The sequence below is a fragment of the Ranitomeya variabilis genome, chromosome 1, assembly GCF_051348905.1.
Source record: "Ranitomeya variabilis isolate aRanVar5 chromosome 1, aRanVar5.hap1, whole genome shotgun sequence".
In the NCBI taxonomy this organism is placed as follows: Eukaryota; Metazoa; Chordata; class Amphibia; order Anura; family Dendrobatidae; genus Ranitomeya; species Ranitomeya variabilis.
This window is the reverse complement of record NC_135232.1, coordinates 628,712,833-628,784,921: the sequence shown is the minus strand read 5'-3', so window position 1 is coordinate 628,784,921 and position 72,089 is coordinate 628,712,833. Positions and strand designations below refer to the sequence as shown.

General features: G+C 44.7%; 1 protein-coding gene across 1 annotated transcript; it reads right to left on the bottom strand.

The window, feature by feature from the left end:
* Positions 1-36,427: 36,427 nt before the first annotated feature.
* Positions 36,428-59,493, bottom strand: DLL4 (delta like canonical Notch ligand 4). Its single transcript, XM_077260837.1, has 11 exons — positions 59,197-59,493; positions 58,855-59,103; positions 57,096-57,138; positions 54,983-55,249; positions 52,262-52,322; positions 52,044-52,174; positions 51,753-51,922; positions 49,103-49,322; positions 47,775-48,474; positions 45,978-46,086; positions 36,428-38,277 (listed from the first exon to the last, which is right to left on the bottom strand). Exons 1-11 carry the CDS (start codon positions 59,257-59,259, stop codon positions 38,272-38,274), a joined length of 2,019 nt encoding a protein of 672 aa, XP_077116952.1. The 5' UTR covers positions 59,260-59,493; the 3' UTR covers positions 36,428-38,271.
* Between the last annotated feature and the right edge of the window lie 12,596 nt (positions 59,494-72,089).

Sequence of the window (72,089 nt, the reverse complement as noted above, 5' to 3'; positions counted from 1 at the left end):
AAAAGTAAAACTCATATATGAGATAGAGTCATTACAAACAGAGTGATGTATTTCAAGTGTTTATTTCTGTTAATGTTGATGATTATGGCTTACAGCCAATGAAAACCCAAAAGTCATTATCTCAGTAAATTGGAATACGTTATAACACCAGCTTGAAAAAATGATTTGAAAACCCAAAATGTTGGCCTATTGAAATGTGTGTTCAGTAAATGCACTCAATACTTGGTCAGGGCTCCTTTTTCCTCAATTACTGCATCAATGCGGCGTGGCATGGAGGCGATCAGCCTGTGGCACTGCTGAGGTGTTATGGAAGCCAAGGTTGCTTTGATAGCAGCCTTCAGCTCGTCTGCATTGTTGGGTCTGGTGTCTCTCATCTTCCTCTTGACCATACCCCATAGATTAAGGTCAGGTGACTTTGCTGGCCAATCAAGCACAGTGATACTGTTGTTTTTAAACCAAGAATTGGCACTTTTGGCAGTGTGTGTTATGTGTCGAGTTCCTGCCGCTGCACAGGGGGAATCTCGAACCATGTCCGCTGCGGTCTCCCATTCTTCTCCAGCTGCAGTGGAACCTGCTCAGCAGAGACGTCGGTCCCAGCGCTTGGCTCGAACAGATACTGCACGTTTGGTTACTGCTGCCCTTCCAGGTTCAGCCATTATAACCAGTACTGTTCGGCGGCGAGCAGGCGCTCCTGAGACTAAGTCCTGCTTTTCTCCTTCTGAGCATGCCCAAGGGAAGACCTCTCATTGGAGGTCGGGGGTAACACCCTCACGTTCTGTAGCAGCTCCTATTGGTCCACTAGGAAGGTCCTGGAGAGCTACAACTATAAAAGGTTTGAATGGCCGCATGGCCATGCGCTAGTATCATTTGTGTTTGGCTGTTGCCAGTGGATACTCTACCACTCAGTATATATGTGGTGTGAGCCTGTTTAGCTTTGGGGCTGTACACTCCGGCAGACAGCTAGCGTCAGTGGGGGCAATTAGCCTTGGCTTAGCATCTGGTTCCTTCATGTGTGCGGTTAGCACAGAAGAGTTCCAGAGCAAGCACAACCCTAGTTAGTATATTAGTTTCTGTGTACAGCGCAACTGTGAGGCAACAGAGGTCGCTTACATTTCACACGGGGTGAAGTTTAACCCACGTGTGAGCTCAGTGTCCATCCGCCATTACTTTGCAGCAGCTATCTCTGCACGGAGGACCCCGGGCTGCGAACGCACCTCGTATCAAGCTCTCTATTACTGGGTGCGTTCCGCTAGCCCTAACAGTGTGGACAGGTGCCAAGTCCAGCTGGAGAATTAAATTTCCATCTTCAAAACACTTGTCGGGAGAAGGAAGCATGAAGTGCTCTAAAATTTCCTGGTAGATGGCTGCGCTGACTTTGGTCTTGATAAAACACAGTCGACCTACACCAGCAGATGACATGGCTCCCAAAACTCCCCAAAATTGTGGCTACTTCACACTAGACCTTGGAAATCAAGGTCCCAGAGTTTGGAGGAAGAATGGAGATACAGACAATCCAAGCTGCTTGAGGTCTAGTGTGAAGTTTCCACAATCAGTGATGGTTTGGGGAGCTATGTCATCTGCTGGTATAGGTACACTGTGTTTTATCAATACCAAAATCAGCACAGCTGTCTAACTAGAAAATTTTAGAGCACATCATGCTTCCCTCTGCAGACAAGCTTTTTAGAGATGGAAATTTAATTCTCCAGCAGAACTAGGCACCTGTCCACACTGCCAAAAGTACCAATACCTGGTTTAAAAACAATAGCATCATTGTGCTTGATTGGCCTGCAAACTCATCTGACCTTAATCCCATAGATAATCTATGGGGTATTGTAAAGAGGAAGATGAGAGACACCAGAACCCACAATGAAGACGAATTGAAGGCTGCTATCAAAGCAACCTGGGATTCCATAACACCTCAGCAGTGCCACAGGCTTTAAGTTTAATGTTCCTAGATGACAACCAAACTTTATCCCCAATCTTAAAAACAGGTCCCACCCGCCGTTTATTATCGGCTTTCCATTTTTGGCGAATCTGAGCAGTCCCAATATTCTTTTGAACCTCCCTCCAGACAGCCCCACGTCTCTGTACATCGACCTCCACCCGAGGACATTCAGAACTAATCCAAGAAAATTCACCAAAATGGGGATGAAAACCATAATTACGGAAGAACTGTGAGGTTCCAGTAGACTGATTTACTCGACCATTAAAAGCAAAGTCAGCGAGGGGTAAAAAGGAAGACCAGTCCTCCTGCTGAGCTGTCACAAATCACCTTCAAATTTGTTCCAAAGACTGATTTATCATCTTATTCTGACCGTTTGTTTCAGGGTGGTAAGCAGATGAAAATGACAAGTCAATCCCGAGTTTACAACAAAAAGGTCTCCAAAGTTTTCAGACAAATTGTACTCCCCTATCAGACACAATGTTGAGAGAGATCCCATGTAACCTTACAATATGAGAAATAAACAACCTGTAGAGTGTCTCTGCATTAGGTAATCCTGATAATGGAACACAACTAGCTTGTTTACTGAATTGGTCAACTATCACCCAGAAAGCAGTTTTTCCACACGAGGCAAATCCGTGATGAAATCCATGGCCAATGAGTCCATGGTCTTTCTGGAATTGGCAATGGAGCAAATTCCGCAGATGACCAGCAATGACTGACTTTAGCGCGTCCGCAGACATCACAAACAGATACAAAATCTTTAATATCATTATTCATGGATGGCCACCAAAAAAGTCTAGCAATAGCTTTCCTTGTATCAGTAACTCCAGGATGACCACTTAAAGGGACTCTGTCACCTGAATTTGGAGGGAACAATTTTCAGTCATATGGGCGGGGTTTTCGGGTGTTTGATTCACCCTTTCCTTACCCGCTGGCTGCATGCTGGCTGCAATATTGGATTGAAGTTCATTCTCTGTCCTCCATAGTACACGCCTGCGCAAGTCAAGCAGGTCAGAGGACAAGCCAGGTCATATACCAAAAGGTCCAAGCACAGGGAGCGAACACTAAGACAAGTGGGGTGGCAGGAAAGGGACGTCACAGGAACAGAGTAAATGGGTAGAGGACAAAACACGGTATCAAGAGGTCAGCTGTTCTAGCCTGGGAGCATGAACTATCACTGACATCATTGGTTTGCAGGCCACAGCAGGCTGAAATAGCCACACAGAATCCAAAACGAGGCAGAGGTTAACCCCCGCATGACCAGACTGGGAAGAGAATAAGATGAAACAAACCTCGGCCTGGATCATTACACTACTACAGTGGTTTTGGTTAAAGAAGTAGTCCAGGTTTTATGTTAAAGTCTGCAGTCACTCTGTGTGACTGCAGACTTGTGAATCCTCACAGTGTGTGCATTGTGCGCTGTGAGGATTCTCCAGTGCCTGGAGCGGTCGGTCATATGACCACAAGTATGCGATTTGAATTCATGCGGTCAGAGTACGTTTAGTCCAAATGTAGTCAAAGGTGTGGAGATCCCATACTTGTGGTCACATGACGACCGCTCCCAACATCGGCACCGGAGAAACCTGACAGTGTGTGCTGTGAGGATTCTCAAGTCTGTAGTCACATGATCGGGGGTCGGCGATGCGTCAGGATAGTAACCATAGAGGTCCTTGAGACCTCTATGGTTACTGATGTCAGCCTGCTGTGAGCGCCACCCTGTGGTCGGCGCTCATAGCAAACCTGCAATTCAGCTACATAGCAGCAATCTGATGATCGCTGCTATGTAGCAGAGCCGATCCAGTTGTGCCAGCTTCTAGCCTTCTAGGCTATTGAGGCATGGCAAAAGTAAAAAAAAAATGTTTTAAAAAATATGAAAAAAATAAAAAAAATATAAAAGTTTAAATCACCCCCCTTTCGCCCCATTCAAAATAAAACAATAAAAAAAAAAAATCAAACCTACACATATTTGGTATCGCTGCGTTCAGAATCGCCCGATCTATCAATAAAAAAAGGATTAACCTGATCGCTAAACGGCGTAGCGAGAAAAAAATTACAAATGCCAGAATTACGTTTTTTTGGTCGCCGCGACATTGCATTAAAATGTAATAATGGGCGATCAAAAGAACGTATCTGCACAAAAGTGGTATCATTACCAAAACGCCAGCTCGGCACGCAAAAAATAAGCCCTCACCTGACCCCAGACCACGAAAAATGGGGACGCTACGGGTAACGGAAAATTGTGCAATTTTTTTTTTAGCAAAGTTTGGAACCTAGATATATTTGGTGTCTATGAACTCATAATGACCTGGAGAATCAAAATGGCAGGTCAGTTTTAGCATTTAGTGAACCTAGCAAAAAAAACAAACAAAAAACAAGTGTGGGATTGCACTTTTTTTGCAATTTCACTGCACTTGGAATTTTTTTCCCGTTTTCTAGTACACGACATGCTAAAACCAATGATGTCGTTGAAAAGTGCAACTTGTCCCGCAAAAAACAAGCTCTCACATGGCCATATTGACAGAAAAATAAAAAAAGTTATGGCTCTGGGAAGGAGGGGAGCGAAAAACGAGAACGCAAAAACAGAAAAGGGCAAGGTCGTGAAGGGCTAAATGATTAGTATGGTGGTATTATCTCTAGAGTGTGCGTTGATATTTCGTTATGGTTTGTTGGTATTTGCATGTTATTTTTCAATATTCTTACTGCGGTATTGTTATTTTTATTAAATCTTATATATATTGGAAGTCTTGATTTCCTCCAGGTAGGGTACTGTTAGTAATAAATGTTCCAAATCAGGGACTTGGGCTTGGGGACAGCATGGGCCATGTGTGCTTTAAAATGCCAGGGCTGAATTTCAGTCCCAGTCCGTGCCTGCACCAGAGCAATGTCTTCAGGGAGTGTCTGCCATCATGTAACTCCTTTATAACCTGAGTGGGGGCAAAACTAAATATGACAATATTGAGACAATATTTTTAAAAATAGTTTCTGTGCCTGATAGTGTGTGGTACTATGGTATTTTTTTTTGTTTTGGTGTGCTTTTTTCCCCCACCCCTTCCCTGCAATTCACTCCTGAATCTGCCCCTTGAAACAGCATATGACAGCTGAGCAGGAGGTAGCCGGCAGTGTCTGATGGGGTGAAGAGGAAGTTAGCAAATGTCAGAGAGACACCTGATAAGAGTGTCCCATTTTGTATGACATACACTTGAACAATTAGTAGTAGAAATCATTTGGTCCAGCTAATAGGCTGCTAAGATTGTGCATTTGCTCTCATTGACTTATACTATTTGTCACAAAACATCTAATTATTGCTGTGCTCTACTTTTCCACTGACGAGGATGCTTTTATTTTTTTTGATATGTGGTGTAATGATATCACATGCATCTATATTAAGTCTGCAAATATTTATATTCATATACAGTGGCATGTAAAAGTTTGGGCACCCTGGTCAAAATTACTGTTATTGTGTTCTGTTATTGTGAACAGTTAAGCAAGTTGAAGATTAAATTAACTCTAAAAGGCCTAAAGATAAAGGTGGCACATTTCCTTTGTACTTTAGGAAAAAAAATGTCATTTTTTTCAATTTTTTCAAATGACAAAAAAAAATTAAATGGGCTGATGCAAAAGTTTGGGGACCCTTGACCAAGCTTTCAAACCTTAATTAGCCTGTTAGGGTTATGGCTTGTTCATTATCATCATTAGGAAAAGACAGGTGATGCAAATTTCCCAGCTTAATAAAAACCTATCTTTTTCTAAACTTGTGCCAAAAAACAGCAGCCATGGGTTCTTCTATGGAGCTGCCTAGCACTGAAAATGGTGTACAAAGCAGAAGGCTATAAGACGACAGCAAAGCGTTTTCAAGTTGCCCTTTCCTCAGTTCGAAATTTCTTTAAGAAATGACAGTTAGTGTATGTGCACACGTTGCGGTTTTTGATGCCTTTCCGCGGCATTTTTGGACAAGCGGAATTGCTTTAAATTCGCAGTGTGTTGTGCACACAATGTTAATCAATGGGAAATACAAAAACGCTGTGCACATGCTGCGAAAAAAAAAGCGCAGAATCGCAGCGTTTTATTTTCCGTAGCATGTCAATTCTTTTTGCGGTTCTGCAGCGTTTTTGCATCCATTGACTTCCATTGTGTCAGGCCAATCTGCAGCAAAACTGCTGATGTAAAAAAGATCTGCGGTTTTGCTGCAGATTAGGGTGTCAAAAATGCTGGAGAGGGAAGTGATGTCAAGTGTGTGGGCGGAGTGAGTGTGTGTGTGCCGGAGGAGAAGGCAGTCACCATCTTGGAGCCGAAATGGAGGCCTATCGTCGCATGGGGATGGATGTCAGGCGTCTGATTGACCTGGAATGCATGTGTGTGTGTGTCTGCCTGTGTGTGTCTGTGTGCGTCTGTCTGTGTGTCTATCTGCCCCAAGCGACGATAGTGCGACATAATTGTACTCAGTCATCGTATGGGACTGCTGCTCCCATCCAGTTATTATGATGGGAGAGTAGTCCCATCGCCCGGCGACTGAGTACAATGGTGAGTTAAACAAAAAATAGATAATGACATACAATACACATACAGTACATATAACATACAACATAGAGTACATACCACATACACCTAATTCCCCGAAGCCCTCGGTCCCCTAGAAAAATGTTTAAAAAAATAAACCCAATAATATACTCCCTGGTCCTCTGTAATCCATCGAGTGTCCCACGCCGATCTGTCACTTCCTTTGGCGATACACTAACCGGAGATATGCTCCTGGCAGTTGCTGTCACTTTACAGCACTAGAGCTGCGTGAGAATTTTCCCACGCAGCTGTGCCGTAAAGCGAAAGTACCGGAGTCAATAAATTCTGGTAAACTCTCGCGCACGCGCAGTAACACACTGCAGGAGCCATAGCTCCTGTCAGTGTGTTGCTGGAGCCGTGGAGAGCAGACACATCTCCTGATGTGACTCTTCTCCATGGCAGATCGTCGTGGGACACTCGTTATGGACTGCATCGCACCAGGGAGTATACATTTGTTTCATTTTTTACTTTCTCCAGGAGAACGAGGGCTTCGGTCGGATTGAGAGTGCAATAAATTATGGTCAAAACACTGTGTTATTATTTCATTAAAATACTTTTTTCTAGTGTCTGTGTGTTTTATTTGCTCTTTCATACTATTGGATTAATAATGAATAGGTGTCTTACTGACGCCTCTCCATTATTAACCGGGCTTAATGTCACCTTACAATAGCAAGGTGACATTAACCCCTTATTACTCCATATGCCACTGCTACAGGGCAGTGGGAAGAGAGAGGCTAAGCGCTGGAATTGGCGCATCCTACAGATGCACCTTTTCTGGGGCGGCAGTGGGCTGGTATTTGTAGCCCGGGGGGGGAACAATATCCATCGCCTCTTCCTAGGCTATGAATATCACCCCGCAGCTGTCGGAGTAACCTTTCTGGCTATAAAATATAGGGGGACCCTACATCTTTTTTTTGAGGGTCCCCCTATTTTAATAGCCAGTAAAGGTTATGCAGACAGCTGCGGGCTGCTATTCATGGCCTGGGAAGATCCATGGGTATTAACCCCTTCCCAGACCATAAACATCTGCCCCCAGTCGCTGGCTTTCACGGTCCGTGAAAACACCCTGACATGTGCATAGACCCATTCTTTTGAGTGGGTCTACGTGTGTCAGTGTCTCCAGGACATGTGAAAACTTTCACCGCATGTACTGGACACACTGACGTGTGAAAGAGGCCTAATGACAAACAAAAAATTATTTACTTACTGCAAGGCTATGAACAGCCTTTCCTCATCAGAGATTGCCTTCCTCATGACCGTATCGGACAATGTTAGATGGGGTGACAATATTCCGAGCAGTCGGTCAAATGCCGGGATCGTTATATGGCAAAACGATACGAATTTGTTTGGAAATCTGTAAGAAAATTTTACATGAAAAAAATGGTTAGTTTATATATGATTATTTTTTTTCAGACACATTTTAGTTAGGATATTATCTTAAGATATGGTTAACTTACCTCCTCAAATCTGTGTATAGCACATAAAAGTGCCCCTTCTCAGTGCGCTCTGCAACGATTGGGTGCACCCACATCTTTCATGCTCTCCTTCTCCTTCTGTGCTGCTCCTAAAAAGATGAAAATATTGTTTAGTACACAACACAGCGAAAAAACAAAGAAATGTCAATATTTTTTACATATAGTTTATCTTACCTGCTCTCTGTGACGATTGATGATTTGCAGCAGTAATCCCAAGAGGATTATTCTATATGGCCTGCGGAGCCGTAAGAGATGCGCGCTCTGCGGTTGTGGCTCTGCTGGGCGCTCTGCTCTTCTACCAACCGTCCACTCATCTTGTATTGTTCTTGCAAAATGGAAAATGGAAGAAAAAGGGTTGGACTAGGAAATGACATCACAGGTTTTTGTTTTGCTTAGTCAAGTTTGTCAAAGTTTAGATATCTTTATTGCTGTAAAAAATGCAGACAAATCTGCAGGAAAAACCGCAATGAAAAACCCCATCAAAAACACATAAAAAACTCGTCAAAAACGCATCAGATCCACACCTGTGTTTTCTGCCAAGAGATGCGGATTCAGTGCGGAAAAATCCGCAGGCAAATCCGCAACGTGTGCACATACCCTTAACAGGAACAGTGGAGGCCAAGATAAGGCTGGATGATCAAGCAAAAGTTCAGTGAGCTACAGAGGATTGCTACAGAGGCAAATTAGAACCCCTTCTTGACTTAAACACCTTCCCAAAGATTTAGCAGAGTTGTGGCACATTGTCTGGAGTTGTGGTACATTGTCCTATTATTCAGAGACACCTGCACAAATATCACCTTCATGGAAGAGTTATCAGAAGAAAACATCTCCTGCATCCTCACCATAAAATTCAGAATCAGAAGTATGCAAAAGAACGTCTAAACAAGCCTCATGCATTTTGGAAACAAGTCTTGTGAAAGTTGTGAACCGATGAAAAAAGGACACAGAATTTCAGGAAATGAACCTCTTGCCAACCATTAAGCATTGACGTGGAGCAATCATGCTTTGGTGTTGTGTTGCAGTCAATGGAACGGGGAACATTTTACGGGTAGAGGGAAGAATGCATTCAATGAAATTTCAACAAATTCTTGATGCAAACATAAGAACATCTGTAAAAAAAAGCTGAAGTTGAAAAGAGGAAGGCTTCTACAAATGGATAATGACCTTCAGTAGACTTCCTCAAAAGGCGCAAGCTGAAGGTTTTACAATGGCCCTCACAGTCCACTGATCTGAACATGATTGAAAACCTGTGGCTAGACCTCAAAATAGCAGTGCATGCAAGACGACCCAGGAATCTCACAGAGCTGGAAGAATTGTCCAAGGAAGAATAGGCAAATATCCCTCAAACAGGAAATGAAAGACTCTTGGCTGACTACAAAAAGCATTTACAAGCTGCGATACTTGCAAAAGGAGATGCTACTAGGTACTAACTATGCAGGGTGCCTACACTTGTTCATCGACCCATTTTCCTTTTTGTAATTTTTAAAATGTAAAAGATGAAAATATATATATATATATATATATATATATATATATATATATATATATATATATAGTGGGTATGGAAAGTATTCAGGCCCCTATAAATTTTCACTCTTTGTTTTATTGTAGCCATTTGGTAAATTCAAAAAAGGTTCATTTTTTTATCATTAGTGTACACTCTGCACCCCATCATGACTGAAAAAAACACAGAAATTTAGAAGTTTTTGCAAAAAAAAGAAAAACTGAAATATCACATGGTCATAACTATTGCTCCTTGTTCTATGCAGTGGTACCATGACTGCTATTAGGTAGCGGGATTAGATCCTCAGACCCATTGTGAGACCATATGCTGGTGCAGTGGGCCCTGGCTTCCTTCTGATGCATGACAATGCTAGGCTTCATGTGGCTGAAGTGTGTCAAGTGTGAAAATAAATGTAAGTGTGTAGCACTTAGGGTATGTGCACACGTAGAAATGGTCCACTGCAGATTTTTTTCCTGCGGTTTACCGCGGTTTTTGTGCGGATTCCACTGCGGTTTTACACCTGCAGTTTTATATTATGGAGCAGGTGTAAAACCGCTGCAGTTTCTGCACAAAGAATTGACATGCTGCGGAATGTAAACCGCTGCGTTTCCGCGCATTTTTTTCCGCACCATGTGCACTGCGGATTGCGTTTCCCATAGGTTTACATTGTACTGTAAATGCATGGGAAACCGCTGCGGACCCGCAGCTGCAGAAATGCTGCGGATCCGCAGCAAAATCCGCAGCGTGTGCACATAGCCTCACATTTATTTTCCCTCTACTAAAGCGCCTGAGTGGCCTCACCCATTAGGATACCTCTTTCATGACCCCCGTAGAGTATTATGCCCTCAAACAGTATGAGACCTCACAAAACCTATGCAAACTATGATACAGCATAGCATCCCACATAATAAGATGGTCACCATAGCCCCTAATATACAGAATGAAGGTGCACAACAGACCCCTATAATAAAGTATAATGTTCCTCTTAGTCATCCCATACAGAATGAGGGTCACCACAGCCCCCCACATAGTATAATGTAGCCCATAGACTTCCACACAGTATAATGTCCACTGCAGCCAGCACACATGCCTATATAGTATGATGGTCCTCCCCAAGAGCCCCCCAGACAGTATGATGGTCCCCCAAACAACCCCCTATATAGTATGATGGTTCCCCACAAACAGCCCCCATATAGTATGATGGTCCCTCACAGTCTCCATATAGTATGGTGGTTCCCCACAAACAGTCCACATATAGTATGGTGGTTCCCCACAAACAGTCCCCATATAGTATGATGGTCCCTCACAGTCTCCATATAGTATGGTGGTTCCCCACAAACAGTCCACATATAGTATGGTGGTTCCCCACAAACAGTCCACATATAGTATGGTGGTTCCCCACAGTCCACATATAGTATGATGGTTCCCCACAAACAGCCCCCATATAGCATGATGGTCCCTCAGAGTCTCCATATAGTATGGTGGTTCCCCACAAACAGTCCACATATAGTATGGTGGTTCCCCACAAACAGTCCACATATAGTATGGTGGTTCCCCACAGTCCACATATAGTATGATGGTTCCCCACAAACAGCCCCCATATAGTATGATGGTCCCTCACAGTCTCCATATAGTATAGTGGTTCCCCACAAACAGTCCACATATAGTATGATAGGTTCCCTCAAAGAGCCCCCATGCAGCCCTCAAAATAAATCCTTACACTCACCTAATCCTGGCTCCTTGTCCTCCGAGGCGTCAGTCTCCTGCAGTGACGTTATCGCACCGCTGACGTTACCTGTGTGGGACGGCCTCCAGCAGAAGAGATGCCTGTGGCCCGCCTGCGTAAATGACCCGCATGCAACAGCCTCCAGCAGGCCCCTGCAAAAGGGATGACTGTGGCCTTCCTCAGTAATTGAAAGAGTCTGAGGCTCTTTGCCCCGTCACAATTGTTAACAGCGGGTTATGCAGCCCACGACCGGACCAGCGCATCTGGCATATGCCAGAACTGCCAGATGGCCAGTCCAGCTCTGCTATGTGATATGGATTCATATGCTCTGACAGATTATCTGTATAGAAATGCTGCATGCTGTTTTATAAGGTTTATTGCTATTCCTCTGATGTGGGGCAGTGGAAGAATAGACATCAGAGAAAAAGGGGTTAGAATTGGACGTCTCAGATGTTGGGGGGAATTTTGTTTTATACAAGGGTAAGTTAAGTTACTTCCTAGGTAAAGTTATCAATTTGGAGTGAACAGAGAAAGACGATAAGTAGAGCTCGATACTGTACATGTGCAAGGAAGTACTGTATAAACTCGTGTATAAACTGAGATTTTCAGCACATTTTTTTTGTGCTGAACATGCCCCTCTCGGCTTATACACGAGTCATGGTCCAGAAAGCCGGCGGGGGAGGGGGAGCGGGGAGTCGGCAGCTGTAGCACAGTGACAGCTGCAGCCGCCGGCTTCCAGAAGACCTCAACACTCATCCTCCGCCACTGCATCTGGTCGCTGCATCTCTATCCAGGCGCGGCAGCTTCTTCCTGTGCTGAGCGGTCACGTGGTAACGCTCATTAAGGTCATGAATATGGATGCGACTCCACTCCCATAGGCATGGAGCGCATATTCATGACCTTGATGAGCGGTACCACGTGACCGCTCAGCACAGGAAGAAGCTGCCGCGTCGGGACAGAGATGAAGGGACGTTCAGCGACGGTGTGTGAGTATGATAGGGGGAGGATGGGGGAGCCCAGCCATGCATACAAAATAGGACAGGGGACCCATGCATACAAGGATGGTAAGGGAGGATCCGAGCCATGCATACAAGATGGGAGGGGGAGCAATGCATACAAGGATGGGAGGGGGGAGCCGAGCCATGCATACAAGGATGAGACCAGGGGAGCCATGCATATAACGGGGAGCCACACATAGCAGGACAGGATGGGGGGAACTACACATACCGGGATAGGAATGAGGGGACAATAAATACCCAGCTTATACTCAAGTCAATAAGCTTACCCGGTTTTCCGTGGCAAAATTAGGTGCCTTGGCTTATACTCGGTTCGGCTTATACTCGAGTATATATGGTATTATTCTGAGGTAGCAAGCCTGCAACAGTGACTGAATGACTGGCAGGTTGGATTCCCTAAAAAGTAGAAGACAGAACGATAGCTCAGTTGCAGTGAGTACAGCTGAGAGATCAAGAAGATATGTCTGGTTGTAGGGACCCTAAGACAGCACAGGCAAAATGGGGCTGAAGAGTCAATGTGTACGCCCAAGCTAGGAGGGGTAATAAGCAGATAGTTGACTTGCCAGGATGGAGCACAGGTTTCCCACAGAAGTGGCGAGTCAAGGACACAAAGAGTTAGGTAAAAATAAGTTTTCAAGTGGCATGCTGTGTTTCTGAAATGCTGTCAGCAAGTTTTATGCTACCACGTGAAACACACAGACCTATGCCTCTGTGTAGAACAGATGTGAAACACAAGCTTTGTACCTAATGTATGTACAGCTCTGGAAAACATTAAGAGACCACTGCGAAATGTTCAGTTTGTCTGATTTTTCTCTTTATAGGTATATTTTTGAGTAAAATGTAAATTGTTCTTTAATTCTATAAACTTCTGACAACATGTCTCTGAATTTCCAAGCAATAAATTTTGTATTTTTTTTGTGACAAAGAAAAAGAGTCAAAATTAAAAACAGTGCTTTCAGACCTCAAATAATGCAAAGAAACAAGTTCATAATCATTTAGAAACAACAATACTAATGTTTTAATTCCGGAAGAGTTCAGAAATCAATATTTTGTGGAACAACCATGATTTTTAATCACAACTTTCATGCGCCTTGGCATGCTTTCCACCAGTCTTTCACACTGCTTCTGGCGCAAAAATGTAAGCAGTTCTTCTTTGTTTGATGGCTTGTGACTATTAATCATCCTCTTGATTACATTCCAGAGGTTTTCAATGGTTGTTCAGGTCTGGAGATTGGGTTGGGCATGACAGGGATTTGATGTGGTGGTCTTTCATCCACACCATGATCGACCTAGCTGTGTGGCATGGCGCGTTGTCCTGCTGGAAAAAACAGTCCTCAGAGTTGGGGAAGATTGCCGAAGCAGAAGGAATGAAGGTGTTTTCCAGGATAACCTTGTATGCGGCTTGATTCATATGTCCTTCGCAAAGAACAACCTGCCCAATTCCAGCTTTGCTGAAGCATCCCCAGATCATCATCAAATAAAAAAACGCTGCTGTGACCAGACCTGAACCCAATCGAGATGGTTTGGGGTGAGTTGGATCGCAGAGTGAAGGCAAAAGGGCCAACAAATGCTAAGCAGTTCTGGGAACTCCTTCAAGATTGTTGGAAGACCATTCCCGGTGACTACCTCTTGAAGCTCATCAAGAGAATGCCAAGAGTGTGCAAAGCAGTCATCAAAGCAGTCATCAAAGCAAAAGGTGGCTACTTTGAAGAACCTAGAATATAAGACATAATTTCAGTTGTTTCACACTTTTTTGTTAAGTATATAATTTCCAAATGTGTTAATTCATAGTTTTGATGCCTTCAGTGTGAATGTACAATTTTCATAGTCATGAAAATACAGAAAAATCTTTAAATGAGAAGGTGTGTCCAAACTTTTGGTCTGTACTGTATATCTACTATATAATCGTTTAAGGGTCACTTCCGTCTGTTTGTCTGTCTGTCGGTCTGTCTGTCACAGAAATCCCGTGTCGCTGATTGGTCGCGGCCTGCCGGCTGCTACCAATCAGCGACGGGCACAGTCCGGCTGCTAATTTGCCCCTTCCTATGCTCTGTCAGTGCCCCCTCCAGTCAGCTCTCACACAGGGTTAATGGCTGCGTTACACTGCGGTGTAACGCAGTCCGTTAACGCTGCCATTAACCCTGTGTGACCAACTTTTTACTATTGATGCTGCCTATGTAGCGTCAATAGTAAAATAATTCTACTGTTAAAAATAATAAACAAAATAAAAAATCATTATATTCTCATCTTCCGTCGCCTTTCCCGCTGCTCCTCGCGATGCTCCAGTCCATGCATTGCGGTCTCGCGAGATGATGACATAGCGGTCTCGCGAGACCGCTACGTCATCATCTCGCAAGACCGCAATGCATTCTTGGGACCACAGTGCACAGCAAAGTGTCAGATCAGCGATCTTACACTATAACATGATGCACTGGTAATTGTATTTCCAGGAATCCATCCTGACAGCACACTGGAGGACGTCCTTCTTATCCATCATGGGACAGGAAACACGAAAGGTTAAAAGGACCCTCCCCCTACCACCCTTCAGTGTTTTCCCAAAGTAACACATCTGGATGGATGCAAAAAACAAGGTTTATTCCAACAAAATAATCAATCATACAAATGTTACATCACATGAGTATAAAGATCATACAATAGGGAGGGAACTAATAGTGCTGTCAGGATGGATTCCTGGAAATACAATTACGGCTACGTTCACATTAGTGTTGTGTGACGCAGTGTCGGGCGCCGCTGCGGCGACACATGCGTCATGCGCCCCTATATTCAACATGGGGGCGCATGGACATGCGTTGCACTTGCGTTTTGTGACGCATGCGTCACTGCGGCGCACGCGTCAGGGCACAGAGGACGCAGCAAGTTGCATTTTTTGTGCGTCCAAAATCAAGCAAAAAAAGGACGCATGTGTCACAAAACAATGCGTTTTGCATGCGTTTTGCATGCGTTGTGCGTTGCGTCGCCGACGCAACACACAACAACGCAAATGTGAACATAGCCTACCAGTAAGTCTAATTACTGTTTTCCAGGTCATCACCTGACAGCACACTGGAGAAATACCAAAGGAGAATGGTATTTACGGAGGGACCACTGCTTGAAGTAACTTTCTACCAAAAGCCAACTGAGGCAATACCACATCTAACTTATAATGTTTAGAAAAGGTACTAAGATTAGACCATGATGCAGCCCTGCAGATCTGATCTGCCGTAGCCCCCCCTTTCTCTGCCCATGACGTGGCCATGGCCCTAGATGAATGGGCTTTAAGGTTAACCGGAGAATTTTGCCCTTTAGCTTTATAGGCTAAACTGATTGTAAATTTTATCCACCGTGCGATAGTCGCTTTAGATGCTTTCTTCCCCTTATTTGGACCCCTGAACTGAACGAACAAGTTATTATCTTGTCTCCAGGGTCTAGATAAATCAAGGTACTTGAGTACCGTCTCTCTCATGTCTAGATTATGGTAAAATCTTTCTTTTTGGTTTTTAGGGAACTGGCAAAATGACGGTAAAACAATCTCCTGATTCATATTAGTATCTGAGACAACTTTAGGCAGAAAAGTCGGATCGTGTCTTAGTACTAATTTATCCTCAAAGATTTGTAAATACGGGTTCTGTACTGATAGCCTGTAGTTCCCCCAATCTTTTTGCCGACGTGATTGCAACTAAAAACGCGGTTTTAAGGGAGAGCTTGTTAATCTCTATGTCCCCTGATATGTCCCAGGATTGTTCACATAGAACATTCAGGACCAGATTAAGATCCCAAGGCGGGACTAAGACCTTTTTGAAATCCTGACTGCAAGAAGTCAAGAATCTTTGGGATATTCGGATGGTCAGTATCAACTGTCATCTCCCCGCAAAACCCACAAAATCGTTTACATATTTTTGTGTAGATGGCTGATGTCACAGGTTTTCTGCTGGCTTGAAGGGTAGAAATGACGGCATCTGAAAGACCTTTTGCCCTCAAGACCTTCCGTTCAGGATCCAGGCCGCCAATTGAAGAGCTCCTGGATTCTGATGTAGAACTGGACCCTGTTGAAGAAGATCCTCTCGTTCTGGTAACAGGAGGGGTTCTTCTACTGATAGCCTTCTTAACAACGGAAACCAACTTCGTTTCGGCCAGTGAGGAGCTATGAGAATGACCTTGGCCCCGTCCTCGCAGATCTTCCTGAGTGTTCTTGGAATCACTGCCAGAGGAGGAAACGCATACAGAAGACCGTTGTTGTGAGAAGGCATCGATCGCAGCTGGGCTTTCCCAGGGGATTAGGGAGTAAAAGGTCTTGACCTTTGCATTTTGCTTTGCAGCAAATAGATCCACCGTCGGCTTCCCCCAACGATGACAAAGATTTTTGAATACTTCGTTGTTCAGTTCCCACTCTGTAGGGGATACACTTTTCCTGCTGAGGAAATCTACCAACTGGTTCTTGGACCCCTCTAGATGAACCGCCGAGATTGACAGTATCGACTTCTCTGCCCATCTGAAGATCTGTTCTGCCAGATCTTGCAATGCCATATGTCTTGGGCCCCCTTGATGCCGAAGGAAGGCTACAGTTGTCATATTGTCTGAAAAGACTTTTACATGTTTGTTTCTCAGTAGATGTTGCGCCGCCGTTAAGACCTTCCAAACTGCATGCAGTTCTCTGTGGTTTGATGATTTCTCACTGTCCTTTCTTTCCCAACGACCTTGGAAATATCTTCCTTGAACATGACCTCCCCAACCTTGCTGACTTGCATCTGTCGTGACCGATACACTCGGGGTTTGAAGCCATGATACCCCCAGCCGGAGGTTCCTGGAGAGAGTCCACCACACCAGGGATCTTTTGATCTGAAAAGAGAATTTCAGCCTCCGATTTAGTGAGTTCTGTTTTCCGTTCCAGCTCCTCAGAACTCCCTGCTGAAGCTGCCGAGAATGAAACTGACTCCAGCTCACGCAAGGGATGCAGGCCGTCATTAATCCCAAGACCTTCATCCCGTCTCTGATCGTATTTCGGCTCTGGGAAAAGTGATGGACCTTTTCTATTATGCCCTCTAGCCTGTCTTCTGGTAGGTAGGATATTCTTGTCTCTGAATCCAGCATGACTCCTAGGAATTTTATTCTGGATTTTGGTATTAGATCTGATTTCTCCCAATTTATAATCCATCCCAGACTCTCTAGTGTGGAAATGAGGGATTGACAGTTGATCTTGAGCTGGCCTACTTAGTCTGCCGCAACTAAAAAGTCGTCTAAATAAGGAATTACCATTATATCCTGATTTCTCAGATAGGCGACCACCTCTACCATAAGTTTTGTAAAAACTCTGGGAGCAGATGCCAGGCCAAAGGGGAGACAGCGAAACTGAAAATGGTAGACCTTTCCTTCCATATTTACTGCGAACCGCAGAAACTTCTGGTGATTTAGGTGAATGGGTACATGGTAATATGCACTCTTTGGATCTAGAGTGCACATCACCATACCCCTTCCTAACAGAGGGATGGTTGACCGGATTGACTCCATCTTGAATCTCTTGTATAATACCCAGTTGTTTAGGTGTTTTAGATTTATTATTGTTCTCGATTCTCTCGATGGTTTTAATATCGAGAAGAGATTCGAGAAATGACCTCTGTACTCTTCCAGAGGGGGTACCGGAATAATTGCCGCCATTTTTAGGAGGTCCTGTATATCTGACCACATGGGGGATGATGATTTTAGATGGGAGGTAGAAATCAGGAACCTTTCGGGAGGAAGAGATGTAAACTCTATTTTGTATCCCTGGGACACAACCTGTAGAGCCCAAGGGCTCGTTGTTATTTCCCTCCATCCTTCTAGGAATCTGGCCAGACGACCCCCTACTCTGATGGCGTCATTTCCTACGGTAGCTAGAACCCGAACCCGAGTAGCTCGAATCTTTGGTTTTAGGTCTGCTATCCCCTCCTTTCTGGTAACTCCATCTACCCTGTTTCCCTTTACCCCTGTAATCTGTTTTTTGGTTATAGCAGGGTCTCCGAAAGGGCTGGAACTTTTTAGGCTTTTCTTCCGGGAACCCCTTCTTTACATCTGAGGCTTTCTCTAAGATATCGTCAAGGACCGGTCCGAAGACCCTGCCCCCCGAAAAGGGTATCGAACACAACTTGTTCTTAGAATGCATATCACCTGACCAGCTTTTGAGCCAGATAGCTCTTCGGGCTGCATTAGATAGGGATTGACCCCTAGCCGCGAACCTAACAGACTCCGCGGATGCGTTTGCCAAAAAGGTGGTTGCCAGTTTTAACAGAGGCAGGGATTTCAGAATAGTTTCCCTAGGAGTTTTGGCGGTTAACTGATCCTGAAGATCATCTAACCACAGGTCCATGGAGCGAGCCACCGATGTCGCTGCTATATTTGCTCCAATAACTGCCGATGAACTCTTCCAGGCCCTTTTTAAAAGGCCGCCTGCCTTTCTATCCATGGGCTCTTTTAGGTTGGAAGAGTCCTCAAAAGGAATTGCAGTCCTTTTGGACACTTTAGCCAATGGTATGTCTATTTTAGGAATGTCGACCCATTCTTTAACTTCGTCTGGATCAAACGGCAAACGGAGTCTGAAATCTTTTGGGATAGTTAGTCTTTTCTCCGCTTCCTCCCATTCCTCGAGAATCATGGATCGGATATGGGAATTTACCGGAAAGACCTTAGAGGTCTGTGAGCGTAAGCCACCGAACATCTCATCCTGAACTGAACAAGATGGCTGAGGCTCCTCAATTTGCATAGTATGTCATACAGCCTCCAACAGTTCTCCCGTGTCTGCAGCGGAGAATAAATATCTTCTCCCCTTCTCTGGAGGATCTCTACTCTCTTCTTCCTCCTCTACATCTGACACGGAAGATGACGAGTCTCCTAATGAGTAATCGATCCTCGGCCTTTTCCTAGATCTCTCTGGAAGTGAGGCTTGAGGGAGTACCAGACCTGATACGGAAGCCTGAACCTCCTCTCTTATCATGGCTCTCATATTTGTCATGAGAGAAGCCTGCTCTTCTCCTATGATCCTGCAGGTGCATGTTTCACACAGGGTTTTCTGCCAGGAACCCTTCAGCTTAGCTGCACAGATAGGACACTTTTTATTCTTGCTGGGCTTCTTTAATGACTTGCCAGGCAAGGAGACCGCCTATAAGAAATATATAGCAAACTCTAGTATAGTGCCCTTTTTTTTTTGTGGGGATCCATAGTACAGAGCTCCTGCCCTACTTACTAGCGCCATGGACTCCTGCCCCTCTGCTCTGGCTGCGTCCTCCATGATCCTCTGGAGATCGCTTAATGCCCCCGCACATACCTTTTTATTCTGTTCCTCTCTTATGTGCAGCGCTTCCACGCTCTCTACCGCTCCTCTTGCTGCTGCAGAGATGCCGCTCGCCCCCCTCAGCCGCAAACCGGAAGTGACGTGCGGCCGGAAAGTGAGCATGGTGCAGCGTGGATTGGCTTCCCCCTCCCGGTGGCCGTATGGAGACGCTTTCATCATCAGAGGCTGCCATCGGGATCGCATGCACCAGGGGGGCGCGACGGAAGGATCGAGAGCCCCCGGCAGGGAGAAGTGATCCTCATACCAGGAGCAGCTCTACACTGGTAAGCAGAAGGACCCTCGGGTGGGTGTCGGCCAGCGGTTGCCTCATGGAGGGAAGGGTGAGGCAAAGCCCCCCGATCCACACCTCCCGCACAGAACGGTAGATCCTCTCGTCCGTTCCTACCCATGGGACAGGAAAAACACTGAAGGGTGGTAGGGGGAGGGTCCTTTTAACCTCTCGTGTTTCCTGTCCCATGATGGATAAGAAGGACGTCCTCCAGTGTGCTGTCAGGTGGTGACCTGGAAACAACGCTTTATTATCATACCGCCAAACAAAAAGTGGAATAACACACGATCAAAAAGACGGATATAAATAACCATGGTACTGCTGAAAACGTCATCTTGTCCTGCAAAAAACGAGCCGCCATACAGCATCAAAGAAAAAATAAAAAAGTTATAGTCCTCAGAATAAAGCGATGTAAAAATTATTTTTTCTATAAAATAGTTTTTATCGTATAAAAGCGCCAAAACATAAAAAAATGATATAAATGAGGTATCGCTGTAATCATACTGACCTGAAGAATAAAACTGCGTTATCCATTTTACCAAACGTGAAACGGTATAAACGCCTCCCCCAAAAGAAATTCATGAATAGCTGGTTTTTGGTCATTCTGCCTCACAAAAATCGGAATAAAAAGCGATCAAAAAATGTCACGTGCCCGAAAATGTTACCAATAAAAACGTCAACTCGTCCCGCAAAAAACAAGACCTCACATGACTCTGTGGACCAAAATATGGAAAAATTATAGCTCTCAAAATGTGGTAACGCAAAAAATATTTTTTGCAATAAAAAGCGTCTTTCAGTGTGTGACGGCTGCCAATCATAAAAATCCGCTAAAAAACCCGCTATAAAGTAAATCAAACCCCCCCCTTCATCACCCCCTTAGTTAGGGAAAAATTAAAAAAATGTATTTATTTCCATTTTCCCATTAGGGTTAGGGCTAGGGATAGGGCTACAGTAGGGGTTGGGACTAAAGTTAGGGTTAGGGTTGGGGCTAAAGTTAGGGTTAGGGTTTGGATTACATTTACGGTTGGGAATAGGGTTAGGGGTGTGTTAGGGTTAGGGGTGTGGTTAGGGTTACCGTTGAGATTAGGGTTAGGGATGTGGTTGGATTAGGGTTTCAGTTATAATTGGGGGGTTTCCACTGTTTAGGCACATCAGGGGTTCTCCAAACGTGACCTGGCGTCCGATCTCAATTCCAGCCAATTCTGCATTGAAAAAGTAAAACAGTGCTCCTTCCCTTCCGAGCTCTCCCGTGCGTCCAAACAGGGGTTTACCCCAACATATGGGGTATCAGCGTACTCAGGACACATTGGACAACAACTTTTGGGGTCCAATTTCTCCTGTTACCCTTGGGAAAATACAAACCTGGGGGCTAAAAAAATTTTTGTGGAAAAAAAAAAGGATTTTTTATTTTCACGGCTCTGCGTTATAAACTGTAGTGAAAGACTTGGGGGTTCAAAGTTCTCACAACACATCTAGATAAGTTCCTTGGGGGGGTCTAGTTTCCAATATGGGGTCACTTGTGGGGGGTTTCTGTTGTGAACTGTGTTTCTTGGCTCCCTCTTGTGGTCACTGGCGGTATTACACTTGGATCATCTTTCTCCAGGTTGGTACCCACCTGGTTCGTTAGGCCTTGGGTGTTCCTATTTAGACTTCCTGGAAGCTCAGTCTAGTGCCTGGAATCGAAGTAGTCAGTCTATGTCTGTTTGCTCCTGACTCCTGGTCTCCTGTTCTTTGCAAGATAAGCTAAGTCCTGCTTTCTTATTTTTGTTTATTCGCTTTGCTTCTATTTTGTTCCAGCTTGTTCATAATGTGATTCCTGATTTTTGCTGGAAGCTCTAGGGGGCTGATATTCTCCCCCCACACCGTTAGTCGGTGCGGGGGTTCTTGGATTTTCAGCGTGGATATTTTTGTAGGGTTTTTGCTGACCGTATAAGTCTCCTTCCTATTTTCTGCTATTAATTAGTGGGCCTCTCTTTGCTAAATCTAGTTCATTCTTACGTTTGTCTTTTCTTCTTACCTCACGGTTATTATTTGTTGGGGGCTTGTATTATAACTTTGGGGTCCTTTCTCTTGAGGCAAGTGAGGTCTTATTTTCTCTGAAAGGGTTAGTTAGTTCTCCGGCTGGTGCGAGACGTCTAGAATCAACGTAGGTACGTTCCCCGGCTACTTCTAGTTGTTGTGCTAGGATTAGATATACGGTCAGCCAAGTTACCACCTCCCTATGAGCTGGTTTTTGTGTTTGCGGACTTAGCTGGAACTTCTGAGATCCTCTACCACTAGGATCATAACAGTATTCCAGGCCAAAAGTGAATATTTATTGCATTGCAGAAGCGGGATTAAAAGAAAAGAAGTTCTGAGTTTTTTTTTTTTTTTTTCTTCTTCCCCTTTTTCCCCCGAGTGGCTTGAAGCTCTGCTGCAGACATGAATGTTCAGACTCTGATTACTAGTGTGGATCAGCTTGCTGCACGAGTGCAGGGCATTCAGGATTTTGTTATTAGTAGTCCTATGTCAGAGCCTAAGATACCTATTCCTGAGCTTTTCTCGGGTGATCGATTTAAATTTGGGAATTTTAGGAATAATTGTAAATTGTTTCTATCTTTGAGACCGCGTTCGTCTGGAGACTCAGCTCAGCAAGTTAAAATTGTTATCTCTTTCTTGCGTGGCGACCCTCAGGATTGGGCTTTTTCATTGGCGCCAGGAGATCCGGCATTGGCAAATATTGATGCGTTTTTTCTGGCGCTCGGATTGCTTTATGAGGAGTCCAATCTTGAAATTCAGGCAGAAAAAGCGTTGCTGGCTATCTCTCAGGGCCAAGATGAGGTTGAAGTGTATTGCCAAAAATTTCGGAAATGGTCCGTGCTTACTCAATGGAATGAGTGTGCTCTGGCTGCAAATTTCAGAAATGGCCTTTCTGAAGCCATTAAGAATGTGATGGTGGGTTTTCCCATTCCTACAAATCTGAGTGGATTCTATGGCTCTGGCCATTCAGATAGATCGGCGTTTGCGGGAGCGTAAATCTGCTGATCCTCTGGCAGTGTTGTCTGAACGGACACCTGACTCAATGCTATGTGATAGAATTCAGACTAGAACTGAACGACAAAATCATAGACGTCAGAATGGGTTGTGTTTTTACTGTGGTGATTCTACACATGTTATCTCAGCATGCTCTAAACGCCTAACAAAGATGGTTAGTCCTGTCGCCATTGGTAATTTGCATCCTAAGTTTATTTTGTCTGTAACTCTAATTTGCTCATTGTCTTCCTACCCTGTAATGGCATTTGTGGATTCAGGTGCTGCCCTGAGTCTTATGGACTTGTCGTTCGCCAAGCGCTGTGGTTTTGTCCTGGAGCCTTTGAAAAATCCTATTCCTCTTAGAGGAATTGATGCTACGCCATTGGCGGAGAATAAACCGCAGTATTGGACACAAGTGACCATGTGTATGACTCCTGAACATCGAGAGGTGATTCGTTTTCTTGTTCTGCATAAAATGCATGATTTGGTCGTTTTAGGTCTGCCATGGTTACAGACCCATAATCCAGTTTTGGATTGGAAGGCAATGTCTGTGTCAAGTTGGGGTTGTCAGGGAATTCATTGCGATTCCCCGTCGGTGTCTATTGCTTCTTGTACTCCTTCTGAAGTTCCGGAGTATTTGTTGGACTATCAGGATGTATTCAGTGAGTCCAGGTCCAGTGCCCTTCCTCCTCATAGGGACTGTGACTGCGCTATAGATTTGATTCCTGGTAGTAAATTTCCTAAGGGACGATTATTTAATTTATCTGTACCTGAGCATGCTGCAATGCGTTCTTATATAAAGGAGTCTTTGGAGAAGGGACATATTCGTCCATCCTCTTCCCCTCTTGGTGCGGGATTCTTTTTTTGTAGCCAAGAAAGACGGGTCTTTGAGACCTTGTATAGACTATCGGCTTCTGAATAAAATCACGGTCAAATTTCAGTATCCTTTGCCACTATTGTCGGACTTGTTTGCTCGGATTAAGGGTGCCAAGTGGTTCACCAAGATAGATCTTCGTGGTGCGTACAACCTTGTGCGCATTAAGCAGGGAGATGAATGGAAAACTGCGTTTAATACGCCCGAAGGTCATTTTGAGTACTTGGTGATGCCTTTTGGGCTTTCTAATGCTCCTTCAGTGTTTCAGTCTTTTATGCATGACATCTTCCGGAAGTATCTAGATAAATTTATGATTGTTTATCTGGATGATATTCTGTTTTTTTCTGATGATTGGGATTCTCATGTAAAGCAGGTCAGGATGGTGTTTCAGGTTTTGCGTGATAATGCTTTGTTTGTTAAGGGCTCAAAGTGTCTCTTTGGAGTGCAGAAGGTTTCCTTTCTGGGTTTCATTTTCTCCCCTTCTACAGTAGAGATGGACCCAGTCAAGGTCCGAGCTATTCATGATTGGACTCAACCCACGTCTGTTAAGAGTCTTCAGAAGTTCTTGGGTTTTGCTAATTTCTACCGTCGTTTTATTGCTAATTCCTCTAGCGTTGTTAAACCTTTGACGGATAGGACCAAGAAAGGTTCTGATGTGGCTAATTGGGCTCCGGCAGCCGTGGAGGCTTTCCGGGAGCTGAAGCGCCGGTTTACTTCGGCGCCTGTTTTGTGCCAGCCTGATGTCTCACTTCCCTTTCAGGTTGAAGTGGACGCTTCTGAGATCGGTGCAGGGGCTGTTTTGTCGCAGAAAGGCTCTGGTTGCTCTGTGATGAGACCTTGTGCTTTTTTTTCTAGGAAATTTTCGCCTGCGGAGCGGAACTATGATGTTGGTAATCGGGAGTTGTTGGCCATGAAGTGGGCATTTGAGAAGTGGCGTCATTGGCTCGAGGGAGCTAAGCATCGTGTGGTGGTCTTGACGGATCACAAACATTTGATGTATCTCGAGTCTGCTAAGCGCCTGAATCCTAGACAGGCTCGTTGGTCGTTGTTTTTCTCCCGTTTTGACTTTGTGGTCTCGTACCTGCCTGGTTCGAAGAATGTGAAGGCCGATGCTCTTTCTAGGCGTTTTGTGCCTGACTCTCCGGGAGTCTCAGAGCCAGCTGGTATTCCTAAAGAGGGAGTAATCTTGTCGGCCATTTCTCCTGATTTGCGTCGTGTGTTGCAGAGATTTCAGGCTGGTAGACCTGACCCTTGCCCACCTGATAGACTGTTTGTTCCTGATAAATGGACCAGCAGAGTTATCTCCAAGGTTCATTCCTCAGTGTTGGCGGGGCATCCTGGGATTTTTGGTACCAGAGATTTGGTGGCTAGGTCCTTTTGGTAGCCTTCCTTGTCGCGGGATGTGCGTTCTTTTGTGCAGTCCTGTGGGATTTGTGCTTGGGCTAAGCCTTGCTGTTCTCGTGCCAGCGGGTTGCTTTTGCCCTTGCCCGTCCCGAAGAGGCCCTGGACACACATTTCCATGGATTTCATTTCAGATCTTCCGGTGTCTCAAGGTATGTCTGTCATCTGGGTGGTGTGTGATCGCTTTTCCAAGATGGTCCATTTGGTGCCCTTGCCTAAGTTGCCTTCCTCTTCTGATCTGGTTCCTTTGTTCTTTCAGAATGTGGTTCGCTTGCATGGCATTCCTGAGAATATCGTGTCTGACAGAGGATCCCAGTTTGTGTCCAGATTCTGGCGATCTTTTTGTGCTAAGATGGGCATTGATTTGTCGTTTTCATCTGCCTTTCATCCTCAGACTAATGGCCAAACGGAGCGAACCAATCAGACGCTGGAGGCTTATTTGAGATGTTTTGTTTCTGCGGATCAGGATGATTGGGTGACCTTCTTGCCATTGGCTGAGTTTGCCCTCAATAATCGGGCTAGTTCCGCTACTTTGGTTTCGCCATTTTTCTGCAACTCTGGTTTTCATCCTTCGTTTTTCCTCGGGTCATGTTGAACCTTCTGACTGTCCTGGGGTGGATTCCGTGGTGGATAGGTTGCAGCGGATTTGGAATCATGTGGTGGACAACTTGAAGTTGTCACAGGAGAAGGCTCAGCGTTTTACCAACCGCCGCCGCGGTGTGGGTCCCCGACTTCGTGTTGGGGATTTGGTTTGGTTATCTTCTCGGTATGTCCCTCTGAAGGTTTCCTCTCCTAAGTTTAAGCCTCGCTTTATTGGTCCTTATAAAATTTTGGAAGTCCTTAATCCGGTGTCTTTTCGTTTGGATCTTCCGGTGTCATTTGCCATTCACAATGTGTTCCATAGGTCTCTGTTACGGCGGTACGTTGTGCCTGTGGTTCCTGCTGTTGACCCTCCGGCTCCGGTCTTGGTTGAGGGCGAGTTGGAGTACGTGGTGGAGAAGATCTTGGATTCTCGTCTCTCTAGACGGAGGCTTCAGTATCTGGTCAAATGGAAGGGCTATGGTCAGGAGGATAATTCCTGGGTGGTCGCCTCTGATGTTCATGCGGCCGATTTGGTGCGTGCCTTTCACGCTGCTCATCCTGATCGCCCTGGTGGTCTTGGTGAGGGTTCGGTGACCCCTCCTTAAAGGGGGGGTACTGTTGTGAACTGTGTTTCTTGGCTCCCTCTTGTGGTCACTGGCGGTATTACACTTGGATCATCTTTCTCCAGGTTGGTACCCACCTGGTTCGTTAGGCCTTGGGTGTTCCTATTTAGACTTCCTGGAAACTCAGTCTAGTGCCTGGAATCGATGTAGTCAGTCTATGTCTGTTTGCTCCTGACTCCTGTTCTTTGCAAGATAAGCTAAGTCCTGCTTTCTTATTTTTGTTTATTCGCTTTGCTTCTATTTTGTTCCAGCTTGTTCATAATGTGATTCCTGATTTTTGCTGGAAGCTCTAGGGGGCTGATATTCTCCCCCCACACCGTTAGTCGGTGCGGGGGTTCTTGGATTTTCAGCGTGGATATTTTTGTAGGGTTTTTGCTGACCGTATAAGTCTCCTTCCTATTTTCTGCTATTAATTAGTGGGCCTCTCTTTGCTAAATCTAGTTCATTCTTACGTTTGTCTTTTCTTCTTACCTCACGGTTATTATTTGTTGGGGGCTTGTATTATAACTTTGGGGTCCTTTCTCTTGAGGCAAGTGAGGTCTTATTTTCTCTGAAAGGGTTAGTTAGTTCTCCGGCTGGTGCGAGACGTCTAGAATCAACGTAGGTACGTTCCCCGGCTACTTCTAGTTGTTGTGCTAGGATTAGATATACGGTCAGCCAAGTTACCACCTCCCTATGAGCTGGTTTTTGTGTTTGCGGACTTAGCTGGGACTTCTGAGATCCTCTACCACTAGGATCATAACAGGTTTCTACTGTTTAGGTACATTAGGGGCTCTGCAAACGCAATGTGACGCCTGCAGACCAATCCATCTAAGTCTGCATTCCAAATGACACTCCTTCCCTTCCAAGCTCTGCCATGCGCTCAAACGGTGGTTCCCCCCCCCACATATGGGGTATCAGCGTACTCCGGACAAATTGGACAACAACTTTTGGGGTCCAATTTCAACTGTTACCCTTGGAAAAATACAAAACTGGGGGCTAAAAAATAATTTGTGGAAAAAAAAGGATTTTTTATTTTCACGGCTCTGCGTTATAAACTGTAGTGAATAGTGTTGAGCGATACCGTCCGATACTTGAAAGTATCGGTATCGGAAAGTATCGGCCGATACCGGCAAAGTATCGGATCCAATCCGATACCGATACCCGATACCAATACAAGTCAATGGGACTCAAGTATCGGACGGTATTCCTGATGGTTCCCAGGGTCTGAAGGAGAGGAAACTCTCCTTCAGGCCCTGGGATCCATATAAATGTGTAAAAGAAAGAATTAAAATAAAAAATATCGCTATACTCACCTCTCCGACGCAGCCTGGACCTCAGCGAGGGAACCGGCAGCGTTGTTTGTTTAAAATTTGCGCTTTTACTTGGTTACGTGAAGTCCCGGCTTGTGATTGGTCAGGGCGGCCATGTTGCCGGGACGCGGACCAATCACAGCAAGCCGTGACGAAATTACGTCACGGCTTGCTGTGATTGGTCCGCGTCCCGGCAACATGGCCGCCATTAACCAATCACAAGCCGGGACGTCACGGGAGGCTGGACACGCGCCCATTTTAAAAAGCGCGCGTGTCCAGCCTCCAGTGACGTCCCGGCTTATGATTGGTCACGGCGCCATGTTGCCGGGACGCGGACCAATCACAGCAAGCCGTGACGAAATTACGTCACGGCTTGCTGTGATTGGTCCGCGTCCCGGCAACATGGCCGCCATTAACCAATCACAAGCCGTGACGTCACGGGAGGCTGGACACGCGCGCTTTTTAAAATGGGCGCGTGTCCAGCCTCCCGTGACGTCCCGGCTTGTGATTGGTTGCGCCGCGGTCAACCAATCACAAGCCGGGAGGCTGGACACGCGCGCATTTTAAAATTTTAAAATGGGCGCGTGTCCAGCCTCCCGGCTTGTGATTGGTTGATCGCGGCGCAACCAATCACAAGCCGGGACGTCACGGGAGGCTGGACACGCGCCCATTTTAAAATGCGCGCGTGTCCAGCCTCCCGTGACGTCACGGCTTGTGATTGGTTGCGTCTCCCATGTGACTGCGACGCAACCAATCACAAAGCCGGGACGTAATTTTAAAATCCTTAAGGACCTGAAATTACGTCACTACTTGCTGTGATTGGTTGCGTCTCCCATGTGACTGCGACGCAACCAATCACAACGCCGGAACGTAATTTTAAAATCCTGAAGGACCTGAAATTACGTCACGGCTTGCTGTGTCACATGGGCGGCACGCAACCAATCACAAGCCGGGACTCACGTAAAGGAAAGAAAAGCGCGAATTTTAAACAAAGAACGCTGCCGCTTCCCTCGGTAAGGTGCAGGCTGCGTCGGAGAGGTGAGTATAGCAATATTTTTTATTTTAATTCTCTCTTTTACACATTTTTACATTAATGTTGTTTCGATACCGATACCCGATATCACAAAAATATCGGATCTCGGTATCGGAATTCCGATACAGCAAGTATCGGCCGATACCCGATACTTGCAGTATCGGAATGCTCAACACTAGTAGTGAAACACTTGGGGGTTCAAAGCTCTCACAACACATCTAGATGAGTTCCTTAGTGGGTCTACTTTCCAAAATGGTGTCACTTGTGGGGGGGTTTCAATGTTTAAGCACATCAGTGGCTCTCCAAACGCAACATGGCGTCCCATCTCAATTCCAGTCAATTTTGCATTGAAAAGTCAAACGGCACTCCTTCCCTTCCGAGCTCTCCCATGCGCCCAAACAGTGGTTTACCCCCACATATGGAGTATCAGCATACTCAGGACAAATTGTACAACAACTTTTGGGGTCCAATTTCTTCTCTTACCCTTGGGAAAATAAAAAATTGGGGGCGAAAAGATCATTTTTGTGAAAAAATATGATTTTTTATTTTTACGACTCTGCATTATAAACTTCTGTGAATCACTTAATGGGTCAAAGTGCTCACCACACATCTAGATAAGTTCCTTAGGGGGTATACTTTCCAAAATGGTGTCACTTGTTGGGGGTTTTAATGTTTAGGCACATCAGGGGCTCTCCAAACGCAACATGGCGTCCCATCTCAATTCCAGTCAATTTTGCATTGAAAAGTCAAATGGCACTCCTTCGCTTCCGAGCTCTGCCATGCGCCCAAACAGTGGTTTACCCCCACATATGGGGTATCGGCGTACTCAGGACAAATTGTACAACAACTTTTGGGGTCCATGTTCTCCTGTTACCCTTGGTAAAATAAAACAAATTGGAGCTGAAGTAAATTTTGTGTGAAAAAAAGTTAAATGTTCATTTTTATTTAAACATTCCAAAAATTCCTGTGAAACACCTGAAGGGTTAATAAACTTCTTGAATGTAGTTTTGAGCACCTTGAGGGGTGCAGTTTTTAGAATGGTGTCACACTTGGTTATTTTCTATCATATAGACCCCTCAAAATGACATCAAATGAGATGTGGTCCCTAAAAAAAAAATAAAAAATGGTGTTGTAAAAATGAGAAATTGCTGGTCAACTTTTAACCCTTATAACTCCCTAACAAAAGAAATTTTGGTTCTAAAATTGTGCTGATGTAAAGTAGACATGTGGGAAATGTTACTTATTAAGTGTTTTGTGTGACATATCGCTGTGATTTAATTGCATAAAAATTCAAAGTTGGAAAATTGCGAAATTTTCACCAAATTTCCGTTTTTTTTCCACAAATAAACGCAGGTAATATCAAAGAAATTTTACCACTATCATGAAGTACAGTATGTCACGAGAAAACATTGTCAGAATCACCGGGATCCATTGAAGCATTCCAGAGTTATAACCTCATAAACGGACAGTGGTCAGAATTGTAAAAATTGGCCTGGTCATTAACGTGCAAGCCACCCTTGGGGGTAAAGGGGTTAAAGAGGGGAGCCCACTGAGACTCAAAACCTTGGGCAGGCCCTGGCTTCACTGATTGGTCACGCCCGGCCGCGAACAATCAGCGACAGGGGCAGTCCGGCCGCGAATTGGCGCGGAATTTGAACCACACTTCGCTAATTGGTAGCAATAATATCACACACCCGTTTCACAAGTCAGGGCTGCAACAGAACATCTCGGCTTATGTGACTCCTTACAACAGGGGTGAGGAACCCTTTTCTGACAATGGCCATTTGGAAATTTTAGCATCATTCAAGGGCCGCACAAAATTATGAACTTGAAAACAACGCTAATAGATTTTGTCAATTAACTCACCCCTAAGGTGGTGGCGGGAACTGCTTCTCTTTGGTGCTGCTTTGCTGTTAGGTGACATTGAGCATGTGGTTTCTCACAACTGCTTATAATAATATTAATAATCTTATTTCTATAGCGCCAACATATTCCACAGCAATTTAGATTTTAGAGGGGACTTATACAGACAATAGATATTACAGCATAACAATAAACACATAGATCAAAACAGATACCAAGAGGAATGAGGGCCCTGCTCGCAAGCTTACAAACTATGAGGAAAAGGGGAGACACGAAAGGTGGATGGTAACAATTGCTTTCGTTGTTCGGACCAGCCATAGTGTAAGAATAGGGTGTTCATGTAATGCTGTATGAACTGGTTATCAGCTTAAGTATGTAACAGTACAGACACAGAGGGCTATTAACTGCATAAAGCATATGAGAACATGATATGAGGAACCTGGTTATGGTAAAAATTTTGAATGGGCCACACAGGGATAGTTAGGTTAAAGCATTGAGGCGGTAGGCCAGTCTGAACAAGTGCGTTTTTAGGCCACGCTTAAAACTGTGGGGATTCGGGAATTAATTGTAGTATCCTGGGTAGTGCATTCCAAAGAATTGGCGCAGCATGCGAAAAGTCTTGGAGACAGGAGTGGGAGGTTCTGATTATTGAGGATGCTAACTTCAGGTTATTAGCAGAACGGACGGCACAGGTAGGTGGTAGACTGAGACCAGAGAGGAGATGTAGGGTGGTGCTGAGCCATGGAATGCTTTGTGGATGAGGGTAATAAGTTTGTACTGGATTCTGGAGTGGATGGTAACCAGTGTAATGACTGGCACAAGGTAGAGGCATCGGTGTAACGATTGGTGAGGAATATGATCCAGGCTGCAGCATTCAGCACAGATTGGAGCGGGGAGAGTTTGGTAAGAGGGAGGCCGATTAGTAGAGAGTTACAATAGTCCAGATGAGAATGAATAATAGAAACAGTGAGTTTTTTCAGAGTCGAAATTCTAGAAATGTTTTTGAGGTGCAGATAAGAGCAAGCCAGTGATCGGATGTGGGGGGTGAAGGATAGCTCGGAATCAAGTATGACCCCAAGGCAGCGGGCATGTTGCTGGGGAGTAATTGTGGAACCACACATGGAAATGGCAATGTCGGGCATAGGTACATTAATAGAGGGAGGAAACACAAGGAGTTCAGTTTTTCACAGGTTCAGTTTCAGATAGATGGAGGACATGATGTTAGAGACAGTGGTAAGACAATTACTGGTGTTTTCTAAAAAGGCAGGTGTGAGATCAGGAGAAAAAGTGTAAAATTGGGTGTCACCAGCATAGAGATGGTACTGGAACCCAAATCTACTAATTGTTTGACCAATAGGGGCAAGTTTGCATCGCTCTGGAGCGTACTCAACTCTTTGGGAGCATATGGGATGTAGAGTATATACACAGCAGTCCCAGTGTTTCCTTTTGTAAAGCATATACATTCCTGGGTAGGGCTGCCGCTGTTAAAGGGAACCTGTCACCTGAATTTGGCGGGACCAGTTTTGGGTCATATGGGCGGGGTTTTCGGGTGTTTGATTCACCCTTTCCTTACCCGCTGGCTGCAACATTGGATTGCAGTTCATTCTCTGTCCTCCGGAGTACACGCCAGCGCAAGGCAATATTGCCTTGCAATATTCATTCTTGTTCTAAGCTTTTGCCCTGTCTCCCCCACATACAGACCCCCAGTTGGATATTTAGTACAAATAATTAGGTACACCACATTAGAAGTGTTAAAAAGTAGCTTCATATCTCAGAGAGACAGAAGAGTCTGGGAATATAAACTGATGATGACCTTTGACACACTCACTGCAGGAATGAATGTGTCGCATGGATTTATGTCTTTTTACATCAACTAAGGAACTTGCCCCTCAGACTATGAGGGGTCATCACAACAGAACCAGACCCCAATAAAACAATCCTTATCTAAGAACTGGCCCAATGTTTATGGACATAACTGTTTATCACTCATGGTAATTCTGCTTCACGTCACCTCTCTTATCCATGGTTTTTCTTTTTTTTTTTTTTTTCTATGCTATGTTGTGCATAAATATGTGATTCTTCAGAATTTCTTTTAGTCTTTGCCTGATGAAGAGACCTGTGTAGTCTCGAAAGCTTGCAATTTGTTACCTTTTACTGGCTAACTGAAAAGATGGTATCAACCACTGAGGATTCTCAATTCTAAATATTTTCTGGCTTCTATCTACTGGCTAACACGGTACCAAGATATATTTCTTTCCGAACTCAAATTCAATACGCCAGCTGGTAAGGAGACCGGCAGCCAGTGTAGTCACCACAGTTTGTACTTATAACTAGTTATGTCAGGCATGTGAAAACCAGTCTTATTCTGAAATTGAAGGAAAAAAAAAACAAAAACAAACAAAACAGCAGAACGAATCTAGTAAAAACAATTTTAGTTCGCGTTGTCAGCTGCAGCATGTCTAGACTTCACGTCCAGCAGTGTTCTTGAAGATTCAAATCAGAAGATTGCAAAACATGATTCAGGATGCAAACTCATTTGTAGCAAGTGGATACACCATTCTTTCCTGTAAGCTTCTACAGAAGAATTAGTGGGAATGCATTTTTCGCTTCCTATTTGCTTTCTTTCGACAAAGCTACAGGAAAAGCAACAGGAAACCAAGGACTGTTATTCACCCCCCCTAATATCTCCCCCTTAGCGCCACAACCCCAAACATGCTAATTTTATCAAGCGTATAGGCAATAAGTGTATTTTAGTCTTATTTTGAAATACATTAATAGCACAATACATAACGCTAATGTGCAGAGCAGAAGTTTACTTTGCAGAACAAGAGCTGTAAGTGCCATGGCTGCACAGTAAAGTAGTAACACTTCATGGAAAGTCCAAAGTTGATAAACCACTTAAAGGGAACCTATCACCCCCAAAATCAAAGATAAGCCCCTGATGCCGGTGGGCTTAGCTCATCTACAGCATTCTGTAATGCTGTAGATAAGGCCCCGATGTATCCTGAAAGATGAGAAAAAGAGGTTAGATTATACTCACCCAGGGGCAGTCCAGTCCGATGGGAGTCACGGTCTGGGGCCTCCCATCTTACGATGACGTCCTCTTGTCTTCACGCTGTGGCTCCAGTGCAGGCGTACTTTGTCTGCCCTGTTGAGGGCAGAGCAAAGTACTGCAGTGTGCAGGCGCCGGGAAAGGTCAGAGAGGGCCGGCACACTGCAGTACTTTGCGCTGCCCTCAACAGGGCAGACAAAGTACGCCGGAGCCACAGCGTGAAGACAAGAAGAGGACGTCATTGTATAAAGATGGGAGGCCCCGGACCGCGACGCCCATCGAATCAGACCGCAGCGGGACCGCCCCTGGGTGAGTATAATCTAACCTCTCTTTCAGGATACATCGGGGGCTTATTTACAGCATTACAGAATGTAGATAAGCCCCTGATGCCGGTGGGCTTAGCTCATCTTCGATTTGGGGGGTGACAGGTTCCCTTTAAGGCTTGGTTCAGACAGGCGTATTTCATGTTCTATATACAAAATCGAGATGACCAGACTGGAGGCGGGTCTCTGGCCCCAACTTAACAGTCTTGTACATGTCTGTGGCTATAATATCAGATTAGGAGACCCGTGATCAGTCTAGTATGCAGAATAAATAGTATAAATCTGCATCAACTGGGCCTAAAGCAAACCCATCAGGTCCCTTAAAATGGGTTCTCTGCATCAGTTTAACAGTTAGTAGTTGATGTGAGGAACTTTGAAGATGCAGAAAGTAGTCCAGTGAAATGGGCGACAAGGGTTCTACCCCTACCCTCCAAAAACTGAATGACTGCTTTCTTCCAATGCACAGGAGTTGATCTACAGCACTAGGTAAAGGACACAACAGTATGACAGACCTCACGACCTTTTTTTAAAAAAAAAACTAAAAAAAAAAAAAAAACAAAACACAAAAACAAAAACAAAAACACAACAGTAGTCAAAAGTAGTTGGAAGAGGTTTTTCATTTGTTTTGAAAATAAAAAAAATCTCAAACTTTGCTTAGCATGTTAAAACAAGACAGAACATATTTAAAATTTGTATCGATTATAAATATACATTATATACAAAACAAAAGGATATTAAAAAAAAAAAAAAAGTTCAGTGCTTTTGATTCAATGTTAAATTATTGAAATGATAGATTAACAAAAAAAAAAAAAAAAAAAAAAAAGACACAAAACAAAAACAATTACACCAGACATCAGGTGGCATCTGTACAGTCAAAACTCATTAGAAAAAGGACAATTTTTTTTTTTTTGGCTGTCAAAACAGGACTTAAAGGGTTATTCCCAAAATTCACAATTTGGTCTTATAATGTGCTCATGAATTTGTGTCAATATAATCCATTTTTAAGTCTGCCCTGTTTTGCATACATTGCGTCCCAAAAGGATGACCCACCAAGCTAGACTTGTCCTCTAGCCTCTATTAGAACTGTCTTTTAAGGGGTAATTTCTAGTGAGGAGCTCATGTGCTAATAGAGTATCTCTGGCGTGCTCAAATACCATGTTAGAGTCCCCATGGCTGCATGTCTCGCTGCTGTTCGATAGCCGCAACACATGCAGGGATTGACTGTTGAACAGTCACAATATATGCAGGGATTGTCTAACAGCAGAAAGACATGTAGCTGCCGGGACTCGAGCATAGTATTCGAGCACGCCAGAGATACTCCATTAGCACATGAGCTCCTCACTAGAAATTTCACGTTGCATGTTCAGCAGCACTGAGCTCTGCAGTCTCCTTGCTTCCTGGGTGCTGGACAGGCCACATCTGTGCAGTTTCCTACTACTGAATTTATGATACTGTGACATTAAAAACGTTTGCCAGGGCTTGTTCTGAAATCTACACTTATCTCTGTATGTAAATACAGTGATACCAGGACCTTTGAACAAGCACACCCGACTTTGGCAAGCAAACCGCAGATTGTGGGGGCCCAGAGACTGATTATGGAAGAACTGGTAACATCTTATCAGCCGAGAGGGAAAGAGGTGCAGCTAACTGATTTATAGAAATCAATGGGCTAAAGAGGCTGATATCTGACAAGTTACTACATCAGCATCAGACACTTATTTTGCCTGGCTCTGGTGATAGATCTCGGTGCTGGGAAGCTGTAGACTATGCAAGATAAAAGCTCTCATAGCATGAGAATGAAAGAAGATGGACAGAAAAAGGAAATCACTTGAAAACTTGCCAATTTTCATGCCATCTAAAGCAATTTAATAACCTGAGAATGCTCCTGTAAGGCGTTCAATTGGCCCTGGTCAATCATGTGTAGTTTCAGTGAGCTTCTTGACAGCATAGCTCTGCTGTGTCTAGAACAGAGCTTCTACTGCGAGGCATCATGACACAGAAAGGGGCAGTGCCTCCTTCATTACCATGATGAGCTCACATCAGGCAGTGAAGAGGTTAGATATTCTGCAGGATGGGATTTATACAGTGGGCAGAGGCGAGCTACGCTGCAGGGCGTGGATTGGGCTTAGATTTGCAGAACGATGTTTGTTGCATGGGGCTGAGAGATCTGTGAAGTGAAATGGCAACTGCAACTGGATGCATATAGCAGAAGATAATCTTCTGAATATGCAGCAATAGATCATTTTTGTAAAACTGCAAATGCCTGTCAGCAGCATGCAACAAATGGCTGTGCAAGGCTTCAACTTCAGGAGTTGAGCACTGCTAGAAACCAGCTAACGTATGGCTACACAGGTAGTTATACTGATGTAGAAAACTAGATAAAAATCGGGCAGACTTTTGCACAAGAGCAGAGAATGCATGGTAGAATAAGGTGAATTCTACACTATTAGCTGCCAAGTAGTGTATTGTTAGAGAATAGCACTGCCTATTCATTCACTATGTGATGCTGCAGCACGTGGCAGATAGAGCGGAACTAAAGAAACCTCACAAGGTCTTTTCTGTAGATTAAAGTATGTATTTACTGTGCTTTATGAATAAAAGCACAATTCTGGAAATAACCCTTTAAGTTGCACGGTAGATCATAACAGAAGATGGGTATTAACATGCCCTTATTGAATGACAGTCTCTAGTCTAAAGAATTCTTGAAGGCTGGGCCATGTAATATGCAGTTTATAGTAGGCACAAGATGAAGACAGGAAATTTCACGGTCACAGTTCAGTAGTTTTCATCATTTGTGGTTCACAATTGACCAATGTCAATATGCGATATACATTACAAACGCCAATTTATAGGTGAAGAAGTTAATGAATATGAATTATGCGTGTATCTAATACATATAAGCACACAGACCCGACGCTCTTATCGACACAAAAATAATTTAATTCTGATAACTGAAAATATATATATCCAAGTGAAAAATAAAAACACCTTTGTATTTAGAGCAGCCAATGACTTTGTACTCATAGTTTAACAATAACCCCATAATTAAGAAAAACAGCTAGAATTAAAAGGGGTTATTGACTTCAATGTTTCTAATGTGCAAAGAAAAAAAAAAATTATATGTTCACACAGTGCTTTTTTTGCAGCATTTTAATATAAGTGTTCCCTGGCTTCTCGGGACATCGCTCATGTTACTCAAGCGCTGCAGCTGCCTCTGATGGGTTGCAGCACTTACAGCTCCGTCAGATGGAAGAGTGCAGCGCTCATGTGCCATGAGATGGCGCCGATCTGGTAGATATGTATGTTTTTGGCTTTTTTTAAATTAAATTTTTTACTAGGCACATTAGGGACATTGAAAAAGGGGATGTTCAATAGTGTACAACCCCTTTAAGTTATGTGAATTCCCCGTTATGCCAAAGAAGAGCACAATACACTATATATCAATATAAAAGACTGCAGTTAAAATGGAATAACCTTACACTTACATCTGTAAATATGAACATTCAATGCTTTTGTATAAATTACTAAGACTGTAAATCCTCCAAGATACCAAAATTATTAGATTTAGAGGAGAAAAAAAAAAAAAAAAAGTCTAAAACTCACAAATCTCAGTAGTGCAAAATGAATTATTACGAGAATGGCCCGCTGCGTTAACCTGCTGTCTGCAGTGTAAGGCTTGGACGAGTTGCTGGTTGAAAATTATTAGAAAGTTTGAGTGCTGCATTTACTAGGAAGGGTTTTGATAGCAAGGTCCGCATTCATTTTCAGTCCATCTGTCCCGACACCTCTGTTGCATGACATGGAGTGTGAACAGTTAAAAAAATATAAAAATAATGGCCTAATACTGTTCAGGTATTACATTTAAAAAAAAAAAAAAAAAAAGCAGTGATTAGCCAATGTAAAAATCTCTCAGGACAATTTTAGGCACTTCTATAAAATAAAACAAACAAACAAAAAAAAAATATATAAAAACACCAGGACCTTGATAGAAAGAAGTTCATTCTGCGTAGCAAACAAATCCCATCCACCAGGCATGAAATGATAGCCATCGCTGTCAGCGTCTCACATTGTCATGGAGAATGTGAGGCATCGAAAGGACACTTTAAGAGACTAGCTTGTAATGAGAACGTCTAATGTTTTCTTTGTGCTTCGCTCTTTCTTCCAGTTTTAATACATTCAGCCGATCAAACGTCTAAACATTAGCGCTAGTGATCGAAAGTCTATTGCATCTCTAGCAAAGCCACAATCTAACCCTTCATTTCAGATTATTTGATCCTCCAAAAGCAGCAAGTTTCGTCTTTGTGCTCGTAAATCCCCTCCAGTCATGGGTTGTAAACATAGGTACATGGCATGCCTTCCACTTGTGGCGCTGAGAAAACATTAGTTACACGTGGAGGTTTGGAGTTACACCTGCAGGAGGGAAACCAATGGACATGCAGTGAGCGCAATACGGCTAAAGCACATCCAAAACGTATGTAGAGCTAATGCTACTAACATTAAAGCCAGTTACAAACACTTCCTTTAAATGGTCAAACAGTAATAAAACAGCACCACGTTTTTGCTAGATAACCTGAGGGCAGCATGATGTAGGGGCCGACACCCCGATTCCAGTGATGTGTCACTTGCTGGTCTGCATCCTGTCATTTTGATACAATCATGGTTCTATGCTGCACATTTTGCAGTACTCAAAGTGTTGAGCTGTGTGTAACTCCGCCCACACCACCTATAGGTAGCTTTCTGCCAGTGGTGTGGGCGTGACTATGCAGAGCAGCAAGACTACATGGCACGAGACAACTGGTCCTGTAATGATAATCTCCTGCTGATAATACGATGATTGTATTGAAACAGCAACACAGCCCAGTAAGTGACATCAATGGAATCACGGTCTCAGTCCCTGAATCATGAAGCTCTCAGGTTACATAGCAAAAAACCTGCTGACAGATTCCCTTTAAAGGAGTGGTCTAGTGGATAGCTGATAACTTGTTTTCTAGGGTTGAGCGACTTTTGCTTTTTTAGGGTCGAGTTGGGTTTTGTGAAACCCGACCTTCTCTAAAGTCGGTTCGCGTGAAATCGGCCGATTCTACTGTAAAGTCGGGCTCCGGACCGGAACACGAAACCCAATGCAAGTCAATGTGGATATTCTCTCTCTCTCCAATGTGGATATTCTCTCTCTCTCTCTCTCCCCAATGTGGATATTCTCTCTCTCTCTAATGTGAATATTCTCTCTCTCTCTCTCTCCAATGTGGATATTCTCTCTCTCTCTCTCTCCCCAATGTGGATATTCTCTCTCTCTCTAATGTGAATATTCTCTCTCTCTCTCTCTCATGTGGATATTCTCTCTCTCTCTCTCTCATGTGGATATTCTCTCTCTCTCCCCAATGTGGATTCTCTCTCTCTCTCCAATGTGGATATTCTCTCTCTCTCTCCAATGTGGATATTCTCTCTCTCTCTCTCTCTCCCCAATGTGGATTCTCTCTCTCCAATGTGGATATTCTCTCTCTCTCTCCAATGTGGATTCTCTCTCTCTCTCTCCAATGTGGATTCTCTCTCTCTCTCTAATGTGGATTCTCTCTCTCTCCAATGTGGATTCTCTCTCTCTCTCTCTCTCCAGTGTGGATTCTCTCTCTCTCTCTCCAGTGTGGATTCTCTCTCTCTCTCTCCAATGTGGATATTCTCTCTCTCTCCAATGTGGATTCACTCTCTCTCTCTCCAATGTGGATATTCTCTCTCTCTCTCTCCAATGTGGATATTCTCTCTCTCTCCAATGTGGATATTCTCTCTCTCTCCAATGTGGATATTCTCTCTCTCTCCAATGTGGATATTCTCTCTCTCTCCAATGTGGATTCTCTCTCTCTCTCTCCAATGTGGATTCTCTCTCTCTCTCTCCAATGTGGATTCTCTCTCTCTCTCTCCAATGTGGATATTCTCTCTCTCTCTCCAATGTGGATATTCTCTCTCTCTCTCCAATGTGGATATTCTCTCTCTCTCCAATGTGGATTCTCTCTCTCTCTCTCTCTCCAATGTGGATTCTCTCTCTCTCTCTCTCCAATGTGGATTCTCTCTCTCTCTCTCCAATGTGGATATTCTCTCTCTCTCCAATGTGGATTCTCTCTCTCTCCAATGTGGATTCTCTCTCTCTCTCTCTCTCTCCAATGTGGATATTCTCTCTCTCTCCAATGTGGAGATTCTCTCTCTCTCCAATGTGGAGATTCTCTCTCTCTCCAATGTGGAGATTCTCTCTCTCTCCAATGTGGAGATTCTCTCTCTCTCTCTCTCCAATGTGGAGATTCTCTCTCTCTCTCTCTCTCCAATGTGGATATTCTCTCTCTCTCCAATGTGGATATTCTCTCTCTCTCTCATGTGGATATTCTCTCTCTCTCTCCAATGTGGATTATCTCTCTCTCTCTCCAATGTGGATTATCTCTCTCTCCAATGTGGATATTCTCTCTCTCCAATGTGGATTCTCTCTCTCTCTCTCTCTCCAATGTGGATTCTCTCTCTCTCTCTAATGTGGATTCTCTTTCTCTCTCCAATGTGGATTCTCTCTCTCTCTCTAATGTGGATTCTCTCTCTCTCTCTCTCTCTCCAATGTGGATATTCTCTCTCTCTCCAATGTGGAGATTCTCTCTCTCTCCAATGTGGAGATTCTCTCTCTCTCCAATGTGGAGATTCTCTCTCTCTCCAATGTGGAGATTCTCTCTCTCTCTCTCTCCAATGTGGAGATTCTCTCTCTCTCTCTCTCCAATGTGGATATTCTCTCTCTCTCCAATGTGGATATTCTCTCTCTCTCTCATGTGGATATTCTCTCTCTCTCTCCAATGTGGATTATCTCTCTCTCTCTCCAATGTGGATTATCTCTCTCTCCAATGTGGATATTCTCTCTCTCCAATGTGGATTCTCTCTCTCTCTCTCTCTCCAATGTGGATTCTCTCTCTCTCTCTAATGTGGATTCTCTTTCTCTCTCCAATGTGGATTCTCTCTCTCTCTCTAATGTGGATTCTCTCTCTCTCTCTAATGTGGATTCTCTCTCTCTCTCTCCAATGTGGATTCTCTCTCTCTCTCTCTCTCCAATGTGGATTCTCTCTCTCTCTCTCCAATGTGGATTCTCTCTCTCTCTCTCTCCAATGTGGATATTCTCTCTCTCTCTCCAATGTGGATATTCTCTCACTGTCTCTCTCCAATGTGGATATTCTCTCTCTCTCCAATGTGGATATTCTCTCTCTCTCCAATGTGGATATTCTCTCTGTCTCTCTCCAATGTGGATTCTCTCTCTCCAATGTGGATATTCTCTCTCTCTCTCCCCCCAATGTGGATATTCTCTCTCTCTCTCCCCCCAATGTGGATATTCTCTCTCTCCCCAATGTGGATTCTCTCTCTCTCCAATGTGGATTCTCTCTCTCTCTCCAATGTGGATTCTCTCTCTCCAATGTGGATTCTCTCTCTCCAATGTGGATTCTCTCTCTCCAATGTGGATTCTCTCTCTCTCTCTCTCCTATGTGGATTCTCTCTCTCTCCAATGTGGATTCTCTCTCTCTAATGTGGATTCTCTCTCTCTAATGTGGATTCTCTCTCTCTCTCATGTGGATTCTCTCTCTCTCCAATGTGGATATTCTCTCTCTGTCTCTCTCCAATGTGGATTCTCTCTCTCCAATGTGGATATTCTCTCTCTCTCTCCCCCCAATGTGGATATTCTCTCTCTCTCTCCCCCCAATGTGGATATTCTCTCTCTCTCTCCCCCCAATGTGGATATTCTCTCTCTCCCCAATGTGGATTCTCTCTCTCTCCAATGTGGATTCTCTCTCTCTCTCTCTCCAATGTGGATTATCTCTCTCTCTCCAATGTGGATTCTCTCTCTCCAATGTGGATTCTCTCTCTCTCTCCAATGTGGATTCTCTCTCTCTCTCTCTCTAATGTGGATTCTCTCTCTCTCTCTCTCCAATGTGGATATTCTCTCTCTCTCTCCAATGTGGATATTCTCTCTCTCTCTCCAATGTGGATATTCTCTCTCTCTCCAATGTGGATTCTCTCTCTCTCTCCAATGTGGATTCTCTCTCTCCAATGTGGATTCTCTCTCTCTCTCCAATGTGGATTCTCTCTCTCTCTCCAATGTGGATTCTCTCTCTCTCTCCAATGTGGATTCTCTCTCTCTCTCCAATGTGGATTCTCTCTCTCTCTCTCCAATGTGGATTCTCTCTCTCTCTCCAATGTGGATTCTCTCTCTCTCTCCAATGTGGATTCTCTCTCTCTCTCCAATGTGGATTCTCTCTCTCTCTCCAATGTGGATTCTCTCTCTCTCTCTCCAATGTGGATTCTCTCTCTCTCTCTCCAATGTGGATATTCTCTCTCTCTCTCCAATGTGGATATTCTCTCACTGTCTCTCTCCAATGTGGATATTCTCTCTCTCTCCAATGTGGATATTCTCTCTCTGTCTCTCTCCAATGTGGATTCTCTCTCTCCAATGTGGATATTCTCTCTCTCTCTCTCCCCCCAATGTGGATATTCTCTCTCTCTCTCCCCCCAATGTGGATATTCTCTCTCTCCCCAATGTGGATTCTCTCTCTCTCCAATGTGGATTCTCTCTCTCTCTCTCTCTCCCCAATGTGGATTCTCTCTCTCTCTCTCTCCAATGTGGATTCTCTCTCTCCAATGTGGATTCTCTCTCTCTCTCTCTCCAATGTGGATTCTCTCTCTCTCTCTCTCCTATGTGGATTCTCTCTCTCTCCAATGTGGATTCTCTCTCTCTAATGTGGATTCTCTCTCTCTAATGTGGATTCTCTCTCTCTAATGTGGATTCTCTCTCTCTCATGTGGATTCTCTCTCTCTCATGTGGATTCTCTCTCTCATGTGGATTCTCTCTCTCTCCAATGTGGATTCTCTCTCTCTCTCCAATGTGGATATTCTCTCTCCAATGTGGATATTCTCTCTCTCTCTCCAATGTGGATATTCTCTCTCTGTCTCTCTCCAATGTGGATTCTCTCTCTCTCCAATGTGGATATTCTCTCTCTCATTCAATGTGGATATTCTCTCTCTCCAATGTGGATATTCTCTCTCTCTCTCCAATGTGGATATTCTCTCTCTCTCTCTCCAATGTGGATTCTCTCTCTCTCTCTCTCCAATGTGGATTCTCTCTCTCTCTCTCTCCAATGTGGATTCTCTCTCTCTCTCTCTCTCTCTCTCCAATGTGGATTCTCTCTCTCTCTCTCTCCAATGTGGATTCTCTCTCTCTCTCCAATGTGGATTCTCTCTCTCTCCAATGTGGATTCTCTCTCTCTAATGTGGATTCTCTCTCTCTCTCATGTGGATTCTCTCTCTCTCCAATGTGGATTCTCTCTCTCTCTCCAATGTGGATATTCTCTCTCTCTCTCTCCAATGTGGATTCTCTCTCTCTCTCCAATGTGGATATTCTCTCTCTCATTCAATGTGGATATTCTCTCTCTCCAATGTGGATATTCTCTCTCTCTCTCTCCAATGTGGATATTCTCTCTCTGTCTCTCTCCAATGTGGATTCTCTCTCTCTCTCTCCAATGTGGATTCTCTCTCTCTCTCTCTCTCCAATGTGGATTCTCTCTCTCCAATGTGGATTCTCTCTCTCTCTCTCTCCAATGTGGATTCTCTCTCTCTCTCTCCAATGTGGATTCTCTCTCTCCAATGTGGATTCTCTCTCTCTCTAATGTGGATTCTCTCTCTCTCTCTCCAATGTGGATTCTCTCTCTCTCTCTCTCCTATGTGGATTCTCTCTCTCTCCAATGTGGATTCTCTCTCTCTAATGTGGATTCTCTCTCTCTCTCTCTCATGTGGATTCTCTCTCTCTCCAATGTGGATTCTCTCTCTCTCTCTCCAATGTGGATATTCTCTCTCTCTCCAATGTGGATATTCTCTCTCTCTCTCCAATGTGGATATTCTCTCTCTGTCTCTCTCCAATGTGGATTCTCTCTCTCTCCAATGTGGATATTCTCTCTCTCATTCAATGTGGATATTCTCTCTCTCCAATGTGGATATTCTCTCTCTCTCTCCAATGTGGATATTCTCTCTCTGTCTCTCTCCAATGTGGATTCTCTCTCTCTCTCTCTCCAATGTGGATTCTCTCTCTCTCCAATGTGGATTCTCTCTCTCTCTCTCTCTCTCCAATGTGGATTCTCTCTCTCTCTCTCCAATGTGGATTCTCTCTCTCTCCAATGTGGATTCTCTCTCTCTCTCTCCAATGTGGATTCTCTCTCTCTCCAATGTGGATTCTCTCTCTCTCTCATGTGGATTCTCTCTCTCTCCAATGTGGATTCTCTCTCTCCAATGTGGATATTCTCTCTCTCCAATGTGGATATTCTCTCTCTGTCTCTCTCCAATGTGGATTCTCTCTCTCTCTCCAATGTGGATATTCTCTCTCTCATTCAATGTGGATATTCTCTCTCTCCAATGTGGATATTCTCTCTCTCCAATGTGGATATTCTCTCTCTGTCTCTCTCCAATGTGGATTCTCTCTCTCTCTCTCCAATGTGGATATTCTCTCTCTCATTCAATGTGGATATTCTCTCTCCCCAATGTGGATATTCTCTCTCTCTCCAATGTGGATTCTCTCTCTCTCTCCAATGTGGATTCTCTCTCTCTCCAATGTGGATTCTCTCTCTCTCTCTCCAATGTGGATTCTCTCTCTCTCTCTCCAATGTGGATTCTCTCTCTCTCCAATGTGGATTCTCTCTCTCTCCAATGTGGATGCTCTCTCTCTCTCTCCAATGTGGATTCTCTCTCTCTCTCCTATGTGGATTCTCTCTCTCTCTCCTATGTGGATTCTCTCTCTCTCTCTCCTATGTGGATTCTCTCTCTCATGTGGATTCTCTCTCTCTCTCCAATGTGGATTCTCTCTCTCTCTCCAATGTGGATTCTCTCTCTCTCTCCAATGTGGATTCTCTCTCTCTCTCTCCAATGTGGATTCTCTCTCTCTCTCTCCAATGTGGATTCTCTCTCATGTGGATTCTCTCTCTCTCCAATGTGGATTCTCTCTCTCTCTCTCTAATGTGGATTCTCTCTCTCTCTCCTATGTGGATTCTCTCTCTCTCTCTCCTATGTGGATTCTCTCTCATGTGGATTCTCTCTCTCTCTAATGTGGATTCTCTCTCTCTCTCTCTCCAATGTGGATTCTCTCTCTCTCTCTCCAATGTGGATTCTCTCTCTCTCTCTCCAATGTGGATTCTCTCTCTCCAATGTGGATTCTCTCTCTCTCTCCAATGTGGATTCACTCTCTCTCTCCAATGTGGATTCTCTCTCTCTCTCCAATGTGGATATTCTCTCTCTCTCCCCTCCGTGCAAAGCATGTGTTGTGTTTGACTGCGGAAATCACTGCAGCCCAAACGGTAATATGGCTCTATGACGCCGCAGAAACCAGGCCGTAACCTATGTCATCACGCTGCCCACACTCCTTAATTGGCTGAAAAAATGGCGGGGAAGGCGTAATACAAAACGCGACTTTGGCGCCAAGATCGCCGACCACGTGGCCGATCCCACGCTGGAGTCGGGTCGGGTTTCACGAAACCCGACTTTGCCAAAAGTCGGCGACTTTTGAAAATGAACGATCCGTTTCGCTCAACCCTATTGTTTTCACAAAATAGGTGACTAGGACGCGCACTAATCAGTAGACTGGATCATTTATTCCCAATGGAGCACTTCTAAGGCTGCTGTCACACTCAGTATTTGGTCAGTATTTTACATCAGTATTTGTAAGCCAAATCCAGGAGTGGAACAATTAGAGGAACAGTATAATAGAAACATATGCACCACTTCAGAATTTATCACCCACTCCTGATTTTGGCTTACAAATACTGATGTAAAATACTGACCAAATACTGCTAGTGTGACGGCAGCCTTACAGTTACAAAATGTATCTCAGGTTGGGTGCCTGAACACTACTCCATTAATGCTCTGTGGGGCAACTAGAAAAACCTACAACCCCTTTAATGCAGAATGCTTACCGCTAATATAAAAGGTACATTTTCTGCAATAAGAACTCTGTTACAATTATAAAGATGATGTCAACTGAGAGGCTATGTATTCCAAACTAATCACCCATGGCAGGGAAAGCATCGCCTCTGGTCATCGTACCATAGCAGTGATGTTCTTACCTCTGTAGCTATCACACATTCATTTCTTTCCTCTGCCATCACATAAATGGACTGGTACATTGAATCTCTTGGGGAACATATAGTGGATATTCTACACTGGGGCTTTTCACTGTAAAAGAAAAAAAATAAATAATAATAATAATAATAATAATAATGATCAGGAGTCCAGAGATTAGCATGGCCAGGAGAACTGGTGCTGCCATAAACATGTGCCGCCATCTTTTCTTCTCTACGCATTCTGATATTGCTTTAACAGCCAAGAAGCCTGATAGGTTCCTAAGGTGATGTGTCTTCACTAAAGCCTGTTTGGCCTACCAGAGAACCTGACACCAAGACAAATGTGTTTTTTTTCTCTAAGGCTACTTTCACACTAGACCGTCGCACAGGCCCGTCGTAATGCGTCGGGCCGACGGACGCTGTGAAATAATTGCAAGACGTGGGCAGCGCATGCAGTTTTATAACGCATCCGCTGCCCATTCTGCAGTCCGGGGAGGAGGGAGGGGAGTTCCGCCCGCGCATGAGCGGTCGAAAATTGCGGACACGACGCACAAAAAAAGTTACATGTAACTTTGTGCCGACGGTCTGCCAAAACACGACGCATCCGTCGCACGACGGATGCGACGTGTGGCAATCCGTCACTAATGCAAGTCTATGGAGAAAAAAAAAACGCATCCTGCGGGCAACTTTGCAGGATGCGTTTTTTCTCCAAAACGACAGATTGCGACGTGCGTCACACAACGCTAGTGTGAAAGCAGCCTAACACTTCTAAATAGATCCAGTAATAAAAACATTTTAGCGCTAAACTTTATGGTCTTTACCAAGGGAGTGTTGCTTGTCAAGGTAATTATGCAGAGCAGCCCAAGGACAAGCCCCCCAAAACCATAGCTACACAAAAAAAAAAAAAAAAAAAAAAAAAAAAAAAAATTCAAATTTTTTTTGGGGGGAATATTATGGTGAATGCAAGAAAAAAAAAAAATTATGGGAAGAATAAAAACTGGCCTCTTGAATTAGTAACAGGTCCTCTATAAAAATACATGCAATATGACATCACATGTGGAAGTCGAGGCATCGCTGATCCGACACATTCGCTGCCGCAAACTCAGTGTAGACCCCTGCTACGCTCAGCCATGGAGAACTACAAGTCTCAACTTCTATGGCTTTTTTATTTAAATGATCAGCCTAATTAATAAGAATGACTGACAAAAGGAGCTTGGAAATTATTCTATAATTGTGCCACTTCTAAGCATTTTTCATTATTGCAAATTTCATGTAGGAAACTAATGTGCCTTATGTAACACAGACCTAATAGTGTCTGTATCCTGCATTGGCTCCTGATGGAAATGCCTTACAATAAAGGCCATAGATAGTAAAACATAGTCAACTGGCTGGAAACTCACATTGACTTGCCACAAGAATAGACAATTAATGCCTTTTTCATAGGGAGCAGTCACACGTCCCTCCACTTCTGCATGGATGGAGGGTGTAAAGTTAACACGTTTGGATAGTGTTCACACTTACTGACAACCCTACTAACTATGGCAACGCCATTATTGCAGCTACGAAAGATTGGCCTCTGCCCGATTTCCCACGTACTGTTACACTCATGGGGGTTTACAGCAGTGTAAATGCACATGTATGTTGTAAGGGCCGATCAACACTTCTTGGGTCCTTGCATTACAGTGACAGCAGGCAACGCTGGAGGGAGGGGGTGGGAGGCTGTGCCTACATGGCGATTTTTACCGTGTAGCCCCGGCCATAGTGAGACAATGCAGCCCACTTGTAGGTTTTCAATCTCACCTGTGTAGACGGAGAGGGAACTTCTCCTCTTCTAAGCATTTTTCACTATTGTGGAACTTGTCTGCTTTTCCCATCCCATTCATGACCCCTCCGATAAGTCCGTTTGCTAGATTGCAGTCTAATGGGTAATTTTTGAGCTTGTAATTTGATTTCTCCAGCCCACAGTCCACTTCCAAGTCCTTCTTTTTATTGATATTTTTCAGCTGTGAAGCTGGGATTAAGTTGTCTTTCTGGAAGTCTGATAAATTATTCATGGCTTTGGTGTCCTGCATCGGCTTCTGCCGGAAATGTCTTACTAAAATAAAGATCATGAAGAGTAAAACCAGGAGTCCCACCATGCCAGCGCCCATGAAGACTGCCAACCAAGGAAAGTCCCGATCCACTGGGAACTCACAGCGGCTTCCCATCAGACCATGAGGACAAAGACAAACAGTGCTTTTTTCATAAGGCACAAAATGGCACGTTCCTCCATTCCTGCACGGATTGACTGTGCATTCGTCGTTGACTTTCAGATCGCAGGACTTCCCGGTAAATCCTGGAGGACACATACATCCAAAGTCGCCATTCTTGTCATAGCAGGTCCCTCCATTACTGCAGGGATTCTTTGTACAGACGTTCATGTTGACTGCACACGTCGAGCCTGTATACCCCATGCGACAGCGGCACAACTGATTGTAATGGAGGATGTAGCACTGCCCCCCTGTAAGAAACATTAACACAGGGTTACTGGTGTGCCGAGCAATATGGCGGCAGGATTCCTGCTATACAACTCGTCAGAACATTGAGCACAAGGATGGTAATTGTATGGGCCTCATGTATGTGACATTTTTACTCCAAAATGGAGCAGGTTATGAATTTTGTGGAAAGTGGAGAAAAAAAAAATATATAAAATTTAATATGTTCTATATACATTTTTTTGTTCTGTCCATCATACACTTCATATTTACTCAAGCAGGTGAAGCAAAAGTTAGAGAAATAGGAATAAAGGACGAAAAAAAAAAATCCATGTAATAAACTAAATATGGTACATAATCAGGTAATTTCTATTGCAGCCTTTCATGGCTAAGGAGGGAAAAAGTCAGTCCAGGCCCAGGGCATGGATACAGCAGAGAACGGCTGAGATATGCTGGTAAGTAGAAAATCTGGGCTCTCTACGGCAGCAGAACAGGCTGCCAAAATGCCTGTCGGACCCTACTGACTATAATGGGCTCCATCATGGTGTCCAGGGTCTTACAGACAAGATTTTTGCAGGATCTATGATGGAGCCTCCGTAGAGACTAAACACTATGGGTTGGTCACTGGCAGTACAGCGGCCCATGAATACATACCATTTAGACAAGGGTTGTTGATACATCGGTCCACTTTCTTTTCACAATTGGAACCTGTATACCCCAGTGGGCACTGACAAGCGTAACTGGCGCCCATTTCTCGTTCTCTACATGTGCCGCCATTAAAGCACGGGGAATCGGCACAGTTTAATACGCTGTGTTCACAGTGGCTGCCATAATAGCCTTGAGGACATTCGCAGACATAGCCGCTTTCACCATCCTAGAGACAGGAGACAAAGATTTAATAAGGATGTGAAGATGCAGGTAGCTGCTACAAGGCAGCTCTAATAAGGAATTAGCACAGGGCAAAGTTTGCTATGAATCAGAGTACAAGAGTGAGGCCACGGCTGAGGTGTATAAACAATAAAAGCCATGCCAAACTCGATTTACCCGTACATTACACAGGAACATGTTGATAGTGCAAACACAAGCAAAAGAATTTCTAGTTTGACGAGCTGACGCTACAACGCCAACTAAAGAGGCGAGGGAGAGTGCAAGGACAAGAACGGCAATCCTAAATTCTCAGACAGGACACCCTGGTTTATGGATAAGGCAGAAGCCAACAGAAGAAGTCCATCCTAGCCACCTGTATGCTGGCATGTCGCAAATATGTAAGAGGCACAGACCACAAAAAACATTGTGGTCTCTTGTAAAAGGCATGCCTGGAATCTAAGATCAATACACATCATATAGTGTATTGTTTGGTAGTAAATTGAGGATATTTTGCAGCAACCATTGGTTCTGTAGAGTGGACCTTTAGGCATTCAGTAGCTTTCAGAACAAAAAAAAAAAAAATTTAGAATAGACTGTTCAGTGATAAAAAATAAATATTAAATCTACTCTGCAATGTTAAAAATTAACAGACCGATTCATAGACTTGAAAGTGATAATTTTGACAGACATGTGAACAGCGCCATAAGTTATAATGGGCACAAGCTCTATACGTGAAAAACACAGATCATGTACAGGACATGTGACTTACACATATCTGACTGAGGTCTTGGGGCTCACGCAGTGGTCAGTATTCCACATTCTAATCAATGTTCATGTCTGTATTTGGAGGCCGTGTGTCCGCACCAAAGCACGAACACATGTCCAAATTCATGAGTCACGGATCAAACGTGCCAATACAAATCTGGGAGTCTGTAGAAGAAATAATCACTGCTACCAGAATCAGGCCTTAGGGCTCATACTTGCGTGAAACTCAGATGAGTCTTGCATGTTAATACCTGGCGCTGCTGCCGGCACTCAGATCGGAGCGTGCGGCAGCATAGGAATACATGCAGCCGCATGCTCCGCTCCTCTGTGCCAGGTGCAGTGCTGGGTATTGCCGTGCAAGACTCATCCGAGTGAGTATGAGCCCTAAGGAGGAGATTACAGAGATATTATACTTCCGTCCGGTCTCCGTTTAACAAGCTGAAGGTCACATTCCCAAGCCTGGTTAGGGTGCTGCAAGTCCAGAAGACAGCCAGTATGACTACCCATATTTCAATTTGTTGTAGGGAAAGAGGCTACTTTTTGGGCCATTTATATTACCTAAAATTATATGAAGACCGGCACTCACACAAGTTACAATTAACTCTTGAATTTATTCCATTGAAACTTCTGAACATTAATGCACATGAAACGTTTTGGCCCCGAAGCCTTTTAAAAAAAAACAAAACATTATATGAATTGATGTATTGAAATTTCAATGGAATCCAGTCAAGAGTTAATTGCATATGAATAAATTTTACAGTGGCGCTTAGAGGACTATGGCCCATGCGGCGACCCGTATCCTCTGAACGTTCAGCTGGCAAACCATTTGACTCTACACGTGATCTGGTACGTCACGGCAGGTCCTGCTCCGGAGAGCTTCATCGCCAGGCAGCAGAGAACGCTAACCACATCCGTGACCACATCACTCATCCAGGATTTGGGAAATCCAGCAAGGAAATTACAGCGATCACACACGAGCTCCATCTAAGGTAACAGGTGGCACGGACAGCAGGTTTCCGACCCGGTTAACCCTGCTTCGGACTGTGCCACACCTGGTTTATTGAAGCTTCGCTACCGGCCGGGGCAGCTTCTAAGACCATTTTGGGTTCGTTAACCCTCTCTGTGCCCATCGCATTTTATCATATTCTTTTTTTCATTTTTTTCTCTTTTCTTCTTTTGTTCTACAATTTGCGGTTGTTTGCCGTTTTTTAATGCGGTTTTTCTGAGAGATCTCTCTATGTTTTATAAGGATATCCAGTTATAGACAGTGTGAGGCAGGAGTATATTGGTGTATACCGAGTGAATTTGTCATTTCTACATCTCTACTAGTGAATGGGTCTGTATCATTGCTCACAACGTACTTTGTGGTACATAATATTGTTTTTCGTTTGTTGTTATTATCATTGTTACATGTAATATATTTTTTCTAGTAAAAACAAAATATTTAAATTTATATTGGGTCTTTTGCGTGGATTTAATTATCTATAAGAGTTAATTGCAACTTACACGAGTGCTGGTCTTCATATGTATTTATATGTGAGACCCCATCACCCTTCAGAGTGCCGACTGGAAACATATGGTTTGAAATTGATGTACGCAGACGGACGATGGCCCCTGTGCAGGATCAATACACACACATATCCAACAACTCCAATTTATACTGTTCACTTACCGTGCAGCTACCACCGTTTCGGCAAGGATTGCTGTCGCACTCGTTGATCTTCTCGTCACAATTCACGCCAGTGTATCCAGGTCGGCAAGAACACGTGTAACTACCCTGACCAGTGTTCATACAAGTAGCTCCATTTTTGCAGGGTTTATGGTGAGTACAATAGTTCAGATCTGTACAGAATGTAAATGAAATGAACATTCACATCAGATTTATATAATCTTAGTAGAAAAAGGCAAATGCCGATAATGCGGCACAAATGCCAAAATGCAGATATCAGTCAAGCATGCTCACCTTGATCGCAGAAAAGGCCGCCCCAGCCTTCGTCGCAGGTGCACTGCCAGGGAATTTGGCATGTCCCGTGCCTACATCCATTATGAGGAATGCACTCGTTGCAGTAACGACCCTGCCAGCCAGGACGACAACTGAAATGGCCATTTTAGACAATAAGGATATAATAATGCACAAGAAATAAGACCATTCTCTAAAATATATATGATATTAATACTCACGAGCACTCCCCGGGGCTGTTACAGAAGCCATTCTGCTCACTGCACCCATCCAGACATATTGCTGTGAAAACATACAATATTGGCCATGGTTAATGTCAACCATCACAGAATCTCTCGGCTCCTCACATTACACTGCTGAAGGCAGATCATGTTTCTTGTACCAGGAGGGGTGCAGGAGTAGACAAATAGTGTATAAGGTACACATCATTTTGCATCCAGTCTGCCATTTTTTGTTTTTCCCTTTATGTTATCTAATTGTCCAGCATGCTGACCTAGCCCGTGGTGGACTAGTTTTATGGAAAGTGGAAGATGTTACAGTTTGTTTTTTTGGCACCTAAAAGCAAGGGCTGCATAATCAAGAGAGTTGGCTTATCTGATCAATGACAACCAATTTCACAGGATAAGAATTCTATAGAGCAGATTGGGAGTAAAATCGGAAACTTATGGGGAAAAAGTTGGATTTTCTAGTTTCCTATGCAGAAGTACAATGCATCTGGTAGGCAGCGCCATCACGTGCACCCAGGAGGTCCCCACATCTGTCCTCTCACCATACACCTGAGCACCAGGCTGTCGGACCAGAGAAACAGACAGTTCCTTTGCTGCCCTTGTTGTTAAGCCCCAGTGTGTGACATGGATTTTGCTGCTTACAAGGACCTCATTTAATGCCTGGGTGACTCTGAACAACAGCCCGTCCACCCTGATCCACAGTCTCAGGGAGATAACAGCTGCTCCCGTTGTGGCTGCTTCTCTCCCTCCTCACTACAGCTGTTCTCTAATGTCAAGGATAACAACAACGCGTGCCGCGCAGCACAAGTCACCCGGCCAGGAGACATTACACTTGACCCCTGAGCGGCATAAGCACGTCGCAAACAGCGCACTGCCCGCACACGTCCATGGAGAAGGGAACGACTGGAGGTTGTATGGCAAATCGTTCACATTCACTGTGCCCCAGTGCTTTCACAAACGGCTGGAATAGGAAAATGCATGCATAAAAAAAAAAAAAAATTCCCAAATGTGGACAAGTGATTGTAAAATGTGTAGTAGAACATGGGTGATATTTTTTGCAGACTCTTATGAACTAAATAACAAAGATCATCACTCAGATGTCATGTTTGAGTGGGGCCATTGTTGGAGTGCACACTAGTCAGGGTGGTCACATTATTCTTGTCAATGGGGGGCGCTGTGTATTCTGCAGACAGCTCTAAAGCCACCAATATGCGATATGTGGAGCACACTAAATGTTCTGTGTCCACTTCCTGTTTGTGCCCTGCAATTACGTGTAAAAGATCAGAACGCTGAGGAAGCCTTGGCATGCTTTACATACAACGCTAGAGAACATGGAAGAAAAAAAAAACAAACAAACAAAAGAAAGTTTCCCTTCTGTTGTATCCTAAACTTTACAAAGAATTTACAAAAACAAACAAAAGAAAAAGTTGTGGCCATGAATCAGGTCATTATGGGGTTAAAAAAAAAAAAAGAACCATAGGTCCTAGTACACAAACTATAACTTCATTGCTAGCAGCCTCCATGGAGAAATAAACTGCTCCCCCACAATGGATTGCATTAACCCTGTATGGCCAGCCCCACAAAGTGCAAACTGTTTGAAGGTATACAGTAGTAAGCGCCTGGCGTATGACATGAAGGAAGAGATCCAGCAGTCAATACACCCCACTCCTATGTTTTGATAAAAAACATGTTTGTTGCTAGCAAACCTCACCAGGACATATTCTCATTTTCATCTCTTGTTCTGGAGGCAAAGGCCAAGCACAAGTCAATCCCCGAAACCACGTCCATACGGGGGAAAAAAATAAATAAATAAAAAAATAGGCTACAGAATTCCTTTGCAAAAATGCTGCAGATTTATTAATAAAGTGTACTTTTTCAATTTAATTTACGATTTTACATCTGCACGGTGGTTTCAAATGTTTGCAAAATTGCCAGCAAAGCATAAAGCGGCACAGACAGATGTTGGTAGCAAGTCAACACTGCATGATCTGGGTATATAATATATATTTTTGTAAGAAAAAGTGCATGGAAAAAAAACAAAAAAAACCTACCGGTACTATAAAAACAAAAACCCAACACACCCATAGTAAACAGCTCATATAGGAGTGAGCATGTTACGTGAGCCTAGCTAATAGTCCTTAAATCTGTGAGACTAAACTCCTGCGCCATTAAGATTTTCAGCCACTGCGTCCTCTTGGCCAATTCTCACGGTTTCCATATCATACGAGAACATAAGATCATGGATATTAAACTGTAGAAGTGAGTGGTTCATTAGGTTAATGAGGACTCATTCTTGTGTGTGAATAGGAGGACTCGGGGCCGAATGCGTCATTACACAAACCATCCTGATTTCTAGACCCTTTCATTTATTTTCTCTTTTGCGGGTAATGAACAGCTGAATGAGCTACAGATTGGAGATTTATCATGGGACTAATGACAAGCTTCCAGTGTTGGCAGGTGTTCGAGGGCATAAAGGATGCTAAATTGTCTGTGGCAAATTGGACTTTGGAGCAAGAACTGGCGGAGCATAAGGTTTCTCTGAGCTACAGTCAAACGCCGATATATTATTCAGCAATTACAGGGTGAATGTATAAGCGATTACTGGAGGTGAATAACATCCAGCATTACAATCCCAGTGTCCCACCAGTGCTGCTCTACTGGGTGATTACTACACGCTGGTGCGGGGTCAGTGGTAGACATGTTTCCGAGCCTTACGTTTCGAGCAGTATTCTCCTTTCCATCCTTTCAGACATGAAATGCTGCCGTCAGATTCACAGACGTAGTGTCCGAAGCGATCGTCGCGAGGCTTACAGAGCCGGGAGCAGCTTTCCCCGTAGTAGTGTTCGCTGCAGACGACCCTGTAGGAATATTTCAGCTGGGTATTTCGTTTCCCCATCTTCAGATCACTGGACCAAGCTTCGCCAACATTAAGGGTTTTCTGGATTACAAAATCGCTGACCAAAATTTCCCTCTGATTAGCCCCTGTGGAAAAAAAGAACCAGGCATCTTAGCAGATGTATTTCAGAGAAGCACGTGCAGCACATAGGAAGTCTGACAGCCTCACTTTACATTGGATTTTACAGTCACCCATTTCACAACACTGCTTTTTTTGGAAGTTCCAGTTGAGTTTAAAATAAAGGAGAAAAATCTACCCATTGTTAAAAGCTACGATTACGCCATCTCAAATAGCACACGTAAAAAATAAGCAACTGTAACATCTCTTATCAGAGACATCCAATTCTTCCTCCTCCAAGTCTAATCACTCAGTTCAGTTTTTAGATTACTGATATAGGAGATGACAGTTGGTGCCTATAAGAGTCTATGGAGGGTAAGGCTACTTTCACACTTCCGTCTTCTTCCCTCAGTCACAATCCGTCGTTATGGGAAAAAAACGGATCCTGCAAATGTGCCCGCAGGATCCGTTTTTTTGCCATTGACTTTAATGACGGATTGCAACGGAAGGACACACGTCGCATCCGTCGTGCGACGGATGCGTCGTGTTTTTGCGGTCCGTCGTCACAAAAAAACGTTTAATGTAACTTTGTGTCCGACGGGTCCGCCATTTCCGACCGCACATGTGCGGCCGGAACTCCGCCCCCTCCTCCCCGCTCATCACACTGGGCAGCGGATGCGTTGTAAAACTGCATCCACTGCCCACGATGTGCTAAATTTAGCACAACGTCCGTCGGTACGTTGGGCCGACGGTCCTGTACCGACAGAAGTGTGGAAGAAGCCTGAGAAACTAGAAGCAAACATTCTGCTGCAAGTGCTCCTGAATCATCATTTACATTCTCCATAGGACATGACAGCTGGTGCCCATAAAGTTCTATGGAGAGGGAAGGGAGAACAAGGAGCTAGAGGCAGGTACTGACATTGTACTGCAAGTTCTCCTGGATGACCGTTCTGCATAGAACTTTATGAGCACTGTCATCTATTGAGGACTAACTGATGTTCAGGAAGAACTTGCAGCACAGTGTCTGCCTCTAGTTCTTCCTTCCCCTCTGCATCGAAATTTACGGGCACCATCTGACTCGAGCGCCTTCTTCAATATAATTTTAAGAGATGACCGTTGGTCCTTTTAGCTCACTAATGGGAGAAAAAAAAAATCTGTAGTCACTGAAGGCAGATATTAGCTGTGGATTGAGAATGAATGACCAGTCCAGAGAGAGAGAGAAAGTAGTTTCTTTCTCTGATAAAATAAGGAATCTTTTGTAATATATCCTATGTGTACAACTAATTAATGAAAGTTTACAAAAAAAGAATAAAAATTAAATTTGTAGAAATATTTTGATGCATACGGTCTTGCATTTTTGGAAAATAAATAATTAAAAAAATTCTTAATGTAAAAGACTAATGTTCTACAAGGTGAGCAAGAGCCCAAGTCCGTTTCCTCAAGAAAGGTTTCAATGTGAGAATTGTTTTGTTGAAATATTCTCTTCCTCTATGTCAGCAAAACATCCAAAAGCCATTATTTCTTTTCCAAAGGGCGGAATTTAAAAAAGGTGTAAAATACAGGAAAAGGCAGTCAGGACAATTTGGCAGACTTCTGGTTTTCTCACCAAAGAGCGGACTTCTTTCCCACGCCAAAAATAAACTGGAGGAAGTGCAATTGTTTTGGAGATTAGGTACGTAAGGCCATGAAAAAAGAAAAAAAAAAAAAACTTTACATCTCTCCAACGGCAGCTTGTTTTGAAAGTAGAAATGGGAATTTAAGTTAAGGGCAAGGTTAACTACTGATGTCCCTTATAAATAGGAAAGTTTAGCAGCACCTAACCCTACGGGAGCGCTGTGACACCGGCGCCCTCTAGTGCTCCATCATGTTATTTACCTGTAGGTTTATGAAACGCTTCAACAATCAGAGAGAAGGTTTTCTAAAGAGAAGAAAAAACAAAAAAACACAAATTATTAAACCCAACATAGGAAAAATAAGCTGAAACAGAAAAGTAGTAATCATGCGAGCAGGAATATTCAGAAGGCTTCTGTTAATTAACAGCCGCCTGTACAGTTTAATTAATCTAATTGCAGATAGTATTACCGCTTACATCTCAATTAAAGCAAGCCCTCTGGTTTGTTTTCAGTGAAGATGGCGGGGGTTGGGGGATATTGTTTATTACCAGCAGAGACCGGGAGCGGACTGTGGTACAGGCTACTGTATACGGGGAGGAGGGAGACACAATAACACAATGTCCAGGGGCTGCAGTAGCTCTGAGGGTCCCTGCTCCTGTATGGTCTGCACATCTGTATACGGAGGAGACTACACTTTCCCTGACTGTAAAGTGCTGTGGATCAGGACAGTGTTATGGAAATACAAGCTATTTACCCACAAATACCACCCGCTGTGTTTACACTGGAGGCTGAGGAGGAGCCGGCAGGGCCACAGACGGGAGGGGGCCGGTACTATAGGGCCACAGACGGGGAAAGAGCAGTCCTCGTACCAGCCGGAATATATGGGGGCACACAGCAATGGGGTAACCTGTGTGCCTGCACAGGGGTCCGGAACTTCTACCACACACACTATGGCACCGCATGGGGGGAAACACACTAGCCCCCCCCACAGATGTATGTGGGGGTTACCTGCCTCCTCATACAGGAGTCACTACCTACTTACACAGGTGTATGGGGGTTCCTGCATCCTCACACTGGTAAATGGTGGTGGGACTCTGCCTCCTCACACAGGTGTATGGTGGTGAGGGGGTGTCTCTACCTACTCACACTGGAGGGGGGGGGGTCTCTGCCTCCTCACAGGTATATGGGGGGGGGGTCACTGCCTCCTCACAGTGGTGTATGGCAGGGGGGTGGTTCGCTGCCTCCTCACAGTGGTGTATGGCAGGGGGGTGGTTCGCTGCCTCCTCACACTGGAGCGGGGGTCCCTGCCTCCTCAAAGGTGTATGGTAGTGAAGGGGGGGGTTCCCATCTCCTCAAATTGGAGGGGGGGGGCTCTGCCTTCTCACACTGGTGTATGGCGGAGGGGGGGCTGCCTCCTCATAAAGGTGTATGGGGGTATTGGAGGAGTCTGTCTCCTCACACAGGTGTATTGGGGGGTTCTGTCTCCTCACATAGATAAATGGGGTGGTCCCTGTCTCCTCACACAGGTGTATGGGGTGGTCCCTGCCTCCTCACACAGGTGTATGGGGGGTCCCTGCCTCCTCACACAGGTGTATGGGGGGGGGGGGTCGCTGCCTCCTCACACAGGTGTATGGGGGGGGTCCTCACATAGATAAATGGGGTGGTCCCTGTCTCCTCACACAGGCGTATGGGGTGGTCCCTGCCTCCTCACACAGGCGTATGGGGGGTCCCTGCCTCCTCACACAGGTGTATGGGGGGTCCCTGCCTCCTCACACAGAAGGGGGGGGGTCGCTGCCTCCTCACACAGGTGTATGGGGGGGGTCCTCACATAGATAAATGGGGTGGTCCCTGTCTCCTCACACAGGCGTATGGGGTGGTCCCTGCCTCCTCACACAGGTGTATGGGGGGTCCCTGCCTCCTCACACAGGTGTATGGGGGGTCCCTGCCTCCTCACACAGAAGGGGGGGGTCGCTGCCTCCTCACACAGGTAACTGGGGGGGGGGGTGTCTCCCCCTCCTTACCGGCCAGGTAAAGTTGAACTGCAGGCTGACGTGTGTGGACAGTCCATCTATGAAGGCGCCGGTCTCCAGCACCGGGGTGACGACGCTGCCGAACGTGCAGGGCCCCGGGGACACCACAGTCTGGTAATGCTTCAGGCAGATCTTGAAGAACGTCCGGCAGTCCGGCACACACGACCCCCCATCCGCCAACGTCCCGTTGCTATTGACTAACGCGTCCAGCCGCAGCTGAAAGACCCCGGAGCCGCAGACCTTAGAGAGAAACACACAAGAGCCGAGCGATCAGATCGGCCGCAACACACGCTGCGACCTAGGAGGACGCTACAGAGATCGGCCCTCAATTACCTGCTGCAAACCGAGCGACAGTAGCACCAAGCCCCAAACAATGCTGTGCTCCATCTTCTTCATCACCCTCTCGGGATATGGAAGCGGCGGACAGGTACAGCTCCTTATACAGCAGCGCTGGAAATGCCGGGACTCCTCAAACAACAGCAGCTCCACACAAAAGTCATGTAACAGGTGCTATCCAGTCAGTGTCCAGCAACTCCCGCCAATAAATCCAGTCCGAGTGATGCAGTATGTCGCGCTAGCCCCTGTCCTGAACCGTGCGACAGCCCGTCAGCGTATTGGCTGGGGAACTGCGGCTTCGCTCTCCCGGAGAGTCTTATATACGGCGGCTCTCTCCATCTGTCACTGAGCCCCGCCCCCCGATACACGGCTGCGCCCGCGCTGACCGCAGCTCACAGCCCCTCATCTATACGAAGACCTTGGGGCCCCCATGGATTGAGACCCCAATACTGGACACAGCCCCTCATCTGTCCTGAGACCTTGGGGCCCCCAGAGAGACCCCATTTACTGAATGTGTATGACACATCCCTTCATTCATTCATTTAACTCCCTTATATAGCGCTATCTTATTCTGCAGCACTTTCCAGATATTATCATCACTGTCCCCATTGGGGCTCACAATCTAGATTACCTATCAGTATGTCTTTGGGGTGTGGAAGGAAACCCCTGCAAGCAAACTCCTTGCAGATGTTGTCTTTGGTGGGATTTGAACCCAGGACCCCAGCGCTGCAAGGCTGCAATGCTAACCACTGAGCCACCATGTATTTTCCCCCATGAGACCCCCCCATTACCTCATTTGCAGGACACATCCCTTCATCATTCTTTTCCCTCAGAGAGACCCCATACCTTCAAGTGCAGGACTCATCTCATATGTCCTGTCATTTACCTCAGTTTACCAAGCAAGACCCCCATTACTTCATGTGCAGGACTCATCTCATGTGTCCTGAGTCTGACTCCTGACATTTACCTCAGGTTCCTCCTTTAGAACCCCATCACTTCATGTGAAGGACTCATCTCCTCATATGTCCTGACATTTACCTCAGGTTCCTCAGAGAGACCCCCATTACTTCATGTGCAGGACACATCACCTCATCCATCCAGACATTTACCTCAGGATCCCCAGAGAGACCCCATTACTTCATGTGCAGGACACATCACCCCATCCATCCTGACATTTAGCTCAGGTTCCTCAGAGAGACACACATTACTTCATGTGCAGGACGCATCGCCTCATCCATCCTAACATTTACCTCAGGTTCCCCAGAGAGACACCCATTACTTCATGTGCAGGACACCACCTCATCCATCCTGACATTTACCTCAGGTTCCCCAGAGAGACCCCCATTACTTCATGTGCAGGACACATCACCTCATCCATCCTAACATTTACCTCAGGTTCCCCAGAGAGACCCCCATTACTTCATGTGCAGGACACATCACCTCATCCATCCTAACATTTACCTCAGGTTCCCCAGAGGAGACACCCATTACTTCATGTGCAGGACACATCACCTCATCCATCCTGACATTTACCTCAGGTTCCCCAGAGAGACCCCCATTACTTCATGTGCAGGACACATCACCTTATCCATCCTAACATTTACCTCAGGTTCCCCAGAGAGACACCCATTACTTCATGTGCAGGACACATCACCTCATCCATCCTAACACTTACCTTAGGTGCCCTACAGAGACCCCCATTACTTCATGTGCAGGACACATCCCATATTGGTGCACCAGTCCACCATGGAGATAATGGGGGTGATGATGTGTGGCAGACAGTCACTCTCACAAATGTTATACACCTCAAGCGCAGATTGACTAGATTAAGTTTGTCGGCTCTCACTTACCCGCTGTTCACACAGGCTGACGAGCAATGCCGATAAGTATGATTTCTACTCATAAGTGTCCTCCTGACGAACAAGCATTTTGTTCTCTCGTCCAGTGATTGCCGGCATGTTTACATCGGATGTTTATTGACTCGTATAAAAGTGCCTTTAGCAAAGGAGTGATGGCATCGTAGTCCACACTAGGAACATCATACTTCTGAATTTGGCCTTAGGATTCACACTGAGGTTTTTTTGTTGAGTTTTTGGAGGAGAAATTCTCCCATGTACTCAAAAACCTCAAAATTCCTCAAAAAGATGCACCCTTAGCATTTTTTGCAGCCTTTTCATTTGTTAGTTTGCAGCAGATTCCATCAGGATTTGCTTCGCAGAGGTAACGTGCATTTTTCCCCCACCATCTTCAGGGTAAACAAAAAATTCTTAAGAAATCCTCATCTTTTATTATTATTATACATTTTTATAGCGCCATTTATTCCATGGCACTTTACATGTGAAAAAGTGGGCAAATATAGACAAAGTACATTAAACATGAGCAAAAAAACAAGGTACACAGGTACGTAAGGAGGGAGGACCCTGCCCGCGAGGGCTCACAGTCTGCAGGGCATGGGTGAGGATATACTAGGAGAGGGTAGAGCTGGTTGTGTGGCTGTTCAGTAGGATCACTGCAGGCTGTAGGCTTGTCAGAAGAAGTGAGTCTTCAGGTTCTTTTTGAAGATTTCAATGGTAGGCGAGAGTCCGATGTGTTGGGGTAGAGAGTTCCAGCGCATGGGGGAAGAACGGGAGAAGTCTTGGATGCGGTTGTGGGAAGAAGAGATGAGAGGGGAGTAGAGAACGAGATCTTGAGAGGATCGGAGGTTGCGTGTAGGTAAGTACTGGGAGACCATGTCACAGATGTATGGAGGAGACAGGTTGATGATGGCTTTGTATGTCATTGTAAGGGCTTGTTTCCACTTGCGAGAAACACGTCCGTGTCTCGCATGTGGAAGCCAAGCTCTGGCACCGGCACATTGGAGCGGAGCGTGCAGCTCCATGTGTTGCTATGCGGCCGCATGCTCCGCTCCTATGTGCCGGCGCCAGAGCTTGGTTTCCACATGCGAGACACGGACGTGTTTCTCGCAAGTGGAAACAAGCCCTAAGGGTTTTGAACTGGAGTCTCTGGGCAATAGGAAGTCAGTGAAGGGCTTGGCATAGTGGAGAGGCTGGGGAATAGCAGCGAGACAGGTAGATTAGTCGGGCAGCAGAGTGTAGGATGGATTGGAGTGGTGCCAGAGTGCTAGAGGGGAAGCCAGAGAGTAGGAGGTAGCAGTAGTCAAGGCAGCAGATGATAAGGGCGTGCACTAGTGTTTTTGTGGTGTCGTGGTCAAGGAAGGCGCGAATACGGGAAATATTTTTGAGTTTGAGACGGCAGGAGGAGGCAAGGGCTTGGATATGTGGCTCGAGGCCTCTTTCACACATCAGTGTCTCCAGTACGTGTACTGACAGTTTTCTCACGTACCGGAGACACTGACACACGTAGACCCATTCAAATGAATGGGTCTATGCACATGTCTCCGTGTTTTCACGGACCATGTGTCCGTGTTAAAAACACGGAGACATGTCTGCTTATCTCCGGCAGCATGTACAGCAATACGTCCTGCACACGTGCACACGGAGAACAGTGTGCACTCTCCTCCGTGTGCACGTACGGCGGTAGGAGAGACAGCGCTACAGTAAGTGATGTCCCCCCTGTGTGTGGTGCTGAAGGTGGCATTCATCTCTTCTCCCCTGCAGGAGAGAAGAGATGAAAGATCAAGTTTTTGTTCTTTTTTGTTAAAAATAAAGTTTGCTGGTGACCTCCCGCCTCCCATCCCCAGTGCACCGCCCGGCCGCTTGCAGAGAAATACTCACCCAGCTCCCACGATGTCTCCTCTCAGCGCCGGCAGCTTGTCCTGTGTGAGCGGTCACGTGGTACCGCTCATTACAGTGATGACTATGCACATATTCATCACTGTAATGAGCGGTACCACGTGGCCGCTCACACAGGACAAGCTGCCGGCGCTGAGAGGAGACATCGCGGGAGCTCGGTGAGTATTTCTCTGCAAGCGGCTGGGCGGCGCACTGGGGATGAGAGGCGGGAGGTCACCAGCAAACTTTATTTTTAACAAAAAAGAACAAAAACTTGATCTTTCATCTCTTCTCTCCTGCAGGGGAGAAGAGATGAATGCCGGCTTCAGCACCACACGCAGGGGGGACAGCGCTTACTGTAGTGCTGTCTCTCCTGCACGGTCCGTGTGGTCCTCGGGCGGCACACGGCTGCCGCACGTGTGCCACACTGATGTGCAACGTGAGCACACAGACACGGATAACTCCGGTACCGATTTCTCCGGTACCGGAATTATCTGGACGTGTGAAACCGGCCTGAAAGAGAGAGCAGAGTCGAGGATCACCCCGAGGCACCGGGCGTGTGGGACTGTGGAAAGTGAGCAGCCATTGACATTGATGGATAGGTCTGGTGGAGGGGTAGAGTGATATGGGGAAAGATGATGAATTCTGTTTTGTCCATGATCAGTTTTAGAAAGCGAGCAGAAAAGAAGGCCGATATAGCAGACCGTGTGGGATTTTGGTAAGGCCTGTTTCACACGTCAGTGGCTCCGGTACGTGTGGTGACAGTTTTCTCACGTACCGGAGACACTGACTCACGTAGACACATTAAAATCAATGTGTCTCTGCACATGTCAGCGTGTTTTCACGGACCGTGTGTCCATTTGAAAAACACGGAGACATGTCAGTGTTCGTGGGAGCGCACGGATCACACGGACCCATTAAAGTCAATGGGTCCGTGTAAAACACGTACCGCACACAGGTGCTGTCCGTGTGCCGTCCGTGTACCATGCAGGAGACAGCGCTGCAGTAAGCGCTGTCCCTTGCTTTGGGTGCTGAAGCCGGAATTCATTCCTTCTTCCCAGCAGCGTTCGCAGGAGAGAAGGAATGAAAAATCATTTTTAAAAAATTTTTTTGTGGTTAAAATCAAGTTCCCGGCAACCACCCCCCTCCCACCCCATAGAGGTGGAGCCGCATATTCATCACTGTAATGAGCGGCACCACGTGACCGCTCATACAGGACAAGCTGCGGCGCTGAGAGGAAGCATCGAGGGAGTTGGGTGAGTATTTTATTTCCAGCAAGCGGGCGGGCGCACAGGGGGTGGGAGGGGGAGGTTGCCGGGAAGTTTATTTTAACCACAAAAAAAATAAAAAAACATTGATTTTTCATTCCTCCTCTCCAGCGAGCGCTGCTGGAGAGAACGGATGAATGGCGGCTTCAGCACCACGCTGGGGACAGCGCTTACTATAGCGCTGTCTCCTGCACGGTCCGTGTGGTACTCAGTCGGCACACGGGCGGCACACGGCTGCCGCACGTGTGCCACACTGATGTGCCATGTGAGCTCATGGACACGGATAGCTCCGGTACCGATTTTTCCGGTACCGGAATTATCTGGACGTGTGAGACTGGCATAAGTAAGGAGGTGAGGTCAGGCCCAGATAGGTAGATCTGCGTGTCATCGGCGTAGAGATGATACTGCAAACAGTGGGATCTTAACAGCAAAGTGGATTTCCCACAGAAATGGATATGAAGTGTTTTGAAACAGTTGTTGAAGAAGAATTTAGAGAAGATCTGCTCCAAAAAACCTCCTCTAAAATCTTGAAGTAAAAACTTGGGGAGGTTTCTTTGGAGTTTTTCTTTTCCCTGAAGGGATTTTGAAGAGTTTTTATCATGTAGAGGTTTTTTTGCAGACTTTTGATTGGACAAGTGCCTAATTTGGAGGGTTTTTTCCAGGAGTTTTTCTCTGCTGGAATTTTTTTTTTTTTTTTTTTTTAATCCGCATATGAACCCCAAAGTGCACTTAACATAGAAAATAATTGTGATAGTTTTCCAAGGGTTTTTACAACAGTTTTTTTTTAGAAGGATTTTGACGTTTCTGCTTAAAAAAGCCTCCTGAATATAACTAAATGTGAACATAACCAAAGTGTCAGAGCAATATCTCACACTTGTTCCATGCATACCGCATCGTATCTACCGTTACGTGTACAGTGTGGAGAGATTGGTCCGAGTGTCATCAGTTTTTCAACAAAAAAAAAAAAATTTCTCCGCCTTCACCTGTGTAACAGTCCATGAAAATGGGCGCTCACTTGAGTGGCATCTGAGCACTGTCCGATTTTTTTTACTGACTGATAAACTTGCATTGTTGATTTTGATCCGACACTCAGATCAAAATCAGACATGTCTCTGTGATTTTGCACAGACTGAGAAAAAAAAATCGGACATGTGAAAAATCGGACATAGACTATTATATGTACAAGTGCTATCCATGAAAAACACAGATAGGACTCGTATGAGAAAAACGGACATTTGTAAGGGGCTTAAGCGCTCAGCCACATGTCGGCTTTTTTTATGTACGAGAAAAACTGACCTTGTTCCATCGGTGATTTCGGTCAGAGTTCCATCAAAGTTTTAGCAGAGTTTGGTCCAAGTTTCATCAGTTTTTCTTGTATGTAAAAAAAAAAAAGGTCTTCACCTTCTCCTATCTTAGGGTATGTTCACACATGGTGTTTTTGCTTCATTGTTTATGCAAATTTTCAGCTGTGTTTTACAGAACCAGGAAAATCTCATGTACACAGCTTGTTTTCTTTTTTTATCCTCAGTATTTTGTTCTTTGCTTGTCTTTTGCAGAATAGAGCATATCACTTCTTTGAGCATTTTTTCAGTATTTTTTTACCCATTGAAAGTACTGGGTGGTGAAAAAATGCAGGTATTAGGTTTTGCTGCGTTTTTTTTAGTGCCAAATCCTTATTAGGCCGGTTTCACACGTCAGTGGCTCCGGTACGTGAGGTGACAGTTTCCTCACGTACCGGAGCCACTGACACACGTAGACACATTAAAATCAATGCATCTGTGCAGATGTCATTGATTTTTTGCGGACCGTGTCTCCGTGTGCCAAACACGGAGACATGTCAGTGTTCGTGGGAGCGCACGTATTACACGGACCCATTAAAGTCAATGGGTCCGTGTAAAACACGTACCGCACACGGACTTTCTCCGTGTGCCGTGCAGGAGACAGCACTCCAGTAAGTGCTGTCCCCCCCACATGGTGCTGAAGCCGCGATTCATATCTTCTGTGCAGCAGCGTTTGCTGTAAAGAAGATATGAATAATCCATTTTTTTAGTGGTATTTCGTGTTTAAAATAAAGCTCCATGTCCCCACCCCCTGTGCGCCCCCCTGCTGTTCTGAAAATACTCACCCGGCTCCCTCGTTGGCTGTCGCTGCTTCCTGTCCTGGCCGCACCTTCCACTGTATGCGGTCACGTGGGACCGCCGATTACAGTCATGAATATGCGGCTCCACCTCCTATAGGGGTGGAGCCGCATATTCATTACTGTAAATGAGCGGCCCCACGTGACCGAATACAGGAGAAGCTGCGGCCAGGACAGGACACTGCGAGGGAGGCGGGTGAGTATTTTCAGAACAGCGGGGGGGGGGGCGCACAGGGGGTGGGGACATGGAGCTTTATTTTAAACACGAAATACCACTAAAAAAATTGATTATTCATATCTTCTTTACAGCAAACGCTGCTGCACAGAAGATATGAATTGCGGCTTCAGCACGATGCAGGGGACAGCGCTAAACTTTAGCGCTGTCTCTCCTGCACGGTCCGTGTGGTACCCAGGCGGCACACGGCTGCCGCACGTGTGCCACACGGATGGCCTACGTGAGCTCACGGACACACGGACACGGATAACTCCGGTACCGATTTTTTCCGGTACCGGAATTATCTGGACGTGTGAGACTGGCCTTAAGCAGGATATGATTTTTTTGTCATTAAACTTTATCAGCATGCACAAGAAACAAATGTAGCATGACAAAAATGCACAAAAAACGCAAGAAAAGACAAGCAAAACCAGCTTTTTTTCAGCAGTTTCTTTAATGCCAAGAGAGCAGGTTTTGCTGCAGAAATAAAACAAAGCCAAAACGCCACGTGTGAACATGGCCTAGTAGTCCATGAAAATCAGGCGGCACGTGGAAGTCATCAGAGCGCAGTCTGATTTTTTTCATGCACCCATACACTTGCACGGCCAATTTTGATCAGACACTCAGATAATTACTGGACATTTCTCCATGATTTTGCTCGGCCTGTGAAAAATCACAGACGTGCACGACCTCACAGTGTTTTTTTTGCAGTGGAAATGTGTAATCTGCACATAACTTTATGAGCATAGTTTTATCAAAGGTAAGTAGCAGGAAGTATCCAAAACAGTTGTTTTACTTAAAACATGACCTACCAAAAAGAAGATAAAAACTGCGAAAGAAAAAAAAAAAAAGAGATAAAAATGTATAAAAAAAATAATTTAATTTAGCTAATTGGTGCAAAAATGCATCAAAAACTCACCAAATATGCATGGTGGAAACTTAGCACTCATCTAATTAAAATGCTCGTCAGCACCTGCCCTAAGGCTATCTGTGTTTTTGACAGATAGCATTTGTACACAATATTCTATATTATATAGAATATTATATATATATAATATTCCCGGACATTACAATAGGGCAGCGGATGCGTCATAAGACTGCTTCCGCTGCCCACGTCGGGCATCACTTTCACAACCCGACGTGCCGACGCTAGTGTGAAAGTAGCCTAAGCCACGACGGAGCTATTGACATAGGGTAAACCGCTATGTGAACGTAGCCTAAAGAGGCAGTCACTACCTCCAATAATATAACTCCAAAAATGATCAGCGGCTCCTAGCAGAATGGAGCAAGTGTGAACAGGTGCAAGCTGATATCACTGTAGTAAATGCATGTCAAACGGTGCAGCAGACACTGTGTGCGCCAAGCTGTATGCAAACATATGAAATGTAATCTGCGTTACTGCCATATAGAATATGCTGATTAAATTAAGGTACTCAGTGCATAAATTGGCCTGTTTGTGTGTGCCCACCAGCTACTACAAGGTGCACCTTTTTTTTAGTGGAACCCTGTTCTTTCCTAGCAGAATTCTCCAAAGTCTCCAAATTTAAAGGGCAGGTAGGATCTAAGGCTGCAGCACAAATTAAAATCAATTTTCCAAGTATATTCTATATGACAGTTTGGCAGTTTACATATATCTTGGCGCACACAGTGTCTTCTGCAGTTTGTGATTTTTATCTACTACAGTGACAGCAGCTTGCGCCTGTTTACACTAGCTACATTCTGATAGGAGGGGCTGGTCAGTTTTTTTTTTTTTAATCTATGTATCTGTACATATATTTCCTAAGATCTGAAGACCCGCATTATCCCGCCTGGACTTTGTGACTTGGTTATCAGTTTACATTAATAAGGCGGATACAGGCAGGCTTCTGGTTTGAAGTGGCGTGTGCCAGAAAAAACTCCTGGCTGATGGCAATATGGACTTATTGTTGAGTCGCGTGCCTCTCATTAAATCCAGGCACATAGAGGGCCTTTCATGTGCTTGTAAAAATGGGGGAGGGGGAGGTAGTTTGGGCAGATAAAGCTTCAGCTGTATGGTAATGAGCTCTTGCTTGCTTACTATCTCTCCCATAGCTCATAAAGCAATAAAGCTATTGATTTACCTGCGCCAAACAACAGCCTCTATGTAGGGAACCACCTCCTTGCTATTGCTTGGAACAGTTTTTTTTTTCTCCAGCGTTAAGATTATTTGTGTCCTTTTTTTTGCTGGCTAAAAATGGTCAATGTTGCACTATAAATTATTTTGACATTGGATGTGCATCATTGAAATCACAGCCAGGTGCATTTTAATTTTCACATTCTCAGGTTTTTTTCTGTACATACGGTTTAAAGAGCTGTCAAATGTTTCTCTAATTCAGATATTCAAGTCATTTTTGGGCCTTTTTTTGCCTTCATTTTTATGTGACTGTCATATGTTCGTTTTCTTTTCTGTTATCGGGTGATATCGGTGGAAAGAAAAAAGGAAATAAGTTTTTGTTTTTCAGATTTTTTTATGACCACACAGGACTGCTAAAATATATTTAAAAATCTGCTCCCGTAACAATTATTTGTATATATAGGGCACAGTTTTTTGTCTTTTTTTAGTAGCATAGTAAAAACAATAAAACAATTTGAATTGACAGTGACATTCTATATGGGGATTTTGACTACATCTGACAGCTGGATCCCTGCTACAACAGCTACATGACTTCTGTGCATGGAGGAGGACGCACACAGCTCGTGTTTTGCACTGTGTAAACAGGGATCAAGAAGGCACAGATGGTAATAAACCAACTCTGCCTTCTCTATGGGGACTCCAGTTGATACACTTTGTTCTTCTTCCTTCTCGCATCTACACCATCGCCATAAGCTGGTGCTCCCATGAAGTGACATTTTAAGACGTCACTGCGGTGTAGTAGTAGGACTCCTAGATGTTTAGAATCTATGGGCGCTTCGGAAACGGTTAATATACTTGCTACATAAGGGAATATGATTTTCTAATCTATACACAAATAAAACAGAAGAACCCTTTATATAAAAAATATATTGTAAACCTCACAGATTCCTGTTTCATAGTCTGTTAATATTGTCTCCATATGTGAATGAGACAGATCTTGCCTAACTTACCGCCACAAAGGATGTCAGGAATACTATCGATGTTGTAAGCATCTTGTAGTAAAACGGGGAACTCCGGCATTATTTCCCTAGTCTCCAATGATCTTGTGGTCAGATAACAAACGTACAGCTGCTTTCATTATGGCAGACCATCAGAATGATTGGTTCCAATAACTGAACTCCTATGCTGAAAAAGGTGTAGAGCCAGTGTATATGTAAGGCCCGCAATCACATTAGGAGGACCAGAGGAAGAATTTTCAGGAGCTATTTTATGGGAATCTATTTAATACTTTTTGTAAAGTGTTCTTTTACTTTAGGGATGATCACGATCGGCTTGGAGCAAATGAAAGATTGGCTCCTTTTCGTTGTCAATGAGCAGATGGAAGATAAACAAGATCTAGTACCAGGACCTTTTGTGCTCCCCCACTTTGGGCTATGTGCACACGTTAAGTATTTGTATTAGATGTTTCTGCACCAAATATCATTGTTGGCAGGAAAAATGCATACAATACATGCATTTTTTTGCAGGTTTTTTTTAATGTGTTTTTATTTGTTTTTTTTTCCCCCATTCATATAAATGGGTGAAAAACACTGCAAAAATGCTAAAAGAATTGAAATGCTGCAGATTTAGAAACAATTCTTAGATGATTCAAATTCTCAAGGAAAAAATAAGCAGTGTCTGCATGAGATTTCAGAAATCTCTTTCACTGTGTTAGTACCTTTTTAAAGTGCAACGTTGTTTACCCTTGAAGAACATGCGGGAAAAAATGCAGTGTGTGAACAAGCCCTTTCTCTATAATAGCGCATCACAGAGTATTCTCTCATATCTATTTATCCACTAGTAAGGCCTGTGCTAGTTCCGATTTTAATCCTTGTGTCCATATTTGACTCTGAGTGCACAATGACTACATATTTGACTCTGAGTTCGCCAGCATACATCGGCATATACACGTGCCAGCCTTAAGAAGAAGTGGAGCCACAGGAGATCATACGGAGTCGTAAGTATTGAAACTTTTTTTTTCAATACAGTAAATGAAATGGGGGTGGTAGAGAGGTAAATATAATGAATTGAGGGTGTGGGTTGTAAGATAAGATATGACATAATGAATTTAGGTGGGGGGCATTTCAATATAATGAATTTGAGGGGCATGTAATTATAATGAATCAGTGGAGTAGGAGGTTCACAGTAGTAGGAGGTTGGGGACGCAGGAGAGTTGGGCTATGGTCACACTATCAGTATTTGTAAGCCAAAACCAGGAATGGAACAAATAGAGGGGAAAGCTATAATAGAAACACGTCACCAAGTCTGTATTTTTGACCCACTCCTGGTTTTGGCTAACAAATACTGATGTGAAATACTGATAGTGTGCCCGTAGCAGGGCCAGACTGGCCATTTGGCAATTCTGGCAAATGCCAGAAGGGCCGGTCTGATTGTGGGCTGCCTTGTGTGCTACTTTGTTAACAGAATCAATGTTCTCAAGACAACCATACTGTTAACAGTTGTGACGGAGCACAAAGCCGGTCACTCCGTCACTTACCTCAGCATGCCATGGGTATAATTAGAAATATTGGTCTTGTAGTAAATCTTCCTTTCCTCCATCCAGGGCAATATTAATAATATATCCCATCTAGTTATTGGGGATGGGGACACCATGGGCCTGTGTGATTTCAAATGCCAGGGCTGAATTTCATCCCCAGTCCGCACCTGGCCCGTAGCCTGACTAATAATAAATTGGGGAAAGAGTACAGGGGCTAATTAATTTATATATTTATTGGGATGGGAAAAAGTGGATAAATATAGTTAATGCGGCACAGTCGGCAACTATCACTGGTGGGTGCATGTCTGTATTCAGCAGCACATTATAGGGGATTTCTTATTCAGGAAAGGGTGTTATAAAGTTGTCTCTTGAGCAGGTCAGATCAATGAAGCCTCCTTATTTTCATCACTTCATGGTGGAGCGCCCCCACACCGCCACAGGGCCGAGGGGTACCCGGAGCCGGGCTTCTGAGAGTCTCTGTTCAGTTCTAGGGTTGTCACGGTGGCTAGACCCGGTCCGTGGCCCTGTCTGTCAGTGGGGGACGTCCGGTGATAGAATAGTGTATGATGGTGTAGTTGTGGGGTGCCGGTCGCGGTAAATAATGAGGACACCAGGTTGCAGTCTCTTTACCTCTTTACTGAAGATCTCTGAGTCCTCAGTCCAGAATACGGTTCACCAGGCTGCGCAAGTCCGGCCGGTCCAATGGCACTTCCAGAGTTCTCTTCACAGGAGGAAATCTGTGCCTTCCCCCTAGCGCTATGTGTTGCAGTCCTTCCCTGCTGTGCTTACGGAAAGTCCCCACAACTGTTGTGTCTGTTTCTTAAGTTCCCTCACAACTCGACTAGATGATGTTCTGCTAATCCTCCGTCCCTCCCTGAGGTTCGGGTAGGAACGGCACCCGTTTGACGGGTA

Coding starts and splice junctions, on each gene's coding strand:
- DLL4 (XM_077260837.1), bottom strand. CDS start 59,259: ATGAAGAAGATGGAGCACAGCATTGTTTGGGGCTTGGTGCTACTGTCG. Junction 52,175..52,261: donor AACAGCCCCGGGGAGTGCTC/GTGAGTATTAAT, acceptor TGGCCATTTCAG/TTGTCGTCCTGGCTGGCAGG. Junction 51,923..52,043: donor CGGCCTTTTCTGCGATCAAG/GTGAGCATGCTT, acceptor CATTCTGTACAG/ATCTGAACTATTGTACTCAC.